This window comes from Malania oleifera, chromosome 12, assembly GCF_029873635.1.
Source record: "Malania oleifera isolate guangnan ecotype guangnan chromosome 12, ASM2987363v1, whole genome shotgun sequence".
NCBI lineage: Eukaryota > Viridiplantae > Streptophyta > Magnoliopsida > Santalales > Ximeniaceae > Malania > Malania oleifera.
Genome location: NC_080428.1, coordinates 83,777,759 through 83,849,847, shown reverse-complemented (window position 1 = coordinate 83,849,847; position 72,089 = coordinate 83,777,759). Strand labels below are relative to the sequence as shown.

General features: G+C 35.6%; 1 long non-coding RNA gene across 1 annotated transcript; it reads right to left on the bottom strand.

Annotated features, from left to right (window-relative positions):
* Positions 1-32,607: 32,607 nt before the first annotated feature.
* On the bottom strand, positions 32,608-70,673 carry LOC131144766 (uncharacterized). The gene is made up of 2 exons (XR_009133905.1): positions 70,400-70,673; positions 32,608-32,964 (listed from the first exon to the last, which is right to left on the bottom strand). It is a non-coding gene; the product is annotated as an uncharacterized LOC131144766 (long non-coding RNA).
* Between the last annotated feature and the right edge of the window lie 1,416 nt (positions 70,674-72,089).

Genomic DNA, 72,089 nt, shown 5'->3' with positions numbered 1-72,089 from the left:
TCTCAGAAAGGGCTCGGGTGTGTATTAATGCAACAGGGGAAGGTCATTGCATATGCTTCTTGACAACTCAAGGAGTACGAGAAGAATTATCCCACACACGACTTGGAACTAGCAATTGTGGTATTCACACTAAAGATCTGAAGACACTATCTCTATGGTGAAAGGTGTAAGATTTTCATAGACCATAAATGTCTCAAATACTTTTTCACACAAAAGGAATTAAACATGAGACAGAGAATATGGTTAGAATTAATCAAAGATTATGATTGCGCCATCAACTATCACCCGGGAAAAGCCAACGCGGTAGCAGATGCATTAGGTCGAAAGTCAATGAATGCGTCAGTCTCGGCAATGGTGACCCAACATCAAATTATGATGGACCTGGAAAGATTTGGTGTGGAAATAGTGGAAGGAAATCATCAAGCTCTCATTGCTAATCTGGTAATCCAACTGACCTTACCGGAAAAGATTAAGGCTGCACAGATGGAAGATGCAGAGCTAGTGAAGATTATGGGTAAGGTACAGAGTGGACTGAAGGGAGACTTTAACATCTCTGACGATGGAGTTTTGAGATTCCAAACTAGATTGTGCGTGCCCAATGACGAAGATATCAAAAGAACAATCTTGAAAGAAGCTCATCGATCTCTTTATACAGTGCATCTGGGAAGCACAAAGATGTATCGGTTTTGAGAGAGTCTTTTTCGTGGAACAACATGAAGAGGGAGATTGCACAATTTGTGGAACAGTGTCTTACTTGTCAGCAAGTAAAGGCTGAGCATCAAAGACCAGCAGGACCACTGCAACCACTCCACATTCCCGAGTGGAAATGGGAGCACATCTCCATGGATTTTGTAATTGGGCTACCTCCAGCACTCCATGGACAGAACGCCATCTAGGTGGTTGTTAATCGTCTAACAAATACCGCTCACTTTATTCCAATCAAAGTTAACTACTCTATGACCAAACTTACAGAGTTATATGTTCAAGAGATAGTTAGACTACATGGCGTGCACGTGTCTATCATATCAGATCGAGATCCACGATTCACATCACAATTCTGGAAGAGTTTGCAAAGAGCCTTGGGATCACGACTTACTTTCAGCACGACATTTCATCCTTAAACTGATGGATAATCGGAGAAAACCATTTAGATATTGGAGGATATGTTGAAAGCTTGTGTACTGGAATTCAAAGGAAGTTGGATTCAGTATCTGCCGTTAGTTGAGTTCGCCTATAACAATAGTTATCAATCTAGCATAGAGATGGCACCGTATGAAGCGTTATATGGTCGAAAGTGCCGATCTCCATTATATATGGATGAGGTTGGCGAACGATGAATTTTAGGTCCCGAGATTATACAAAGGACTTCTGAGAAAATTAAGCTCATCCGGGACAAAATAAAAACAGGTTAAAGTCGGTAAAGGAGCTATGCAAATACCCATCAACGTGAGTTGGAGTTTGAAGTGGGGGATAATATATTTTTAAAATTCGCTCCATTGAAAAGAATCATGAGGTTTGGGAAAAAGGGCAAACTAAGCCCCAAGATTGGTCCAGTTGCTTACAGAATTGCCCTACCTCCTGCACTATCAAGAATTCATGATGTATTCCATGTCTCTATGTTAAAGAAGTACGTTTCAGACCCTTCTCATGTGATAAGTTATGAGTTGTTAGAAGTCAGTGACAATCTATTATATGAAGAAGTATCAATCCAGATTTTAGACAAGAAGGATCAGGAGTTGCGCACAAAGAAGATTTCATTGGTAAAAGTGCTCTAGTACAGCCATGACATTGAGGAAGCATCATGGGAACTAGAAGCAAAAATAAGTCAAAAATACCCACATCTTTTCGACGATAGCAAGATCGGATTAAAGCACAATATTATACAAGGTACTCATTTAAATTTTTGTAAATTTTGAAGACGAAATTTTTATAAGAGGAGGATGTAATAATCCAAAAAAAAGAGTAGAATAATAGTAATGGCCATTTAGTTAGTATCAAAACAAAAGTATTTCTCTGTTAGGATCCTTAATTCCATGTTTGATGTCTAAGAAAGATCTTGTTTAAGCGAGTGCTCAGAGACCATTGCGACTCAGTCGCTCCCAAGAGGTTGACCTCGTCAAAATGGAATTTAATAGGATAAAATAAGGTAGACACTGTTTGTATACGTAAATAAATACATAAAATAATGTTTTGACTGACATAATTTGAAGAAATATACGATAAAAAAATAATAATATAGGTATTCTATGTGGGGCCCACAAGACCGTGTGGGACTCACATGAGTCATGAAACCGTGTGGGGGTCCACATGAGTCTCGAAACTGTGTAAGGCTCATAAAATCATATAAAGACTATGAGAGTTACGTAGGACCCACTTGGGTCTTGAAGTTGTGTGATCTCACAAGACCACGTAGGGCTCACATGAGTTTTCAAAACTCGAATTTAATTCTTAAAAAAATATTAAAATATGACTTAAAAATAATAACAAAGATAATAATAATAATAATAATAATAATAATTTAAAATAATAATAATAATAATAAAATAAATAAATAATTAATTAATTAAATGGGAGTGGTGCTAAGCACTCCCACATGGTCTCCATCCCCTTCCCATACTCAACCCATACCTTGCCCATCCCTTGCCTATTCTTTAATTTTTTTAAAAAATTATAATTTCACCCCTCCCCACACTTTTACAAATTCCACTTCTTCCCCAAAATTTTCCTATAAATAGGAAGCTCTCACCTTCATTTTTCACAAAAAATTTCAAAGAAAGAGAAGGATTAGTGAGTAAAAGAATTAGTAGTGGAGAGAGAATTTTTGAGTAAGTTGTCACTCACCCACTCTTCCCGATCTCATTTCTTAGAGATAATTATTGTGTTCGTAACATAAGGTAAAAGAAAAGGTAAGTAAATTTTGATTATGTTAGTTTTTTTTTTTATTTAAAATTCATACCCGAGTTTATTTTGTAAGTAAATTTCAATTATGTTAGTTAGTTTCATAAAATTTTCATGAGTTTATTTTTTTACGCATATTTAATTATATTAGTTCTATCTTTAATATACTTGCATTTATTTTTGGGTTAAGAAATGTTTTAATCCACTCGGGAAATTTCTCAGCATTTCTTTCTAAAAAAAAATTATATATATTTTTTACACAAAAATTGTGTGGCATGAGTTTATTTTTACGTTGCATGTTTCATGAAAATATGAGTAAAGATGAGATTTTCACGATATTATTTTAAATTGCATAAATTAAAATAAGATAATTTAAAACCCCTTATGGCAAAAGAAGTTCAAAGTTACAGATGCTCGGTATCGTAGCTTAAAGTTTAAACGGATCAGAGTGTATCTACACTGTTTACAGAGTGGTTATTTATGTTAGTGGATTTCTCCTGAGTGCACACCTGGTTCCGGATCAGTACTTAATAAGAAAAATCTCACTTAATGTTTACGTACGTTGATTTAGTTTGGTCGGCCAGCCAGTTAAGTCCAATCTTCGGACCACACAACTCAATCATGGGGGTAAACATGACTTATGGCAAATAGGCCTAAGGGTCGTTTTTATAATATATGTTTATACATATTTAATTACGTGTACATAATTATTAATGATTTAAAGGAAAAGTATAAGTTTATATGAAAATGGTCATTCTTGTGCCTAAATGACGATTTAAAGGAAACGTATAAAGAGAAGTATATGTATGTATATAATTAAATATTTTTATAGTTTTAAAGTTAAAAGTTTAATTTAACTGTCACAGTATATGGTTATTAAATTTTACTATTATAGTTGATGGTAAAAGTTTTATGCGGAAATTTTTAGATTTATATTTATTTTAGAAGCAATTTTGAAGTTATAGTATTAAATATTATTTTACAAAATTTTTAAAAAACTCATTTTGGCCACGCACTAATAATAATCTTATTTACTTACTGAGCGTCGTCTCACCCAAATCATATTTTTATTTCAGATAACTCTGAAGGGCATGTCGGAAATCAGGCTTAATAAGCATGCGGGTGGGGATAGAAAAAAATAAAGATTGATTAGAAATATTAGTATGATGCCAGATATTTATGCTTGTGTAATTTTTCTTCTTTTGAAATAAATGATTTTAATATGAATAATTAGTACTCTGGTTTAATAATAATTGAGTTTATTTACTTCCACTGTAAATCAATGGTAAAAAGTAAATATCCCAGACCCTTCGGGGTTGAGGTATTACATTGACGCTGGGAGATGCTGAGGCGGCAGGTGACGTTGTGACAGGTATGATTATTGATTTATCATATAAAGTTATTATTTTATTTGACCTTGGTGCCACACATTCGTTTGTGTCATTGGGGTATGTCAAGTCTACTAGAATTGAGACACAGTTGCTAGATACTAATTTGTTAGTAGCCATGCCAACTGGATCAGGGGTGAGATGTAGAAGAATACTTAAAAACTATCCAGTGGGCATCCAGGAGAAAATACTACCAGCCGATCTTGTAGTGTTTGATATACAGGGATTTGATATGATATTGGGCATGGACTGGCTAGAAGCTAATTATGTTAGCATTGATTGCCATCAGAAAGTGGTGAACTTTAGACCCCCCGGGAGAACAGGAATTCAGGTTTGTGGGATCATGTGTATACGCCTTGCCGCAGTTAGTGTGAGCCGTTCAGGCCAGGAGGCTACTTCAGGATGGTTGCCAGGGGTATATGGGTTATATAAATGAGATATCAGAGAAAGAATTGAAACTTGTTGATATTGCGGTAGTCAAAGAATTTTTAGATGTGTCTCTAAAAGAATTGCCTGGTTCACCACCAGATATGGAGATTGAGTTTGCTGTGGATTTGCTCCCAGGATTAGCACTGATATCTAAAGCACCCTGTAGGATGACTCCAGCCGAACTGAAAGAATTGAAAGACCAGTTGCAGGAGTTGTTGGATAAAGGATATATCAGGCCTAGCGTGTCGCCTTGGGGAGCACCAATCCTGTTCGTAAAGAAGAAAGATGGGACGCTAAGGATGTGCTTTGATTATAAGGAGATAAATAAAGTGACAATCAAGAATAAGTATCCTCTTCCTAGAATTGATGACTCATTTGATCAGTTATAGGGAACCTAGGTTTATTCCAAGAATGATATTCGATCGGGGTATCATCAAGTGAAAGTTAAAGCAGAGGACATTTCGTAGATAGCTTTACGAACTGGGTATGTGTACTATGAGTTCTTGGTAATGCCGTTTGGATTGACTAATGCACCAGCTGTGTTTATGGATCTAATGAATCGAGTGTTTTATCAGTATTTGGACTAGTTTTTTATGGTATTTATTGATGATATACTGGTCTACTCGAAGAGTTTTGAAGAACACAAGGATCATAAGAGGCTAGTATTACAAGTATTTAGGGAAAAAAACTATATGCTAAATTCAAAAAATGTGAATTTTAGCTGAGGCAGGTCACTTTTCTTGGGCATATTATTTATGGGGATGGCATATCAGAAGATCCGAGTAAAATAGAAGCAGTGATGAATTGGGTGAGACCAGGGAACGTACAGGAGATTAGGAGTTTCCTAGGTTTGGTGGGGTATTACTAGCGTTTTATGGATGGCTTTTCTAGATTATTGGGTCCATTGACACGACTTACGAGGAAAAATATGAGATTTGGATGAACCGACGAGTGTGAGCAGAGCTTCCAAAAGTTGAAGCAGCAGCTGGTCACTGCACTGGTATTATCTATTCCATCGGGAGAGGGTGGATTTGTTATATACAGTGACGCGTCCCAAAAAGGACTCGGGTGTGTATTTATGTAGCACGGGAGGGTTATTGCTTACGCTTCTCGGCAGTTTAAGAAGTATGAAAAGAACTACCCGGTACATGATTTAAAGTTAGCGACAGTAGTGTATGCTCTAAAGATCTAGAGACATTATCTTTATGGTGGGAGATGTGAGATCTTCACTAACCATAAAAGTTTGAAGTATTTCTTCACCCAGAATGAATTGAATATGAGGCAAAGGAGATGGTTAGAGATTATTAAAGATTATGATTGTACTATTAGCTACCACCTAGGGAAAACAAACGTGGTGATTGATGTTTTGAGCCGGAAATCAATGGGAGTAGTATTGTTAGAAGTAGAGATTCAACATCGGATTCAAATGGATTTGGAGATGCTCGGTGTAGAGCTAGTAGAGGATGATCACCAGACATTTATGACTAACCTAGTATTACAGCTTACTTTACAAGAGAGGATCAAAGCTGCTCAAAGGAATGACGCAGAATTGGTAAAGCTAATAGATAAAGTGCATAACGGATAAGGGGAGGAGTTTAATATTTCAGATGATGAAGCTCTGAGGTTCCGTACCAGGTTGTGTATACCTACAGATGCTGAAATTAAGAGGACTATTTTAGGGGAGGCGCACAGATCTCTTTACACAGTGCATCCTGGAAGCACTAAAATGTATCGGGACCGTCGGGAATCATTTGGGTGGAGCGGTATTGTAACGCCCCGAACCCTTAAACCCGGGTCCGGTGCGTTATACCTAATAAAATCCTGATAGTTCGTAGTTTATAATATACGCAGGGGAAAATATAAACATAATCTCCATATAACATAATACCAGAGTTTACTAATTCTAACTATATTCCATAATAAATCATCCATCACCTGCATTTCCATAAATCTACATAACTTCCAAAACAATTCAGTATTTTCACAATCATTCCTTACTCAACAGCCTTAAAACATAAAGACATAAAACTTAAATATTTACATTCTCCAAAATTAACATAGAAATATACCCTTTTTTTTTTCTAATTCCCAATAATACTATAAAAACCTTGATCTCTCAAAGCTCGATCTCTAAAAAATCCTTAAAAATATGAATTCATATTCAAGTGAGACACATCTCAGTAAGGGAAGAAACATACATACTAAACACAACGTGTGGCTAACATGAGGTATATAAATATCATTTTAGTAACATTTGCAAAACATTATCATAAACACTGAAATCATTTTCTGAACCTAATCAATCACATGCAAAGATTTAACCCACTAGATTACCCAAGGATAGGGGTGATTACCCGCTCATACATGTAGCACCCCTGTACTCTGATACCTAGGCAACCCAAAGGTCACAGCTAAAGCATACCAGGGCACTCACCTTACTTAATAAGCCTGCAAGTGATAAATTGATCTCGTACTCACACAGTTCATACAAAAGTTTACCGGTGAAGGCTCCCAAGAATAGGGAAATCTACCCGCCCATACAAGTAGTTTCCCTCTGCCCCAACACGTTATGCAGCCGACTGCTACACCTGATACAATCAGGGCACTCGCTTTTCTCAGCAAGCCCTCGGGCGAATAGTTTGCCTCGCCCAAACGTAACATGCTCTACTAATATAAATACTGCTAATACCATACTACATTATTTTGTTTGCCATTATTCTGCATCTCTCAACTGTTCATGTTTTGATCTTTTACTTTTCATTCCATTTCACTTTAAGTGACTCTTTCCCATTTTACATTGTTCACATTTCACATTTCACTTCCATTTCATTTCATTTAATACGCACCATCTTTTAGTTGTTTTACCTAGCATTTTTCAACTGTCATACATTTACCCAGCATCTTTCAGTTATTTTATCCAGCATTTTTCAGTTGTTACACATTTACCCAGCATCTTTCGGCTATTTTTTCCAGCATCTTTCAACTGTTTTACCCAACAACTTTCAGCTGTTTTACCCAGCATTTTTCAGCTGTTTACATGGTTGCATTAACACACACAAGCAACATAGTCCATATCATGTTTTATTCACAATGCATTACTTACTTAACCTGCATCTCATACATTTAACATATATTTGCACAGAATCTCATGCCACACAGTTTAACAATAAAATTCAAACATTGTCTGTAAAATAAGCCAACCAACATTTAATATTTATATACTGAAAATACTTTTCATTTCTTACATAATTATCTTGAAAATATATTTCCACTTTCATCAGTTCATTTTCGCATATATGTATCTAATAAACACCCCTAAACTCGAAAAAACATAATTTAAACAATTAACATTTTAAACCTATACCGAAACATATACACGTACATATAACACAATTTATTTTTCATTAAATTCATAAAAATTCTAATTATATATATATTTTTTTCCCTTACCTAGTTTCTTGAACTATGCCGACAGGGACTTCGAAAAAATACCTGTGGCGCTCACCCGAATCCTGAATCAAAAATTCTAGTTCCATGTAATTAATCCTGAATAAAATATTATTTTAAAATTTTCTAAACCCATAAATTCTAAATAAATAAATATACCCTTAAATATAGTCAAATTACCAAATTTCTCAAATCTTACTCTCGCTTTGGAGTGAGGCCTAGAAAACCCTAATTAGAAGTTTACTTACGTCAAAATGACGACAATCGCGACTAGGACCACGTGGTGGTACCCGATCGTCGATTTGACAACATATTTAAAGAGAAATTGAGAAAATGAAAAAAAGTTACCTTTTTTCAAGAATAGTGCCTAAGCCGTTCCCACGACAAATCTGCTCTAGTAAAAATATCGGTGGCGGAGTTAGGAATCCAATGACACCTTTCATTTTCCGATCCGCCGCAAATCCATCGAGAAATTGAGAAGAGAGAGACGGAGACGAATGGTGGTTGGCCGCGTAGGAAATAAAATTCAGGGGGGGGGGGTGGCGCTCCTCTTCTGAAACTGAGCTTCAGGATCTTTCATATATATATATATATATATAATATTATTTTATATTATATTATTTAATTAATAATAATAAATATTTAATTAATTTAAATTTAAATTTATTTATTTATTTATTTTAATTAATTTGTTTTACTATTTTTTTTTTGGAATCACTACAGGTATGAAGAGGGAGATAGTTGAGTATGTAGAGCAATGTTTAATGTGCCAACAGATAAAGGCTGAGCACTAAAGACCGGAGGGACAGTTGCAGCCACTCCACATCTCCTAACACTTCGCCCGATCTCCCGCATAACCTACCTCGTCAAACCCTGAGGCATAGAAGGAGACTCATCACTCGCAGTCCCCTCGGAACCACTATCCAAGTTGTTATCCTTGGGCTCCATTCTGAAAGTAAGATAGGAATCGGTTAGAATTCCTATATCATAGAAAGTTATCACAATTCTTTTGTATCTATAAGCTTCGTAAAACTATGTGGGGTTGAGACCCAAGTTATGAATAAGGGGCTATCTGTAGCTATATCGTCTGGGAGTGTAACGTTCTGTAGGAGGATGTTAGGAGGCTGTGTAACGACCTGAAGAATAATGGTATTTAAATAATAAAAAGAAAAGGAAATAGAAACAGAAACAGAATGAGGCAGTCGACTTCGTCGACGAACGCCACTTTACATTTTGGATGGGATAATTCCCAGAAATTTTCCAGGCCTCGTCGATGAACACAGGGGTTTCATCGACAAGGGTTCTTCAGGATCTCGTCGATGAAGTCCCGTCTAGTCGACGAGAAAATACCGAGAAAGGATTTTTGGAAGTCTGAAATTCATCGACGAGGGCTGAAGTTTGTCGATGAACTTTCTACAGGACTCGTCGACGAGGTGACGTGGCTCGTCGACGAATTTCGCAGTACAAGTAGGGTTAAAATGTGATTTTTCAGTCATTTACCTGCGCAGAACTTATCTCTCTCTTACCCTTCGGTTCCCTACCCTTCTCTATAAGATCTCGAGCTGATTTTCTACTAGTTTGACGATCTAAAGCCACCACGACGCTCCTGGGAAAGTTCTCTGCAAGTTTGCCGAAGCGAATCATAGGTGGGGCTGCGTTGGAAACCATCCCAAATCTAGGGTAAGGCTTTCTACTCAATATTTGGCTTTTTAACAGTTGTAAAAAGCGTAGTACACGTAGAAATACTGAACTTTAGTTCTGCGGAATGTTATTTTCAGGGTGTTGAACGAGGAACCCTACGGGTGCAGAAGTGTTTGATTTAAGGGCTTTTGAAGAATCAGGTAAGCTAGTAATTTTATGAAAATATGTATATTGTTACAACATTTAATTTTAGGAAAATAAATATATTTATATATGATTTATATTTGGGAAACACAGCTAAAAATGATGGTATGTTAGATGCATGAAAAACCTATTTCGTGTGGCATGAGTAGAAATTACAATGAAAAACTGTTTTTTGGGAATGTGTTAATGATACGGATTTTTATAAAGGAAAACCGGCGTATAGGCCGAGATTTTTATATATTTCCCGGTGTATGGGCCGAGCCATGTGTATGATTTGTCGGCGTACGAGTCGAGCTATGTATGTAATTTACCAGCGTACGGGCCGTGCTATGGATATGATTTGCCAGCGTATGGGCTGAGCTATGATATGTTTACTGGTGTATGGGCCGAGCTATGGATATGATTTTCCAATGCATGGGCTGAGCTTTAGATACAATTTGCCGGCGTACGGACCGATGATTTTCATGATATACGTATATATGCAAAATGATATGATTGATTTGATAATTAATGATATGAAATATCCATGTATCACAGTTTCAGTATATGTTATATGATATCAGAACCTGGTGGCTTAGTTTAGGTTAACACTTGCACGGTATCGTTGCTATGTGTCCATAGTCATCATGATCATGATATTTGTGTTAACGCCGCTGTACGGAGTGGTGTGAGATTGGATGGTCGATGTGGTTTTTAAGAAGTGTGTGAGCGCCCCTGGTGTACAGACTAGGTCTGGTAGACCCATCAAACTTACAAACAGTACTTATGACTTGGCAGTGGTCGGCCAACCATTGTCAGGTCCCGCCTTCGGGTCACATAACCCAATCATATGGGGGTAATACATGACAACGGCCAGCTAACCTACCATGAATGTTTTTGTATTATTATTATATGAGATGATATATGTTTATGAAAATGCAGTATGTTTTGACATGCTATGATAATATATATGTTTTCCCAGATGTGACATAACAGTTTATTAAAGATGTTATGTATGGTATATGTACAACACGGAATACTCATGTTGTCACACACTAGTATTAGTTTATTTCCCTTACTGAGAGGTGTCTCACCTCGAATTTTATAAACATTTCAGGAGCCCCTGATAGGAGAGCAAGTAAAGCCCCACTGATCTAGTATGGTTGGTTTACCCTTCTAGAAAGGTAAGTGTTTTAATAGGGTCAAATGTATTTTGTGGGATGGCCCTAGATATATTTTGGTATTGTGATGTATGGTATAATAAGGTGTTTATGATTTATGTTTCCTGCTGCATAGGCTTTCGTGATGTGTTTTTGATGTATCCCTGGTACCCACGGTTCAGGTGGATTATGATCTGCTAAGTTTTGTGATATTGATTTAATTATATTATAAATAAAAAAATGAGGAAATTAAGCAGGTCGTCATAGGCTGCCTAGTGGAAATTCAGGAAAGGCTGCTACTGGCGAATCTTGTGGTGTACGATATGTCTGGTTTTGACGTCATACTGGGGATGGATTGGTTATCCTCCAATTATGCTGTGATTGACTGTCATGGAAAGGTCGTAGTGTTCAGACCTCTTGGGGAGCAGGAATATGAGTTTGTAGGATCGTGTGTTCGTTCAACGCCACAGATTCTATAGGCATTACAGGCGAGGAAGTTACTCTTGGATGGATGTCAGGGGTACCTAGCTTGCGTGAATGAACCACCGCGGAATGAGTTGAAGCTTAAGGATATTCGAGTGGTTAACGAGTTCCCGAATGTGTTTCCAGAAGACTTACCCAATTTACCTCTAGATCGTGAGGTGGAGTTTGCGATAAAGTTGCTACCTAGCAAGGCACCGATCTCTAAAGCTCCGTACCGGATGGCTCTAGCGGAACTTCAGGAGTTGAAGGAGCAATTGTAGGAATTACTAGACAAAGGCTTTATCTGACCTAGTGTTTTGCCCTAGGGAACTCTAGTTTTGTTTATGAAGAAGAAGGATGGGTCGATGCGCATATGCATTGATTACCGTGAGATCAACAAGGTGACTGTGAAGAACCGTTACCTGTTGCCTCGTATTGAAGATCTCTTTGACCAGTTACAGGGGATGCAGATCTTTTCAAAGATCGACCTACGGTCAGGGTATCATCAGGTGAGGGTTAGATCTGAGGATGTTGCAAAGACTACTTTCCGAACCAGATACGGCCACTACGAGTTCTTAGCCATGCCTTTGGGGTTAATGAATGCTCTAGCAGTGTTCATTTATCGGATGAATAGGGTTTTCCAAGAGTACCTGGACCAATTTGTGGTGGTGTTTATCGATGACATTCTAGTATACTCGAGGAGTCCAGAAGAGCCTGAAAACTACTTGAGGTTGCTATTGCAGATTCTACGAGAGAAGAAGTTGTATGCCAAGCTGATAAAGTGTGGGCTCTGGTTAAAGTAGGTCGCATTTTTAGGCCAGGTGGTGTCTAAGGGCGGTATCTCAGTTGATCATAGCAAGATTGAAGTTGTGGTCAACTGGGTGAGACCGAAGAGTGAGTAGAAGGTTCAGAGTTTCTTAGGACTGATGAGTTATTATCATCGGTTCGTGGAGGGATTCTCTAAGTTGTCTGGGCCTCTGACACGATTGAAGAGGAAGAGGGTGAAGTTTGATTGGGACCAATGATTGCGAGCAGTGTTTCAAGAGTTGAAGCACCGAGTGGTCACTACTCCGATCTTGACCATTCCTTCTGGGGATGGCGATTTTGTGATTTATAGCGACGCATCTCTGAAGGGTTTGGGATGTGTGCTTATGCAGTGGGGTAAGGTAATAGCTTATGTTTCTCGGCAACTCAAGGAATATGAGAAGAATTACCCTACGCATGATCTAGAATTGGCCATTGTAGTTTATGCACTAAAGATCTGGCGACACTACCTGTATGGTGTTCAGTGTGAGATTTTCATTGACCACAACAACCTCAAGTACTTTTTCATGCAGAAGGAGTTGAACATGAGGCAGCGGAGGTGGCTTAAGCTAATAAAAGACTACAATTGCACCATCAGTTATCACCCGGGGAAAGCTAACGTGATAATTGATGCGTTGAGTCGGAAGTCAGAGCATGCGGCAGTATCTACAGTTGTAACTCAACATCATATCAAACGGGATCTGAAAAGTCTTGGTATAGAGTTGGTGGTCGAAGATCATCAGACTTTCATTGCTAGCTTGGTGATCCAGCCGACTTTGTTTAAGCGTATTAAAGCCGCGCAAGCTAGTGATGCAGAGTTAGTTGAGACTGTGGAGAAAGTGCAACAGGGGTTGGCTATGGATTTTAACATCTCTAAAGGAGGTGTGTTGAGATTTGAGGCCAGGTTATGTGTTCCAAATGACGACAAGATCAGAAGGATGATTTTGGAGGAGGCACATCGTTCTTTGTATACGGTACATCTTGGCAGCACAAAGATGTATCGGAATTTTCACGAGACCTTCTAGTGGAGTGGTATGAAAAAGGAGATTGCTTGGTTCATGGAGCAGTGTCTGACGTGTCAGTAGATGAAAGCTGAACATCAGAGGCCGGTAGAGCCGTTACAGCCCTTAGCCATTTCAGAGTGGAAATGGGAGCATATTTCCATGGACTTTGTTACTGGATTACCACCAACACTTCACAGGTAGAATGCAATTTGGGTAATTGTGGACAGGTTGATGAAATCTACTCACTTTGTATCAATGAAGGTTAGCTACTCTTTGGGTAGGCTAGCAGACCTGTACGTGCATGAGATAGTAAGAATGCATGGGGTACCAGTGTCCATTGTGTCAGATAGGGGTGAGCATAATTCAGTGAAAACCGAATTAACCAGATTAACTGGCCGAAATTGGCCGATTCGGTTTGGGTAAAAAACCCGATTCGATCGATTCGGTTAGAATTCTACAAACTTTCGGTTAATCGATTTTGGTTTGGTTAACGGTAAAAAAAATATCGGTTAACCAAATTACTAATTAATTACATTTTTAATATAATTTATAATAGGGTCAGTCGGGTTTGGGGCTTGGGGTCTGAGGGGAAAAAAGGCGTCGTTCACAGTGGGGGATTGGGGATTAGAGTTAAGGCTAGGTTTCTCACCTTCTCTGTGCTCTGTCGATCTGTTCTGCAGGCCGCAGCCCGTAGCTCTCCATCGGACCACCTCTCTGAGTCAGCAAATCCCCTTTGGCCTCTTCGAGTCTTCGGCAGCTCGGCTCTCTAGAGTCCAGCCTCTCGGCCCTCAGTGTCTCAGCCACCAGCTCGCCGTGCAAAACCGGATCTGCACTTCTTCTTCTTCTTCTTCTTCTTCTTCTTCTTCTTCTTTTGTTATTATATTTATCTTTGTTTTTTGGGTTCGCATTTATTGACATTTTTGCTACTTCATTTTTAATTTCTAATAGAAATTATTAGAAGGTTAAGAATGGAAAATATGTTTTGTCTTTGAAGTTGATTTTGCATTTAGGATTAGTATTTCAGTTTCAGTGTAAATAGTTACGACCTTCAGATTATTCAACAAATTTGGTTTTGTGTGTATTAACAAAGTTAATTAAGCTGGATTTGGTTTTTAAATTTTTTTTATAATAATCAATTTTAAATAATTTCAGTTAAAATCGGTTAACCGAATTACCCGAATGGGTAATTCGATCGGGTTCGGTTCAGTTTCCTCCTCCAATTCGATCGGTTCGGTTAATGATATTATTTAACCCAATTTTTTGATTAATTCGATTAATTACCCAAATTTGGCCGAGTCGACCGTTTGCTCACTCCTAGTGTCAGATCGAGACCCAAGGTTTACCTCTCGATTCTGGAAGAGCTAGCAGGAAGCACTAGAAACGAAGCTTACTTTCAGTACAATGTTCCACCCCCTGACTGACGGACAGTCGGAGAGAACAATACAGATCTTGGAGGATATGTTACGGGCTTATGTGTTAGACTTTGTTGGTGACTAGATGTAGTTTCTGCCACTAGCAGAGTTTACCTATAACAATAGCTTCCAAGCTAGTATCGGGATGGTACCGTTCAAGGCTCTGTATGGTCGGAAGTGTTGGTCTCCTCTGTATTGAGATGAGGTTGGTGAACGTTAGGTTTTAGGACCTGAACTCGTGCAGCAGGTGTTTGAGAAGGTGGGTTTAATCCGAGATAGGATTAAATCGGTTCAAAGTCAGTAGAAGAGTTACACGGATATTCGCCGCCGTGAGTTGGAATTCGAGGTGGGTGGTAAGATATTCCTGAGAATCGCTCCAATGAAAGGAGTGATGAGATTTGGGAAGAAGGGAAAGCTAAGCCTAAGGTATATTGAACCATTCGAGGTTCTTGAGCGAGTGGGTAAGGCCGAAGAATGTGCAGGAGGTTCGAAGTTTTCTAGGACTGGCGGGTTACTATGGTCGGTTCGTAGAGGGTTTCTCTAAACTGTCTGGACCTCTAACTCGATTGACCAAGAAGGGAGTCCAGTTTGAGTGGACCAATGATTGTGAGCAGTGCTTTCAGGAGTTGAAGCACCGGCTGGTTACTGCTCCAGTGTTGACCATTCCTTCGGGGGATGGTGGATTTTTGATTTATTGCGACGCGTCTCTGAAGGGCTTAGGATGTGTGCTTATGCAGTAGGGTAAGGTTGTGTCGTATGCTTCTCGACAACTGAAGGAGTATGAGAAGAATTACCCTACGCATGATCTAGAGTTGGCTGCTGTTGTGTATGCACTGAAGATCTGGCGACACTATTTGTATGGGGTGCAGTGTGAGATCTTCACTGACCATAAGAGCCTTAGGTATTTCTTCACGCAGAAGGAGTTGAATATGAGGTAGAGGCGGTGGCTAGAGTTTATTAAGGACTACGATTGCACGATCAGTTATCACCCGGGGAAGGCAAATGTGGTGGCTAATGCGTTGAGTCGGAAGTCAGGACCTACAGCTGTATCTGCGGTTGTAACTCAGTGTCACATCAAACGGGATTTGGAGAGCTCAGGTATAGAGTTGGTGGTTGGTGATCATCAGGCTTATTTTGCTGGTTTGGCAGTCCAACTGACCCTATTTGAGCGTATAAAAGCCGCGCAGGTTAGTGATGCAGAGTTGGCAGAGGCTATGGAAAAGGTACAACAGGAATTGGCTACAGAGTTTAACATCTCTGAAGGAGGTGTGTTGAGGTTTGGGACCAGACTGTGTGTTCCGAACGATGATGAGATCAGAAGGACGATTCCTAGAGGAGGCGCATTGTTCTATGTATACGGTACATCCTAGTAGTACAAAGATGTATCAGGACTTGCGCGTGACCTTCTGGTGGTCTGGTATGAAGAGGTAGATTGCTCAGTTCGTGGAACAGTTTCTGACGTGTTAGTAGGTGAGAGCCGAACATCAGAGGCCGATAGGGCCGTTGCAGCCTTTACCTATTCCGATGTGGAAATGGGAGCATATTTCCATAGATTTTGTGACCGGTTTGCCACTAGCGTTTCACGGGCAGAATGCTATTTGGGTGATCGTGGATATATTGACGAAATCTGCTCATTTCATACCGATGAAAGTTAGTTATCCTTTGAGTAGGCTAGTAGATTTGTATGTGCATGAAATTGTGAGAATGCACGGGATACCGATGTCCATAGTATCAGATCGGGACTTGAGGTCTACTTCCCAATTCTGGATGAGCTTACAGGAGGCATTGGGGACGAAGCTTACTTTCAGTACAGCATTCCACCCCCAGACTGATGGACAGTCGGAGAGGACGATACAGATATTAGAAGATATGTCGCGAGCTTATGTGTTAGACTTCGGTGGTAGTTGGATACAGTTTATGCCACTTGTGGAGTTTGCTTATAACAATAGCTTCCATTCTAGTATCAGGATGGCACCGTTCGAGGCTTTGTATGGTCAGAGGTGTCAATCTCCTTTGTAATGGGATGAGATTGGTGAACGTCAGGTGTGACCTGAACTTGTGTAGCAGGCATCTGAGAAGGTGGGTTTAATCCGGGAGAGGATTAAATCGGCTCAGAGTCGGTAGAAGAGTTATGCAAATGTTCGCCGCCATGAGTTAGAGTTTGAAGTGGGAGGTACGGTATTTCTGTGTATTGCTCCGATGAAAGGAGTGATGAGATTCGGCAGGAAGGGCAAGCTGAGCCCGAGATATATCGGATCATTCGAGGTACTTGAGCGAGTGGGTTCAGTAGCCTACAGAGTTGCATTACCTCCAGCACTTTCGAGGGTCTATGATGTGTTTCACGTCTCCATGTTGAGGAGGTAGGTTTTGGATCCTTCACATATGATTAGTTATGATGAGTTGGAAATTGGGGATACTTTAGCATATGAGGAGATACCTGTTCAGGTTCTAGACCATAAAGTTCAGAAGCTTTGTACTAGAGAGATACCGTTAGTGAAGGTACTGTGGCGAAACCACGAGGTTGAGGAAGCTTCTTAGAAACTGAAAACGAAAATACGCTGAAAGTATCCACAGTTATTTTGAGCACTTGTACATGATCCTACTGTGGGTTGGGATAGGTGGTTAATCGTCGGGAGTGTGAGTATTGTGAACTCGAGACTGTTGTACATATAACCACGATATTCCTCCTCCATAAGTGAGGGTATGTATGTGTATGTGTAGGATGGGACTGCGTTGTGATGATCACCAGTTCGCTCTTGAGTTATGTCTATGTCTATGTGTATGATGGGGCTACGCTGTGATGATCGCCAGTTCGCTCTTGAGTTGTGTCTATGTATTTGATTGTATGTATAAATCTGGGAATGAGAGATGGTAAATTTTGAGGACGAAATTTTTGTAAGGAGGGGAGATTGTAAGAACCCGAAATATGAAAAATGGGTTTAAATATTAAGAGATGGGCAAAATTGGAAATTGCCCAAGTCAAAGGGCTATAAAAGGAAATTCTCATTTCTTCCAAGCTAAGCAAACTTAGATTTTTATCTCTCTCTCTCTCTCTAAGCCTCTCCCTACTCCTTCTCTCTAGAATTCTTCGCTGATTGTTGATGGAATCAGAAAATGGAAGTTACCACGAGGATCGTGGAAGGATTCTCTACAACTTCTACGGATCGAAATCTCGTTTCGGAGATTTTTGGGTTTCGGCGTAAAATCGAGGTAAGGCTCGGTTTTCAATTCTGATCTGGTAGATTTGTAAGTAACTGTCTTATGAACATATTTTGTACTATGATTTGTAAGTTTTGAAACTTGGTTCACTGTTTAGGGACCTTGGAATTCGGGATTTGCTTACGAGTTTAAGGTAAGGGGAACTATGTTTATATTGGTTATTTTTGAAATCGGACTCGGTGGAACTGTGGTCCACGATCCTGTATGTGTTTTGGCTACTCATTTGGGGGGGGGATCTAACAGGGAAAACTATTTGTTTCTCATTATTACAATTTTGGAAAAAAGGGGGCGATGGGCTGAATCCCGGGTTTTGTTGAAATCGAGTATATGTGTGATTTATACTGTGATATTGGGATGGTCGTGCCTTGACTTTGTTTAAACTGTATTTTTCTGAAAACCCATGATTTAGATTACCAAATGAGTGTGGTTTGTTTGGTTATATGAGCATGCATGTGTGTGTGATATGTTGAAATGCTAGTAGGAACGCGGTTCCGAAATTGTTCCAGGTACTAAGAGTGTCCGGCTCTATATCCGAGAGCGTGTTATCACCTGCCATGTAGGCAAGAGTGTTCGGCTTTATATCCGAGGGCGTGAGCCTATTCCAACAAATCAGGCCAAAGGGTGTGGATCCACCAGTTTAGCGCCGGTACGATGTCATGGGAGTCGGGGACTAGCCATGTGCCGATGGTGCCGTGTTCGCAAGTTGGCTACGGGCCAATTTTGTATGTTGCGGGCCGGCTTCGGGCCAAAGAGTGTGATGACACTGAGGATTACTGATCATGTGTATGTATTGTGATGAGGCTGCGTATAAATGGTTGTCGTATGTGTGCGTGTATGCACTGTGTAAATTAGTACTGGAATGCATTTAATTACGTGTATGTTGTATCATGATAACACTCAAATGCCACACACCGATATAACCTGTGTTCTTCCTTACTGAGAGATGTCTCACCCCTACTGTACGTACATTTTTACAAGTCTTTCGGGTAACCGGAACTAGCGTCCTGGTGTAGGGAGCGTAGTGACCGATGTACTGCATTAGCGCTTGGGTAAGTTCTAGGACTGTAGTTTTGTTGGGTTGCCAATTTGAGTTGTATTTGGGCACCCAGTTTGTATGTTTTGTTAGAGTCATGTTCTGCTCTTGTATAGACTCTAGTATGGTACTGCATATGTTAATATAAAATAACTTTTTCCGCTGCGTATATGATTATGATTGAATGTGTTTAGGGTGCCTGGGAACCCCACGGGGTCGGACTCTCATCCTTTGTACTGTATCTGTGATTATTTGATTGATACAGGGACAGGTTAGATTATATTTTCACCCTCGGGTCCCATTTCCGGGTTCGAGACGTGACATACAATAGTTTTGGGTCCAACTCTAATGAGGTATTATTTGCTTTAGTTCATCGGTAATGTGGGGACGGTGTCATTCTCTTTTATCTAATATCTAATGTCCTGGTTAGAGTATCTCCAAACAATGTCTCATATGATAACACCTTCAAGGTGACTCTTATATCAAATGTAACTGTCTTGAACCACTTGTTAACGTTTATTGGCATTTTACACATTGTAATTCTAGGTTTTCTTAAATAACAATTTAAAATTCCAAAATTAAAAATAAAATCCATTGGAAACATTTTTCTCAATTTAAATAGTTTTTTTAACTTTTCAAATTAAGTCCATACGTATCAAATATGCCCTAAAATGGGCATTTGGGTTCAATTCAACTTTAATCAAAACGTAATAATTGTATCCATATGCACCAAAAATACATTCATTTTTAAAAAGCAAAGAAGGTGCAATAGTTAATCTTTTAGAACCCCAAATTAATCATCCAAATGGGTAAAACCCTAAAACCCCAAACCCCTCAATGATAAAATAACTCTTTTTATAGTACACAAGCATGGTTGTACCCAACTCTCTCCCTCCCCCTAAGCCCTAGGGTTTAAGTAGTAGGGTCCCTTCTTTTGTCTATTGCTTTTATGACCTTGTGTGTTTGTTTACGTGAAAGGGGGCAGCGAGCGAGGCGGACACGAAATCAGGTGTGCCCGTAAATAGAGGGAAGATGCAGGGGCAGAATCGTCAACGCGGGCGGAAGACTGCAGTGGCCAAACGGGAAATAAAGGGAAAAGGAAGGGGCGAAGATGGGAAAGATGGGGCACTTTAATCGAGGCGTGGTCGCCAGAGGAAGTGATTAGGCCATCACTACGTGCGTGCCCACCTTCTCCTTTTTGGTGCGCCCTCCGGGGAGCTCTAGGAAAGCGACCCGCCACGTCAGGGCACCTGTTACGACGCCGTGGCCAATCGGAGCGGCCAACGTGGAGCGGCGTCAATGGCTGGAGAATCTACGCGTCGGTCTGGATGAGGAGAGAGAATGGCCATCTTATGCCACGTGGCACCAGACGAGTGTATTTTTTTTTGTTTTTTTAATCTTATTGTCGTTATTTTTACCCTGTTTGGGTGAATATCGGATCTGGTCTGAAGTAACTTTTCTCGTTTTGGTGAATGTGTTTTGTGTTTCTTTTCAAAAAATATAAATAAATATATAAATTTAAAATGAACTCAAATTTTTTTTAATACCTGTAGAATTGAAGCAATTATAGGATTTAAAAAATTTACATTTTACTTATTTTATTTGCGTTTCGACAGTATAGATTTTCTCATTTAAAATTTTGATTTAATCATGAATTCACTAGTGTACCATCTGACGACATTTATTTCAACTCTTATATTTATATTTATGTATATTTAGAAAAAAAATGTAATACAACTCCATACCATGTTTTATCTAAAATACTTTATTATTTTAATGTGATTATTAAACGTGACTTATGAATTATTTTTGATTGGTTTCGAAAAAGTAAATCTACCTTATAGTATATTTGGGATTTTTGGGAGGATCTCATGGCGGAACTAGAAGAAGTGAATTTCATGGTGATCCATCAATATAGAGAAGATAATAGTGTGATTGATTTTCTTATTAGAGAATGAGAAATGAGAAATAATATCATTTACGAAAAATAATATCTTTTATTACGTTCTCTGAAAGATATCTTTTGGATAGATAGGTTGGGTCTCACTTTCTTTCGTCATTAGTTCATTCTCTCGATTTTTGTTTGATTGGTTTAAATTTAATTTATTTTTTTATTTTTATTTTAATAGACATGTTTAGATTTGTTTCTTATTTAGTTTTGTTTAGATTTGTAATTCTGTTTTGATTGGTTGTCAGTGTTGTTTTTGGGAGGTTTTTAATGTTTTTATCTGTAATCTCTCAATACTTATTTTGTAACCACGGTATTCTCCTTAAAAAATAAGGGTATATCAATAAATAATTGAAGGTGCCGCCCTCCTTTAGTTAAAAAAAAAAAAAATACTAAGTTTTGTCTAAATTCATATAAATTCAAATTTAAAATTTGAAATTCATGTGCTCAAACATTATCTAAATAGTGATTGGTAGCGAATTTTGAGTTTTGGATTTGGTTATGTGGACGAAACTTAATACAAGTTTGTATCTTTTTTTGTCCATATTTGGATAAATCTAAATCTAAAAAAGTTAAAATCCAAATTTCAATTTTGATGTTTCTGTGCAATTTTGGTTTATTTTAGGTTTATTCTTATTATGAGGGGGTGATTCTTACCATGGACAAAATCACATGCATCTCAATATGAATGTGTTGAAAAATAATTTTACGTTTTTATATTTATTTCTCATTATTATTCAAGTGTTATGGCTAAATTGATAATATATATATATATATATATATATATATATTTGTGTGTGTGTGTGTGTGTGTGATAGTTTATGATAATAAAAATATATTTGAAAGATATTCCATATTACGTCAAATATAGAGTAAATTATAACATAAATTAGAATTTTTAGGTTTTTTGGGGGTTAAGAATTTTTATTTAAGATAATACATTGGTATTTAAGTGAAAAAAGGTAAAGGGGTGGACTAATTATTTCGGTTGATTAACCGAGTATTCAATTAAAAAGAAATAAAGTTTTATATGTGAATTTCAAGCCCCTATTCATCATGGATCTCATTCAAATTAAAATTGAAACTTTAAGCATTTACAACTAAACTCTAAAGAGTAAGTGCAATTTAGCAAATTGCACTTCAAACACTTAGGCTCTATTCAGTTTAATAATTTTATTTGAAGAAATACGAAAGAGAAGGTAAAATAAGGAAAAAAAAAATCAATTCTTTGTTGTATTCTCCATATGAAAAATTATTAAAAATAAGAATTTTTTCTAGTATGGTTAAAATTTAAGAAAAATTCAATGTTATGACTTTTAAAATAAAAAATAAAATTCATCAATTCTTTATATACAATATATATATATATATATATATATATCTAATTCTTCCATACTTCTATTAATAACTAAATATGAAAAATGTACAAATAAAGATTCGTGACCATCACAGACCCATGTAGTAGAAGAAGAGTGAAGGGGGACATCACCTTTGTGATATCTGTAAAGATGATACAGGTACCAACACGACTAACAGATGAGTCGACATTATTAGTAGGTCTAATTCTGCAATAAAAGACTAGATCGTACTAAAGTAAAGAGACATTCGGGAAACGACTAGTCTCTTTTGGAAAACCTTCTAGAAGGCCGACCACTATATAGAGAGATCCATATACAAGTCATGAGTTATCTCGCTCATGTCTAGAGAGGCGCAGGACAAGATCAAAGAGCTTCAAGTAGGTGAAACCAGCTTTACTTCTCCGACCACATGGGCCTCCCTTCACATGCTCACAATCCACAGTATTTTTCAAGAGTGCTTAATTTCTTTTATATGTATATTTTACTTTTTAATAATTTTTTAAGCCTCAAATAATATTTCATAATGTAATTTATTTGACCATAACATATTTATATGTATCCACGCTAAGAAAAAGGTCGGTTCATTTTTTATGATGTGACTTATAAACATAAAAATTGCCTAATGTTGCTTTTTTTTTTCTTTTAATTTTTTTTTTAATATTCATGAATGCACAATGTTTCATGTCTCATGACTTGGATGAGGATGCCCATTGGCTCAACATTTTTTAAATTCATCTTTGCACGTATGCCTTGAAGAAGAGGTCTACTCCGTATGCATATAATTTATTCGCAGATGAGATTTTTTAATCTTTGCCTTGTTTTATTTATTTATTGAGGAACCAAAATAAAAGTTGAAAGCATGCCTGGCTTTAGGAACGAGACGCTTCAATGATTTGTTTTATTTTATTTTATATTATGTGTTGATCACAAATTTTGATTCAATTCAATGTTCAGAGTACAAGCTGGATTATAAAACCAAAAAATTATATTAATTATATTATGAAATGGCAAAGGCCCATTTCATTAGTTTTAGCTTGCAAATTGAAGAATAAGAAATCCAAGTTGCACATTTTAACAAAATTAAATATTATTTTATTAATATAAAATGACTTTGATAATTAATTAGGAAATCTCATATGGCATAGTATTATCTCAAATTCAAAAAAAAAAAAAAAAAACCGTACGATAAAAAGGAAAAATAGAGAGAGATTGACGTCGGTGCATAAATACAATTGTAAAATATATTATATCAATTAAAAAGAAAGGGAGAGGTGTCGCACAATAAAAGCACGGTATATTTTGAATGTTAAGACTTTTATTTTAAGAAAATTTTCATTATGTGTCTTGATCACTGAGTCATTTTTAATGATCTCTTAAAATTTCATTATGTTGACTTTTGGGAGACCATTAAGCAGCAACTCGCTATGAGATAGGCTATTCTTTATACCAAATGCCGACTACGATATGGAAATGTGAGAATCTTACAAACCCACGTAATCTATCTTTATAAATTTGTGTTAAATTAAATGTCAAATATTTCAAAATATTTAAAATGAGAAGTTGCAATAGTTTTTTATCTTCATATATAGTGTTGAACAAAAATCACTGCCGTAAAATTCAATAGTGTAAAGTATGCGTTGGGAAACCTTATTTAATTAATTTCATAGAATATACTTGTTGATCAATTGTGATGATATTGTAGATTTTCAAAAGTTATCACACGGATTATGTGCTTTCTAACAATTGAAATGTATCATAAATAAATTGTTAGCACCAGAGGACTACATAGATGTGTTTGATATATTTTTTTTTTTTGGATTACGCACCGAGTATCCACGTGTCCATTTTACGGTCCACGTGACTAATCCTGCGCTTCTTGAAGTTGACCCCACAACTCCAAAAGGAGAGTAAATTCAGGAGTTCAAGGGCGGAAACAAATCCGAGAGGGTTTGAGATGTGTTTGATATACTTGAATGAACACTAACTTGATCCAAAAGTTTAAGTCTATTAGGTTTAGGGTCCAACCATATATATACGCACCCACCATCTATTACAAACTCACAAGTGGAATTCTCAACAAAAATTAATATAATATTTTATTTTATTTTTTTATTATTGAAATTAAATTCATAAAAATGCAGTTGGATAAATTTGTTATTAGGATATGCAAAGCTTCAATTCAAAATTAAAAAAATATTTTTAAAAAGTCCTATATCTTGGGAGCAACACATGGTTTCCTCAATAGACAAGTAGACTAGGAGTGTGTGTGTGTGTGTGTGTGAGAGAGAGAGAGAGAGAGAGAGAGAGAGGAAATAGTATAATTATTTGTTAGTTGGAGCAAATTACATAGAATTGGCATTTCACCATGCACATGGTTTCCTAAGACCTTTTTGATGGTTGACGATAAAATTTCAAAAGTGTTATTGAAAATGTATTTGCAATTAGGAGAAATAATGTTTCAATTGAAACTTTAGAGAAATACTAATAACAATCCTAAATCTTAGGGGACAAAGCATGTTCCTTACAAGAGAGCAAGTCTAAAAAATTATTATTTTGTCCTGTGAATTACGATTGAAAGAGAACGCTTACGTAAATATAATGAAATCGCATTTGTTACATCGAGAAAATTACATAGAATTAGCATCTTCGTCTTGCAGTGATTTTACAAGACCTTTTTTAATAGTAGAAGTTGAATTAAAAAAAAAAGAAAAGCATAAGCTTATTTGTAACAAGGGTAAATGCTTTTCCCTTGCAACTTTAAGAAAATATATAAAATAATTTTAGCTTTTGAGGGTAACACATGGTTTTGTAATTAACAAGAAGTCTATGCGTCTTTTATAGGATATTACAACAATTAGAGTTTAGAACTTTGGTTTAGAGATTTTAGCTTTAAACTTTTTAGGGCATCACATGAGAAAATAAATATGGATGATCTCCCGTTGTGTAATTTAAACTTAATTAGACCTTCAATGAACAAAAAAAAAAAAAGTATAAATTATATTTTCAAAATAAAAATCACAAAAAGAGTGCGAGTAAGGGGTGTGTGTGTGTGTGTGTGTGTGAGAGAGAGAGAGAGAGAGAGAGAGAGAGGTAGTAATACAAAAACTATACAATAAAATTTGTTTTTGTTGCATAGAAGAATTATATAGAATTATCAGCTAATCATGCTTCTAATTGAATTGATTTAAGATGTGAATAAGAAATATCAAATTATGTATTTAAAAACAATTTTGATTAAAAGATTCTTATTTTTTGAGAGGTTGAATTGATTTATTTCTTAATTTATTTTTTTATTTTTTGTAAATAACTATTCTATCTCACTTATCAACACATTTTTTTACACATAAATTAATATTTAATAATATTTTTAGAACTATCGTGATTCACCCCACGCCCATCTTTTTAGTACTTTTTTCATTAGAACCCGCTTTCAACAAAAGAAAAAAAATGACAAATTTCACTATCATCAATTAATAATAATCACCTCACTGTTTATCGAACTATTTTTTTATGGACCAGTCACTTCTTTACATAGAAAAATTATATGGAATTGGCGACTACTGTGCTTGGTATTGAATTGATTTGATATGCGAATAAGAAATATCAAACTATAAATTAAGAAAGGAGGTGCTGCTCTCTTTTACCAAAAAAAAAAAAAAGAAATATCAAACTATGTACGATTCTAATTTTGTGAGAGGTTGAATTGATTTATTTCTTAATTTCTTCTTTTTCCTTTTTTGTAAATAACTATTCTATTCACTTATCGACACATCTTTTTTACATACAAATTACTACTTAATAATATTTTTAGAACTATCGTAATTCACCCTATGATTCACCCTATGCTCATCTTTGCAGTACTTTTTTCTCGAAAAGGAAAAAAAAATATATTTATCAAAATATTTATTATATAGAATTGATAACTAACTATGTTTGGTATTGAACTGATTTAATATGCGAAAAAGAAATATCAAACTGTATATTTAAAAACAATCTAGATGAAATGATTCTAATTTTGTAAGAGGTTGAATTGATTTGTTTCTTAGTTTCTTCATTTTTCCTTTTTTTGTAAATAACTATTCTATTTTACTTATCAACACATTTTTTTACGCAAAAATTAATATGTAATAATATTTTTAGAACTAGCGTGATTCACCCTATGCTCTTCTTTTTAGTACTTTTTCACTAGAACCCCCTTTCAACAAAAATAAATAAATAAATAATTACGAGTTTCACTATCATCAACCACTAATTGTCATCTCACTATTTATCAAAATATTTTTTGCGAGCTATCTACTTCTTTTAATCTTTTTATTTATTTATTTTGTTTGATTCATTGGCCTTTACTGTGACATTCAATTCAATTTAAAATGCGAATAAGAAAATTAAAATATGCATTAAAAACAATTTAGATGGAATAGTTCTAATTTGTAAGAGGTTGAATTGATTTGTTTCTTAATTTCTTCTTATCCTTTTTTTTTTAAAATAAACAATTCTTGCTTACTTACCAACAATATATTTCTTACATGCTAAATAATTTTTAATAATATTTTTAAAAATATCGTGATTCACCTCATACTCATCTTTTCTGTACTTTTTCACCATCTTTTCAAAAAAGAAAAAAGTAAAAATTTCACTATCATCAACCAATAACAATCATCTCACTAGTTATTAAAATATTTTTATTAACCATCCGCTTCTTTTCATCCTTTCATTTATTTATTTTTTTGAGTCATTAACCTTTAGGGTCATGATATTCAAGTAAGGCCTGTTTTTTACTTTTCTAAATGAGAAATTATCAAGTGAGTCCATTTCCATAGAGAATTAAGATTGATTTACTTTAAAAGACTCATATTTCTCTAGCAATCGATCAAATGGCTAGATAACATCTCTAAATTTTTTTTTTTTTTTTTTTGTACTTTCATTTTTATCACTTTTACAAGGCACAATATTTATTGGAGAAAAAAAAAAAAAACCTTTCTGATTATGTTTATTGACTTTCTCTAAACACAAACCAAAATGAAATTGATTAAATCAATTTTAATTATTCATAGAAACCCATTAAAATATTTGAATCCTCATCAAATCGACGCGGGTTTGAAAATATTTTGTTAATTAAAATTCTAAATTTTTATTATGAAACTAATATTATACAATGCCTCGCTAGGAATGTTCACTTTACCCCTTTTGACCAAATAATTATAACTATATGAGCAACGGTTTGGGGTATCCCAAACATTAATAATTTTTTAAAAGATAATTTTTAAAACCTCATGCGCTAAACTTAATTAGGGTTTATTAATTATAATAGTATTAGCATAAACAACACAATCCGCTAATATTATAACAATTAATCTAAGTTATTAAAACAGATTAGAGGAAACATGTGATGGTTAAGGGCACCCAATCTAATTAATCTTCTACACGTTTTGTCTTTACTAATATAATAAAATTTAATATATATATATATATATATATATTTTATTTAATGGCAGCTGGTTCCAGCAGGTGATCAGCCAATATATTACTGCAAATATTTAAGTACCTTTTATCTTTTAACACATTCTAATATAGTCAAGGGGGTTGGTGGGTTTGACCCCATCCAACAAAAACTTTTGATCCATTTAAATAATGGATCAACCAATAACTGGTTAGATCCGACCCGCATTTGACTCGCTCAACCTACCAATGTTCCAACCCTGTAGGCTGTACCTAATCTTTACCCGACCCAACACTAATCTAATTAGTAATTAGAGGGGTAGGCACAGTCGGACTCGAATTTTTAATCTAATTATCAAATGCACTTTTAAATCCTTAAACTGAACTAATAATCTAATTAGAATTGTTTTTTATTGTGTTTTTTTTTCCTTTTTGTCGTCAAGTAATAACAACTGAATATGTGTTTAAGGAAGAATTTTAGAGGTTAGAAAAGTATGCAATGAAATATTGTGAAATTTATATTCTTAGGAACAAAAATATTTAATAAAACCTTTGAAAATAAACCTATTATCAAATAAGTAATGGGAGTATGTCTTCACTAAATTTTAGATTATTAAGACAATAACATCTATTTAGGGTAATTAAGAACAAACAAACAAGAACTAAGATTATATTTGATTCACAACAAAAGTTAATTTTGTCAAAATTAAATGAGAATGTAAAAAATTTTGTACCATATAGAATAAACAAAAAATGACCATTCTTAAATTATACCATGAGATTTATTTTTAATTCATATGTCATGTTTAATGGAATAAAACAAATTTTTACATAAATTTTTGTCTAAATTATTATATTATTGTACAAATTTATTACATTAAAGTATACGTCATGTCAAAATTTTATATAAAAAATATTTACGCATTTATAATATTTAAGAGTATAAAATAAGACATTTATGTTGAATGCCTGAGTTCTAATTTTGAAAACAGATAAGAAAGGATATGAGATAAATAATACAAATTTTCTTTAAATTTTGAATTTATGTCAATTTAGAAAAAATTTAACAAAATATAATAAAATTTTACGCTATATTTTATCTGAAAACCTAAAAATTTTAGTTTGAAGTCTAGGCTCTTAACTTCTTACTTATCAATATACATTAGTCAACCAAAATTATAAAATGATCTTATAAAAAAAGAAGAAAGATGTTGACACAAATTTAAAGGGCAAATGACACTTACCTCTCATAAGGTTTGGCAAAAAGATAAAAATCTTTTATAAGGTTTTAAAAAGTTACAAATCTGCCCTGAGATTTGCCAAAAAGACACAGACCTCCTATAAATAAAAAAAATAAAAAAATAAAAAAAGGTTTGTATATTTTTGGCAAACCTTAGGGGAGGTCTCTAAGATTTTTAAAATCTCATAAGAGGTTTTTGAAATTTTTGAAACCTCAAGGAAGATCATTGTCTTTTAGTCAAACTTCAGGTGAGGTTAGTGTCTTTTACCCAAAGTTAAAACATAGACAATGATTATACTTATGAGATTTATAGAATAACCGTGAAGAAAAAGGTATCATGGGGTGAGCCGAGTGGGTAGGTTCTAAAACTAGAATCCCTAACCTACCTTTTGAGCACCGATTATGAAAATTTTGGAACCTAAGACCTATCCTACAAAAGATGAAACATAAAATGGAGTTAAACTCATCAAGTTGATTACATATGCAATAAGCTATCTTAGAGCCTAACTTCTACCTTGTAACATATAAATTGATATTGATTATATAGCTTACCTTATAATGTGCAAATACAAATTAGTAGTAGGTTTCATCATAGAACTTAATAATATAATTGGTTCTATGTTCCTCTTATATTAAAATTTGTCAATAACTTACTAGAACCTTTGATAGGCAAATACATGCCAATCATAGACCCAATTTCTAGCTGATTGACCTATAGAATTTGGAATCAAATGTGTAAAGAGCAAATCTCAAAAGTCGAAACCAAAATCTATATAAAAGGTCTTAAAAATTACAATAAAAATCTAAAATCTACACTGAAGTCATCCCAACTCCTAATTGTATTTCAACCCAATGCTCGTCCCTAGAAGGAAGGAATTGCTCCTTTCGAGCATAAATGGTTTCGAACCACTTTTATTCTAACACGTATATATTGTAGCGTTTACTTTTTAATCTATTTTTAATATCTTTGTTGAAATATAAATTTCACGTGTCCATATGTCAAAATAAACCTTCCAAAATCATTACAGATGTCATCGGCGTGGCGATTTAGGACCATAAAATTTTTTCATTCTAATATAAAAAATAATAAATTATTATAAATTGAATGAGCAATTCAAATTCCAAAAAACATCCAAATAACATACTTTTCTTTTGCCTTTATCTAAGAGTATGAGAAAAAGAAAACATTAATTACAAAATTCAGCATTGAAGCTATGACCAAAACAATTAAGCATTTAGAGTTCTAAACAATTACATTAACTAACAAGTTCATTAATTAATTACTTAATCAATCAATTAAACAAATCAAATTAATTAACTAAACAAGCAAATAACATTAATTAAACCAGGCCTCAGGCATGGCGGCATGGGGCGGAAGGGGGTGACGAGATGGTGATGCAAACAACTATATATGATATAATATTATATAAAATCAAATATAATATAATATATAAAAATATTAATATATATTATATTATATAATATAATATATTTAAGGAGAATAATTAAAGCTTAAAGTGTTCAAAGTATATAAGCAGCCTCATTTGCTTCTGCCCCTCTTTCTCCTAATCATATATTTTATTCTGAATTATTGTTAATGTTGCTGTAATTTTATTTTAATTAATGTGTCAATCTCTCCCAACTTGCAAGCAACGCCACGCTGCCACGTGGCCCTTCAATGGATATACAGGTGTAAGGGGCGGATGGGATGGAATGGAATGGAATGAAAAACGAGAGGAATATTAGAAAGTATGCAAAAGTTAAGATGCCAAATACAAATAATTAGTTATTTTCATGACATCGCGTCAATCTCATACATAGGTATTCATTTAAATATAAATATAATCTTATGAAATATCAACCTCAAAATGTTCGAGTTGATGACTCGTTTCATATTGCTTTTATCATTGTAGAATTTGGTGCAGGTAGAGACTCACAAACTATTTAAGCTTGTCCCATTTTGTAATATTTATTCTTTTTGAGTTTAAAATCAAATTCGAGTTGTTGGGGTAAATCGATAAGTCAAGTGCGAGTCTCACAATTCTACTATGGAGCTTAATTATTTTTACGTATTGATTCTATGTGTAATTTTATAAATAATTTACATACTTCATACATGTGTGTGACATTGTTTTACAGATAAATTGAATTCAATCAAAATGTTCACTAATTCGTCTGGGTTGAATTTGAGTTGAGTTTCAAGATTAAAATCTTGAGTCGTATTTGACTCAATTCGACTGAACTCAAATGCAATGAAAGAGATATAAAATATTGTTTTACAGCTAAATGAAATTCAATCAAAATGTTCTCAAATTCATTTCAGTTGAGTATTTGAGTTGAGATTTAACTCAAATGTGATGAACGAAATATAAAATATTATTTTACCGCTAAACTAAATTCACGCGAAATGTTCTGAAATTCAATTCATTTAAATTTGAGTTGAGCTTCGAGCTCGAATTATCAAACTGAGTCATGTTTGAGTCAATTCAACTGAATTCAAACGCGATGAAAGAGATATAAAACATTGCTTTAAAAGTACATTGAATTCACTTGAAATGTTTACAAATTCATTTCAATTGAATTTGAGTTGAGTTTCGAGTTTAAATTTTCAAACCAAGTCGCATTTGAGTCTATTCGGATGAATTCGAATACGAGGAAAGAGATATTATTAATTTAATGGTTCGGATTAAAATAATGGAGATAATTCATGTTAAAGAAGAAAATTTAATTTTCATGGTGGGGCAAATGAGCCATTAAGAGTGTGTGTGATGTGGGGGTGATAGCGATGGGTCCATGTGATTGACGGTGGGCATGCCCCAACCTTACTCCTTTCCACCTAACGGCGCAATACCATTACCCATCCAACCATGGAAATCACCTTTTCTGTGAGCGTAGAAAAAGGAAAAGATGATCCCAGTGAAAAATAAACAAACAAATGTATTAGTTAATTAATTAAAAAAAAATTAAGGGTGTGATTATTGGGTGTGGCCACATAAGCTCAGCATGCACTAAACACCAATGATGGGTGTGTGCGTTGGCTGCTCATCCTCGTGCCACCGTGGCCAATGCCACTCCCGCACAATCGTGGGACGAAACCCTTTTCACATGAGCCGAGACTTTGATTTTAACTATGGAAAATTTTATTTTTCTGTCCCAACTAAAATTTGATGAAAAAACCTCAATGAGATAAAAGATTTTTTAATTTATTATATATATTTTTTTCTTCCTTGTTTTGGCCGAAACATTTAAAAAAGAACAGACCGTTTTTTCATTGAGATTTTCGAGTTCCAAACACGAGACTCGCTGCCCTATTTCTTTTTTAATAATTTTTTTCCTGAGAATTAGGATCCAAAAAATCATTGCATGCAACAAGCCTGCAATTTTCTTCTTCTATGCAAATTAATATTTCTGATTCAAAGAGAGTTCTTAGGCATCTCATCCTCACAAGCAGCAGCAGCCGGTTATATTCCTGCTATTTATATTTAAATCAAAGCTCAAAGTGCTCATTTTGCATCTCTGCCACAGAAAGAAAGAGAGACATGGAAGCCAATAGCATGCAAGTTAGATTTCAAAAGCAGCTGGGTGATGCACACACCATGAATTCCACCAACCTGGTGAAAAGGGGATGGATTTAAATATACAAACCACCAAAATTCGCACCACGTGCACTGCGCCCAAAAAAATAAAAAGGGAAAAAAGGAAAACCTTTACTTTCACACATGGAACAGTTCCACAATGGATGCGTCTGCGGCTGGCGCGGGAAGCATTTCTGTTTTCTGTAATTCCCTCCTCCCTCCCTCACTGCTTCCTTCCTACATGGATGATTGGGGGATCTATCAACAGGGAGCCTCTTTTGAAACATTTGACAATAAGATGGGTCCAGCCAGAGAGGTCACAATCTGCAGGCCAGGCAAAATGGTTGTTTCAATCATTGTTGGTTCTGTAAATAAAACAAATGGGAATAATACAAAGAGATGAGAGAACTAATTAAACAAGAGATCAATCATCCAAACCCTAGGCCGAATAAATTATGCAAGATGTACATGAACAGGGATCAGGACCCACCAGCTAGGGAGGAATGAGCAGTGGAGAATAATGATAAAAAATAAATCAATGGGTCAAATTCCACCCCTGTAGTGTGGAAATTGTGAGTGGAAATAGGCCTGCCTTATGGGTCCTAACTTTTGTGTGCGCCGGGGAAGAACTACCCATCATTGAGCATGCCAGTATTCATCTCCAGTATAAATCCTCAACACCCAGAGGCTTGCCTTTTAAAAATTCTAATTGCTTGGTGCAGTGCACAAAGGACGAATAAAAATGACAATTCAAGAACTAATTGGATGCCAGTAGTGGTGTAAACTGTAAACCAACTCATATTCATCCTGGAAAACCATGGGGCCGAAACTCTTTGCTTTTTCCTTTCTCTTCTCTGCTTTTAAATGAAATAAAAAAAAATGAAGTAACATCAAATATGGGGCCTAAGGATGACTACACCCCCACCCCCACAAAGAAAACCAAGCAGCAAAAAGGTTAAAAACAAAACACTAAAGGGGGGAAAGGGATTGAAGCATGAAAAGCAATCCTTGAAATTGTTGGATCCCCAGGTGATGAAAAAAACGTGGAAACAGAAGCACAACTGATGAAGCAAGGACATTTCTACCATCGCTTGGGATCCAGAACGCTTCATGTATTTGTATTGCTAAAATTTTAGGGTACATACGTGTAAATTTGAATACAAATGCAGGTAAAGGCATAAAAATGTGCCTATATTGAGCATGTTGTGGGTGAACTGCGAAGCAGTCTGGGCATCTCAAATCAGTCAGCCTATTGTGGAGTGAACAGGTGTCCTAAGTCTCTAACAATTGATGATCAAGAAGTTGTCTGGTAGTGACTCAAATTCAACACCTAGCACCCATACTTACGAAAGATTTTCTAGTAACATTGACTAAACACATGCAAGAACAGTGAGAGGCTGAGAGCACCTTGGACTTGAGTTCTCTACTCTGTAAGAGACCAAAGATCAAAGGTCCACCAGTACCCAATTAGAACTCCACAACACACTGCATCCAGAACGACAATAGTTTGTCGGAAAGCCTGCATGCACAATTATGATGGATCCATTGAATTATAAAGCTTGGATGTGCCCTAAAACTCTTCCATATGCACCTATTTGCTGCCAAATCCAACAGTACTATCTTGCAAAGGGTTCAGATAGAAAGGCTGCATCCCATACATTAATAAAAATTTTAAATTTGTTCCAATTAGAAGGAAAAGTGGACAAGTAATTAAATATGAAATGAACTTCCAGTCAGGATATGTTTTAAATAATGCAAAAGTTTGTAGATCATTTTCATTTGTCAATGTTGCACACCCCCTTCCTTTTTCTAATCACAAGTTTTAGGAATCTTTAAACACGATAAAAGATTATGAATAATATGTTTTCCAATGCCCAGTTGTTCACAGAAATTTAAAATATTTTGAAACACAGCCAAACATTATCAAACTAGTCTAATATTTGCCAGCTTTCAATCAAACAAAACTATACATTTGGGTCAACTTGGGGTTGCACAAGTTATTCCATAGGAATGTGACTCAGGGAACTGAGAATAAAACCAGGTGCTTGGGGAAACAGGTATGGGAATTTGAATAAGCAGACAGGAATTTTTTGCTTTAAAATGGCAATACTGTCCTCCAATACAACAGGGGGGAAAAAAAAAAAACAAATGTTTCCGTGTCTAATTCCAACATAGTTACTCCATATGGACAAATGGGAATGAATTATTTCTTCTTCCTAGTGAATGGGAATGGCTAGACTAGGAATCCAGTATAGCTCATTCACATTCAAGATCCAAATAAGGCCTTGGCTATCAGCGTAGAAGGTAAGCAACTACTAAAGATGCATTGCTTACTTGCTCAAGCAAAACTCATCAAAGTCTGTAACTATTTTATATCTACCATTTTTCATGAGTTAGTTTCCAAAAATATAAATGAATTACCTAATCTCATATGTTGATTTTTGCAAGTGCTTTGCAACTCTGTCAGCTTGTAGCAAAACCTAAAGAATGCCACTGAATTACAAGCTAACATTTTTGTGTATATTTGAGTATTGAAAAATGGACTGTTCAGAAATTTTCTCTGTAAATTTTTCTCAATATAACAAAAAATTAAATAAGGAAAAAGAAGGTATAAAATTTACATGTTTTATTACATATCCAACCTTTAGGTTCCATTCATTTCAATGGCTAGTGCATGTTTCCTGCCATTTGGAAACAATTTTTTTAATTAATTTAAGGGGATGTAGCATTAGTATTTGATTTTTTTACACGGGGGTTCAAAAGGTAATGGATATACATACATACATACATACATACAAACATACATATATATATATATATATATATATATATATAGACACACACATATACATATATATGTACACACAAAAATATGCAGTGTCTTGAGTCAAACCCTCAAGCTTAAGCAACATTTAGGCTAGTTTTAGGCTAGCAACTAGCCCAAAATTGCTTAAGTGAGAAAGGACTACAGGAGCAGCTACATGAGCTAATTTCTCTGATTTTCTATCATTGAGAAGCATTGGAAATCCTAAGAAATAGAACTGTATGCAAAGAACAGCAAGAAAAAACTAGAACTTTGTGAAGATATAAGGTTGAATGTGTAGCATAATAACTCCTTTGGTGTCCCTTTCATTCAAGAGAAGAGCATACTTCTAATAACTGATGCCCTAAACAGTCTGATTCCACAGTGAATCTCTACGATCATCTATCCATGAACAAAATATTTTTGGACACCAAATTTCTTAGACCCAAACATCACTCTACTTTATGTAAAAATAACAATCTCTTTACTTTATGCAAACTAACAATCTATCAATTAAACCAAATACCTCTCTTCCCATTCCCAGTACCAAGCCATAAAAAGTGCTACTATTTTCCCTATTTTCTCTGCCCTGGCCACAAGAATTTTAAACAAGGAAAATAGATAGGGATACTAGAAAGACAAAAACAGATGAGTTTAATACACTTCTAAGGAGATTAAAACTCTTCTCCAACCCTCAAGACAGCTGCCAAGACCCCACCCTCTCAACAAGTCGATCCCAAGTGAAACCAATTTAGTATTAATTTAGTATTACCTCACGAAGGAAGACCTGAGTAAGGCAAAGGCCAATCCAGAACCTAAACTTATCCCAGCTGCACCACCTTTTCCCATATTAATTTTCAAACCAAAAAACAACTTGAAAATTTCAACAATGAAAAAGGACTTTCTGAAACATACTAGCATGAACTTGTAAATAAGAAACCTCTAATCCCTCTCTACCAACTCTACGACCCTAAATAATCTGCAACGCTGGACTCACATCACAAATTTCCCTCACACATCCACTATCATGACCAAAAAAAAAAAATAAGAGGGCAGATCACCTTGCCTAGGTACTCTCGAGGCAGCAACCCATGTTTTAGGCTCCCATTTACAATTTAAAAGACGTAAAAGATGAGATGCAACGTCTAAATCCACTTCCTTCACCAGTTACCAAAACCTTTCCTCTCTGAGAACTTATCTAAAAAATACAGTTAACCCTATCATAAGCCTTCTCAAAATCCCACTTAAACACAATGCCTTTATGGCCTCTCCTAAAATGTATGTGTGAGTGTGTGATTGTGAAGGGAGTTCAAGAAGGGAGGAGAGCTTTGTTGTACACAAGTAATGGGTGTTTTGAAGAGGGCTCAGAAGAGAACCACTGTGGCAACTGAAGGTATCCTAATGGCTGAAGGGATTTCTTGAACTAGTGGGAATCCAAAGTAAGAGCCAGATAGAAAGGGAGAGAGAGAAGCTTCATTGTTCAAGTGTTAAAAAGATCCCCCTTGATGAATAATCGGGAATACTTAAGGAGAGAGGCAAAATGGTGCAAGATGTCATCCTCCAATAATAGACTGACATGTCATATCTCAATTAATGAAAAATATGGATTTTTGAGCAAATATGATCATGGCATATGGTGAGAATGAGATAAAATAAAAGGGAGCATGTGTCACAAATGACATGTGGACACTTGAGCAGCTTTAGAAAAAGGCTAAGGGACTCCCTTTAGCGAACCTTGATACAAGCCCCCCAAGCCAAACTCTCTAGAACATCCCAAGACACTGGGATTGGTAGAGACTTTCACCCTACCACATGTATCTATATCCAGTCCCAACAAGCACCGCCAATCTTGACCTCCTAAAAGAACGCAAACATGATATAAATAATAATTAATTTTAAAGTGTGCAAATGAAAAATCAATGTTGGTAATCAATTCATAATCTAGAGCATAGCGGTTATTTTATGCATTTACATTTATATATATTGTATAGGTTGGCCTTAGGTGCAAGGGATGGTGTCGCAATTTATTCCCCTTTGCTTTCTTTATTCTTTGAAGATTTGAACACAAACCCCATCCATTGATCCATCTTCAACCTTCATAAACAAAAATTGAGTACCTTGCCCCTCAAATAATTCCCACTTCAAGAAAACCACCCCCAGAACTACAGCAAGCCCTTGAAAAGGAAATGCCCCAACTCCAAGAAAGACATCTAACACTTCAAACCCTCCAACCTAGTGAACCCTATCATAAGCCTTCTAAAAATCTATCTTAAACACAGTACCTTTATGTCCTATCCTCCTAATATATTTGATTCACACACACACATGTAACAAGCTGACTGATGGGGATCAGCATGCCCTACCTATATCACTTTCAGATGTTGTGACACGTGGACGGCCTCCCGATGTCCACATTTCCTTTATTGATATGCTGACACATGGGCGACCCCTTGATGTCCACATTTCCTTTGCTGACATGATGACACGTGGACGACCTCCCGATGTCCACATCGGTTCATAATTATTTGTAGATTTTTAATGGATCATTTGAAGATTTGTTTTGAAGACTTTTCAGTGTAGGAAAGACCCAAGTAGAGATGCCGAAGCAAGCCCGAGTTCAAGACCCATGTGGGCCCCACACGGCTCCATTGGGCCCACACGAATTGGGCCTCCCTTTGACTTTTGTTTGTATTTAATTTGTAAACATGCAAGACAACTTGCTTGCATGTGTATGTTAGGAAATTGTGTGAGTATGTCTAGTGAGTTGGAGTCCTAGTAAGTTGTGCTTAGTATTTATTGTGTCTAGAAAATTGGAGCATTTATTTTCTTAGTGACTTGTTAGAGTATTTAATGTGTCTAGTAAGTTGGTGTCTTTATTATTTGTGTCTCCCATGCTTGTGTGGGAATTGTTAGTTGTTTAATGTCTTTGTCCCCCCATGCTAGCTATATATATACCCCTTCATTGTAAGAACTATGCAGAGAGAGAAAAGTATTGATATTGAAATGAAATTCCTTTGTTGGAGCTTTTTAAGCTTTATCCAATCCTTGTGATTGTGTAGTGAGATGCTACGTCGTTCTCCTCAAAGATCAGGTGGTGAGAGACCACTATTCTATCCAACAACGCCATCCCCATCCCACCTTCACGACTTCCCTTCATCACCCACACGGCCACACCAAAATACTCCACCACACAGCCACTTCCCCTCCATTACATTGTTGCGTTCATCTCGGTGCTTCAAAGCTTGTTCCAAGGAATTTTCTGGCGTGGTCTAAGACTTGTGTTGAACAATGTCAAGTCATCCAAACAATTCTCTTGGTAATCTCAACACTTATTTGAACCCTTATTTTATATTGCAAGCCTTTGCTGGAAATCTGAAATTCCATATTTGATAAGCCCTTTGAATCCATAAATTGCAATATTGATACTTGCAAGCTTTAAATCAATTCTGAGAATATTGTTGTTCTAATCATAGGACTATTATTCTTGAAATATTGAAATAGCATCTTTCCGCATTTAAGTTGTTTCCTTTGTGAAAGAACCAATTGGGACTCATTTCAGAACAGCATCATACACCCTTTAAAAATAAATGTCCTCCGGTTTACTATGTTTACATTCGAATAATTAAATTCTTAATTTAAAGTGTCTTGAGTGTATGTGCTGGTGTGAGGGTTGAATCAGTAGTGCTAGGTCACCCTTACCCGTCCTACATCACTGACCCTAGGTGCTAGGCACGGTGTTGTCATTTATTCTCCTTCACTCCTTCATTCTTCTAAGACTCGAATACAAAACCCCTCCATTGATCCATTTTCAAACCTCTAGGGACAAAAATTGAGTACCTCACCCCCACTAAGCTAATTCCCACCTCAAAAAAACTAACCCCAAAATTACAAGCAGCTCTTAATTTGTAAAGGAGATGCCAAAACTTCCACTACCAAGAAAGGCCTTCCAACCTTTCAAAGCCAACCGAAAAAACCCGTGCATCTTGTAGCACCCTTCAACCATAGTAAAGTAAGTTTCTTTTGAACAGTGAAGCACGTGACCAAGTGTGAATGGTAAAGCAGGTGAAGAATGTCCAACATCGACTGTATAAGGAAGTAGTATAAAAGTGAATCCTCTGATAAGCGTAAGTAACACTTTAAGCCATATGCTTGTTCCATATCGAAACTTGAATTGTCACATTTGGTATCAAAGCCAATGCCATCCAGAAGTATGTAGTTGTGTGGTGTGCTACCACCAAAAGCTGAGGTTAGAGGAACACATACTACTCCACAATCCCAGCCAAGGGATGAAGGTGTAGAGGAACATGCACTCAACAATATGCTTTCTATGTAACCATGTGTGCATGTTGTCCCACATTGCCTAGCAAAGCATGCATACTCCACAGCTTGGGTGTGAAATTTCACAAAGTGCCAAAGTGGGGGAGAACAAGTAACACTAGGGGTGTTATCGGTTTGGTTCAATTTAGTTTGGTTTTGACCAATATCAAGAAGCAAACTAAACAAAGTGATTTTTTAAATGACAAACCATATATATATAAAAGTATGTATGTATATATATATATGTATGTATGTATGTATGTATATATATAAAATATAAATACGTATACGCATATGCTCAACGGTTTGACTAGGGGTGTTCATGGGTCAGGTTAGGCTGGGTTGGGCTCAAAATTCTAACTAATCCGATCTTGTAGATTTGGCAAAAAACCAGTCGTAAGTCAAACCATTGAGGATGCAGTTTGGGTCAGTTTGGTTAGCGGATGGGTTGGTTCAGGTCGCCTATTTAGCTGGTCTAAAGGCAAAGTCAAGAAAAAAAGACAAAAAAATAAAAATAAAAACAAAAACACACAAAGAAATATGAGTGCCAAACACAATAATATATGTTACATTGAAAACAATACTTGCACTAGTGTCATTACAGTTAAAGATATTAGATTAGAGACTTATCATAAAAAATACAATAGTATCAATGTGACAACATGATATAACATGATAAGTATTTTACAATTATCAATTCTGCATTGATAATACTATATAAAGAAAGTTCTGAAAGTAATTAAAGAAATATTGTCTATTGTCTAACACGCATACTATTTTACACATAAATCATAAAATACAAAATATGTCCATTGTCTTCCAAAAAGACGAAAACATCATATCCATAAACATTACTAATGCAGAAATAAAACCGAAAATATAAAAATTAAAACACTCCAAAACATGCCAATCCCATAGTCCATCTATGCATTGTTTTATAGGTCCCAAGTAGTTGCAGGCCAAGTTAGGATTGGTGGATTAGACATTAAATTCTTAAACCAAGAAACTACCAACCGAACCATAAATGATGTAAAACCATTTTTTTTGGGTTGTTTTCATTCAGGTTGGGGTTATTGAACACCCCTACGTTTGATTCAGTTTTTAATCCGGTTCCCAATGCCCTTAAATCCTTTTTAAATGCCCCTTTAATAATTACTTTAAAACTAAAAATCATGCATAACAAATTCTTAGCATGGACCCATTTATTTAGGCCCACATATAGAAGCAAACTCAAAAGGATGAAAGGTGGAGATTGCAAGGTTGCACAACGGAGAAATGAGTTCTTATAGAAAGATGAGACACTGACCTTCTCCTCCATTTTTGTGCGATAAAATTCTCCCCTAGCATGCAGCGGAGCTCAGTGGCTCATTAAAACACCTCCCCAACAATTGTTCCCACATTGAAAGATGGAAGAGGACTTGGGTCACCCACCCAAATAAATAAATGTTGTTTCCAATACAATAGGAATGCAGTCTGATTCCTCTTCTATTTGCCCCACCAAAATTATTTAAGATAACTTGTTAAAATTTAGAAAATAATGTATTAACAAAATGACAAAAATAAAATATATTTGAAATTCTAATGAAAACATAATAAACTTATAATAAACTTATTTTTAATAATAAGAATAAACTTTGATTGTTTTATTCTTTTTTGATAAAACCAAAACCAAAACCGAAAAACAAAAACTGATTTTACAAAAATTAAAAACTGAAACCGAAATCAGAATCAAAACTGAAAATCGAAAAAATGAATCAAAGATGTGCGCTTTCAAATTTTTGGTAAATTTTGTACACAAGCAGGTCACTCATGAATACTAAAGCGCATGATCAAGGCAGAATTAGGAAGGAAATATGAAATGTTTTATAAGTTAATCTTTGATAGGCAACAGAAACTCATGGAAATCCTATGTGGCAAGCATCTTAGATTGACTAGGAATGTACGATAGTCCCAAACATGAGTTTTCAATACCTACCTCTCCATTACTTAATCTTGGATTCACACAAGTATCTAACTTCCCCACCATCATAGCTACTGGAGGAAATGCTCCTTGTTCAACAACAATAAATAATTAGTTTTCAATAGTGTGATTATTATTATTTAGTAGTAGCACTAAACAATAGTAGTGATGCAGGACAGTAAGAAACAAAAACAGAGAGAGATAATATTGAGGGAGAGAAACATAGAAAAGAAGAAAAGACGAGAGAAGAAGAGAGAATTGTTGCATGGCAGAACAGAAGGTCAGAAACAGAACAGAGAGAGAGAGAGAGAGAGAGAGAGAGGAAACCAATTCTGAATTCAAAATGTGATAACTGTCTAATATAATACACCAAAAAAAAAAGAACACGTAATTTTACACCCAACATTATAACTAAAAAATAATTACAAAACAACCTCAAAATACTTTAAATACACAAAATAACCCTACCCTAGAATACTAAAATTCTAAAATAACCAAACTTTTTCAAACCAAAATAAAATTTTCAATTTCTAAAGCTATAGTTACAATATAAGCATATAAAATTCTCCATTAATGGTCCTCCATCAAACTCCCCTCATCAAAGAAAATTCGACCTCAAGTATTACAATGGCACAACAAGAGTAAGGAATATACACACATGAGCCATTCAAATTGTAATTTCATATAGTCAATTTTCAACTGATATCCAAATATCGGAGCCAATTTACTAATATTCGCCTCAAGATTGCCAATCCCAATAAAGTCAACAACTAGAGAATTGTCAGACTTATGAAATGATTCAAGGCTTGGGCCCATGTGTCACAAACACATCACAGGATTCAACAATTTAATTCCCTACAAAGCCCTTGCTTTCAATTGAATTTTGCTGCCTTCCCCTTGGATTCTTCTATAACTTGAACCTTTTGTCCATTGCGTTTGCTTACTCTTAAAGGATGCCATCATATGGTCTACCATTCCACAATCAATGGAGCATTCGTTTCCACATTGATAATCCATGACAACCATTAATCCAGGTTCACCTGCAATTTTCTACTTTATGTCATCGCATGATAACAATAATTTATATTTCATCTTTATTAGACTGTTTTGAGATTGGAAACTCATGTTGTCCAAAATAAAAACTCTTTCATCTCTTGAGATTGAGGAAGATCTTGTCATAAGAATCAAGGAAAAATTGTGATGTTAACAAACTTTTCATTCTAAACCAAAAGAAGGTTTTGATTTTTAAGTTTTGTTACCTAATTGTCTTTTAGTACAGCATTCCATTCCACCACTAAGGCAGGTAGCCCACAAGCTTATAAGATGCAAATTTTGTCCTTTTTTCCAGCATCTGAATATAGATCATTTAATAGTTTGTATGATAGATTACGTATAAAAGAAGGGGAAAGAGATATTTTTAAACTTGCTAAAGCTAGAGAAAGGAAGAGCAAGGACTTAGGAAATGTAAAATTGATAAAAAGTGAGGATGATATTTTCTTGGTTAAGGACGAAGATATTAAAGAAAGATGGCAAAGTTACTTTAATAAGCTGTTTAACGAAAACCAAATAGAAGGCTTAAACTTAGAATTGTCAAATGAGGAAAATACTAAAAATATAAGATTTATTCACAAAATTAGAGTTAACGAAGTTAAGTTTGCACTAAAAAAGATGAAAAATGGGAAAGCTATAGGACCAGATAACATCCCAATTGAAGTTTGGAAATGCTTGGGTGATAACAGAATTATATGGTTAACTAATCTATTTAATACAATTGTAAAAACTAAGAAAATGTCAGATGAATGGAGGAAAAGCACTTTAATATCTATATACAAAAATAAAGGAGAGATTCAAAATTGTAATAACTATCGTGAAATTAAACTTATGAGTCATACGATGAAACTATGGGAAAGGGTAGTTGAACAAAGATTAAGGTTAGAAACAAAGATCTCAAAAAATCAATTTGGTTTTATGCTTGGGAGATCTACCACAGAAGCTATTTATCTTTTAATAAGATTAATGGAAAAGTTTAGGGAAAAGAAGAGGGACTTGCATATGATATTTATTGACTTTGAGAAAGTATATGATAGGATATCTAGGGAAGTTCTATGGTGGGTTTTAGAAAAAAAAGGTGTATGTTATAGGTATACCAATGTCATTAAGGATATGTACGATGGAGTAATGACTAGTGTAAGGACTATAGATGGAGAAACTAGAGAATTTCCAATTCCCATAGGTGTACATCAAGGATCTGGTTTGAGTCCTTATCTTTTGCTTTAGTGAAGGACCAATTGACTAAGAGTATTTAAAAGGAGGTTCCATGGTATATGTTGTTTGCAGATGATATTGTATTAATTGACGAAACTAGGTACGGAGTAAAGGCTAAGTTAGAATTATGGAGAAAAGTTTTGGAATCTAAAGGCTTTAGGATAAGTAGAAATAAAACAGAACACATAAAATGTAATTTTAGTAATGATAGGAGGAATATTGGAAATAAAGTTAAACTTGATGATAAAGAAATAAATAGCACTTGTAGATTTTGATACCTTGGATCTATTATGCAAGTTGAAGGAGAAATTAAAGATGATGTAATGCATAGAGTTAAAGCAGGTTGGGTAAAATGGATAAGTGCTTTAAGTGTGCTATGTGATCGTAGAATACCCTTAAAATTAAAAGGGAAGTTTTATAGAACAGCTATAAGACCATCTATGCTACATGGATCGGAATGTTGGGCGACAAAGAAACATAATATCCAAAAAGTAAAAGTTGCCAAGATGAGAATGCTTAGATGGATGAGTGGTATAACATTGAAAGATAAATTAAGGAATGAACATATTCGTGGTAAGTTAGGTGTAGCTCCTATAGAAGATAAGATAAGGGAGGGACGACTCAGATGGTATGGACACTTGCAACGTAGGCCACATAGTGTACCTATGAGAAAGAGTGACTTAGTTACTGTGGGAGGCAATAGAAGGTATAGGGGTAGACCTAAAATAACTTGGGAGGAGATAGTGAGTAAGGATTTAATATCCTTGAATCTATCAAAAGAAATGGTCCATGATTGCATAAATTGGCGAAAAAGGATTCATATAGCCAACCCCACTTAATGGGACTAAGGCTTGGTTTTGTTGTTGTTGTTGTATAAAACAGCTAATCTATGAATTTTGGAAATTTTACTAGAAACAAACTATATCCTCGAGACAAAGCAAGCCCATGTAGCATTTCCCAAATTTATATCTTGCAAAATATTAAAAATGTTGGCTTCCATATTTTAGGTTCTCTAATTTCTCAAAAACAATTCTACGCACTTAAAATCTAAAAATTTTCAGAATTTAAACTTAAAATCTAAAAAGTTTCAGAATTTAAATCTGAACTTGGGTCCCAAAGTATTGAATTTTCCCCCAAAAATATATATCAAAACTCAAAGTTCGGATTAGCGTCAAAATCTCACAAAGGAAAACTAATTTATCAAAATAAATCTCATAATGTTGCAGCTGTCTCAATGTGAATGTTGGAAGACTATTATTCCTCCTAAACATTTAAATTCACATTGACAATCCAAGATCGAACAGTATGGGTCAAAATATCACAAATCAAAGTAAAAAATATCGCTAAAAATTCAAAACAGTGTAGCTAAAATCTATTCCTCGCGATTCTGGAGGTTGCAGGAGACAAATAGTTTTTCACACCTGCATCACATGGTGTGAATGATATGCTGGTGGTAGATTGAGGGATGGTGATCTTGTAGCAGTGGCAATGAGCAGAGAAACAACCACAAAGTTTAGGATTTCGAAAGGGTGTTGACTGGAAACGCTTAAGGTGACACATGAGGGGCCACATACCTCGTTAGATGGAGATGAGATTTGGGGGAGACTTTTCAGAGGCATCTGCCCTAGATAGTGATGGTGGTGTAGGATAGTAACACCAATACAGAGAGAATTAAGGATGAGAAACAGAAAGTGAAGAGAGAAAAAAAAAGAAAGAAGAGAGGAGAAGAAGAGAGAAAAGGATGCAGGACAAAATAGAAGAAAGGAAGAAAGAGAGAGGGGAAGTGAAGAAAAAGAAGAAGAATACAAACAGAAGAGGGAGAGGATTTTTTGGAGGTGTCTTAGATGGTGATGGTGGTTTCACAAAAATCTTCTAGCAGAGTGGTGTTCGGAAGTAGAGGCACGACTTCAATTTTTTGGTTAACTTGCATAACGATCAACAGTCCGTATTTTTGCAACTTTCCTTGATTACTTCATGTAAACTGTTTGAAATTCTCTGTTTTCCAACTATATCAGTGGCAATGAAAGTGCACTAAGTAAATCTGATCTTCGAGAATGATTGTAGGAGGTAGAACCATGGTTTTGAAACCTGGACTGGACCAGGTCCGACCGGGTTCAACCAAACTGGTCACCTTGGCCAGTCAAATCAAAGTCTCAGAGCCAAAAAATGTTGCAAACTGGAGCTGACTCAAGAGACCGGACCCAAACCAGCATGAACTGGTCTAAACCGGGTTCAAGAATGGGTCAACGTAGTTCCTTGCTTAAGGAGAAAAAGACACATTTCTCATGGGCACCTAGAGTAGAGCCCTAGACCACAAGGAGATGAGAAGCAAAGGCCTAACACCACACCACATTTCTTTTGTGATGTGAAATGGGATATAATATATGTAAACCAAAAACACACAAATACAAATAATGATAAATTTTAATAATATTTTTAAAAAATAAGAAAATTAATAAAATAATAATAATTTATGGCTGTTAACAATTTTTTTTGGTTTTTATTGATTGAATATAAGTGAATAAGTAATTTTAATCAACATATTTATAGTATTTATACATGTGATCATTGTAATATTAGTTTGGTAAATATACATAAACATAAATATAATATCTACTATTATGTAATAGTGACACTAACATCAACAGTTTGACCTACAGGTTCAATGCACCGGTCTAACCAGTCCAACTGACACGATGATTTGATGATTTGGTCACCAGTCCAGGGTTTTAAACCATGGATAGAACCATGGTTGGTTGGACTGGTCAAACTGGAGGGTCAAACCCAGTACACATGATTTCCAGTTTCTTGGGCCTAATCAGACTAGTAGAAGGAGAAGAAATGTAGGAGAATAATGGATATTTGTTGAGACAAAGGCCTCAAGTTTTTTTTTGCACCTCCATGGTGTATCTTTATGCCAACTTTTTAAATAAACACCAAAATTTTATCAGCCTTTGATCATTGCATTGGTAAAAGACCACCACACAGTCAGTTTCAAGTGCTCAACACTTGACACATTTGAGGGACTTGCTCAACAAGTGCTTATTGACCATTTGAAGTATGCTTCAAAGATCCATTTTGCAAAAAAAATTTATTTTTTTATTTTTTTTACAATGTATTGAGAAGCGCATTCACATCTTTCTCAAAATTTAGCATGAAACCTACCAAAAAAAAACATGTAGGACTTGCATTGTGCAAACCAACACTTGAGTCAAAACACCCTTTATGCAGAGGTTTATGCAATAAGCCAAACATACCAAGAGCTCACACTCCCAAAAGTGAATTCATTTATATTAACAAGGATTTCCTAACATCAACACGACATTTCAAGAAAATTGATAGAGATTGGCCTAGCATGGCCTTCTATTAGTGCACAAGGTTTCACCTGTAGCCAAAGGCAACCAATGTTGGGTGATGCTTTTCTCCTTATGCTTGGCAAATAGTCTTCAAACTATGAGAACCTTAGGGGAGTCAAACCACTAGTGCATCACTTTCAATACCATTCTCCCCATTATCATTAGGGATTACATTGAGCCGGGTTGGCAGATATCCCATCCCAATCCACCTCTATATGGGCAACTTCGATACTTTCCTAATAAACATATTAGGGGCAGTGGTTGGAATGAGAATTTTTTTATACAAGGCTAAATTAAGGCAAAAAGTGGGAAATGTATTCTCCCACCCTAAATCCTCTTCACCCTGAATATTGTTATGTTTAACTGAAACCCACCCTAAATACACCCCAAATGTAAATAAAATAAACAAATAAATATATGCATTAGTGCGTGTATAAATATAGTATTTTTATTTGATTGTTCATAGCTTCCTAATGTATTGCTATCATTTTGCTTTATATTATTCTACCAATAAGGTTAGGTTTTATCAACAGTATAACTATATTAAAGACATAAGTATTGCTTCTTCTTTTTTTCCAAATTTTTGTATGTTTGTTTGAGTGAAACCCCAATGGGGAAAAGGTATATATAATATTCCAATTCAGAATCAGGGTGGTAGGCGAGGCCAGATCATTCTTGTCGAAGCAGATTTGGGTTATGCCCTTCCTGCTCCAAATCTGCCCCATTTACATTCCTAATTATCATGAGATGCCACAATCATTTTCAGAGGATCAAACTCACCACTCTTGATTAATGTTTTCAACTTTTTATTGAAGAGTACTCATTTCACTAACAAATGGCGTAAGCTTTCCTAGGGTCATGTAGGATACGGAGGTCATATGGAGAGGGACAAACCAATTTTTGTTCGACCAATTGTGAAAGCAACTCCTTATAAAAAGAGCCTTAAGTAGCAGTTCTTCCTCATTTCACGTGTTCTCAGACTTACCTTTTCCCACTTTCTAATGATTGGGTTGGTGTAAAACTAGAACCTGTTGCAACTTTGACGCAAGGGTTTTGAAGGGGTTTAATTGTATTTTCTAAGGTGCTCTTGTAAAGCTACAAACTTCCTTGCCCCTACCAATTTCATCCACCTTGAACACAAGTGAAACATTAAGCTCAATCCCTTGATCTTTATTCCTTGTTGAAAGTAGCTCTAGGAGTTTCAACTTCCACTCTTCTTTAATCAATGGTGACATCATGGTCATGAATCTGACAGCTTATAACTAAAACAAGTCCCATTAAAGTTCTTTAGCTTCCCAAAGGGGCTACAATTTCAACAATCTCCCTCTCTATATTTGGATGCCAATATAAGGTTAAATTGTTTCCACTCCCAATTGAGTTCATACCTTTACTCCAAAGTTGCTAGAGGTCTTGGACTTGACTCATGACTCCTACGGAAAATAAAGTATTACTACCTGTGCATAAAAATCCAAGCATTAACATCACTTCAATAGCTAGCACATTCTAACCTTGTGCCATCCCAATTTCATGAGCACATCTGAGATTAAGCCTAAATCATTGAAAGCAATCCCACATTCATGCTCACATAAGTGAAATTAATGACCATGGTGAATGTATCTTGGGAAATGGAACAATATCTTAGAAATGAAAAGCATCTTTGATTTATTTAGTCATTTAAACATGAATTCGTAGATTCATTAATTTTAAATATTAATTTCTTGAATGTAGTTTGTGCCTACGCATGTACCTATTTATTTCAAATTTATTTTACATTTATTAATTACGTATATTGTATAGGGTCATGTGTATTTATCTCTAAACCAATTTGGCATTAGCACTTCACAACATTCTCACTTCATCATAATTTTTCACATAATCTGTCTCAAAAACTTTCTTGCCTATCGAAGGTGTTTCTAGAGTGGAGTTTTGTACTCTTTTGGTTGTGCAAAAATTGTGAGCTATCATTCCGAACTACTTATAGAAAAGTACTTTTCCTATAAATAAATTTAGAAAAAAGGTACTTATCTAAAAAAAAAATCTAAGATTACTTATTATGTAATACTTTTTTAGATAAGTACTTTCAAAAAAACAAAATATTTTTTCAAAAAATACTCATTTTCCTTTAAAAAAAAAGTAGCTTGAAAATTTTATTTTTTGAAATAAGTTCTTATTTAAGTATAAACCAAATACTATTTATTGACACAAGTACTTAATTTAAGTACTTTTCATAATAAGAACTTATTTTTTAAGACATTCCACATGGGGGCTTAGTACAATTCAATTGTATCCTAGGGAAGAAAAGTCGAGATGTATTGTGTGCTGCATTGGTTTTTGGGTTAAGCTTAAACTACAAAGGGCTTGAATCTCATTAAAGAAAGTGAGCTTTCTGTACTTTAGCTTAATTGGGATCTTGTTTGTACTTTTTTTTTCTTCGTAACTAATGATATTTGGGTCCCTTTTGGGCCCCACAAAATCGCAAGCCAAAGGAGCCTTTCTTAATTCCTACCCTCCTCCAAGTAATAGATTTTGGATTCGAACATACTGCCAGGAGCAATTATTGTCCATAGAATGCTTTAGTTTTCTTTTCTTTTTTTAAAATTAGAACTAAATACCCAACAGCCAACGGGTTCTTATTTAGCTCCCCCCCCCCCCCCAAAAAAAAAAAAATAAAAACCCCACACCCAAAAAAAAATGAAGAATAATGCAAGACAAATGGAACTGCAAAACAAAATTGGCAATTCTAGAGATCCTAACACACCTGTAAATGGCAGTTGTTGCTGCATGAAATTGAACGATTTCTAGAGACGTTCTTCGATCACTACCACCTGAAAGAGAGAAGGTTAAGGAAGGCTTGGAGGACCCAGAGTGTGCTCCGGGGGATCACTCTAATGCCTAAGTAAGGGACTTTCTCGATAGGTTGTATTGCAACAGTAAAGAATGGGTATGAATGAGATGATCTTACCTCTTCCCCACGTCCCCTTTTTATAGTAGTGGAGTTTGACCTTGCGGTGATACGACATTTATGAGCGCATTATTGCGCTTGCGTGAATTACTTTAGGGCATTGATTTGGGGGGGTTTTGTAAGCGCCCCCATCAATGTGGGTGATTTAGTCTTCTTGTTGGTTATGGAAAGGGTTTTAATGAGGGGAAAAAAAAAACCCGATCTTCCTCTTTAAGGAGGATATTTTTGGGGTATATCAATTGCCCCCCCTCAGGTTTCAAATTTTTGAAACTGATTTCCAAAGTTCAAAGATTTTAAATGTTGTTGGAAAATATCCGCCTTTTGCTTCATCCAAGCCGTTCTTGGCTCGCCCGTGGCACTATCAGCTCGTCTAAGCCACATAAACATTTGCTAAGTCATTTTCAATTTGTCTGAGCCGCCTTGGTTTCATCCAAGCCGTTTATGGCTCGCCCACAACGCTACCGGCTCGCTCGAGCCGCGTAAACATTTGCCAAGCCGCCTTGGTTTCATCCGAGACATTTATGGCTTGTCCAAACCGCTTAGTTATATGTCGAGCCAATTTCTATTCAAGGTTTTGGTGTATTTGAATAGGACGAGCAGTTGTTTGGATAGAATAGTCATAGCAGCTCCTTTGTCAAAAATCCGAGTAGCTTCAATCCAAGCAACTTTTTGAGGTACTCTTTAAGTCGAGCAACTTCAATCCAAGCAGCTCTTTGAGATACTCTTTAAGCCAAGCAGCTTAATCCGAGCAGCTCTTTGAGTTCCTCTTTAAGCTGAGCAGCTTCAATCTGAGTAGCTCTTTGAGGTACTCTTTAAGATGAGCAGCTTCAATCCGAACAGCTCTTTAAGTTACTCTTTAAGCCGAGCAGCTTCAATCTGAGCGGCTCTGTGAGGACCTCTTTAGGTTGAGCAGCTTCAATCTGAGCAGCTCTTTGAGGTACTCCTTAAAATGAGTAGCTCCAATCCGAGCAGCTCTTTGAGTCACTCTTTAAGCCGAGCAGCTCCAATCCGAGCAGCTCTTTGAGGATCTCTTTAAGCTAAGCAGCTTAATATGAGCAGCTCTTTGAGGAACTTTTTAAGCCCAGCAGCTTCAATCTAAGCATCTCTTTGAGGTACTCTTTAAGACGAGCAGCTTCAATCCAAGCAGCTCTTTGAGGACCTCTTTAAGCCAAGCAGCTTCAATTTGAGCAGCTCTTTGAGGTACTCTTTAAGATGAACGGCTTCAATCCGAGCAGTTCTTTGAGTTACTCTTTAAGCCGAGCAGCTTCAATCCGAGCAGCCCTTTGAGGACCTCTTTAAGCCGAGCAACTTAATCCGGGCAGCTTTTTGAGGAACTTTTTAAGCCATGCAGCTTCAATTTGAGCAGCTCTTTGAGGTACTCTTTAGGTCGGGCAACTTCAATCCGAACAGCTCTTTGAGGTACTCTTTAAGCTGAGCAACTTTAATCCGAGCAGCTCTTTAAGGTACTCTTTAAGCCAAGCAACTTAATCCGAGCAGCTCTTTAAGGAACTTTCTAAGCCAAGCAGCTCTTTGAGGTACTCTTTACGCCTAGCAGCTTCAATCCGAGTAGCTCTTTGAGGTACTCTTTAAGCCGAGCAGCTTAATCTGAGCAACTTTTTGAGGACCTCTTCAAGCCGAGCAGCTTAATCAGAGCAGCTCTTTGAGGAACTTTTTAAGCCAAGAAGCTTAAAGCCGAGCAACTCTTTAGGCCTCATGAGCTTTGCTCATCAATTGGACCGTTTCTACATGCCTAATAAGCTGCACTCATTTGTTTGGGCTATCTTCAGGCCTCATGAGTTTTGCTCATCAGTTGGGTCGTTGCTTCATGCCTAGTGAGTTGTGCTCATCTGTTTGGGCAATCTTGGGGCCTCATGAGTTTTGCTCATCAATTGAGCCACTATTTCGTGCTTCATGAGTTGTTCTCATCTATTTGAGCTATCTTGGGGCCTCATGAGCTTTGCTCATCAATTGGGTCACTCTTTCGTGCCTCATAAGCTATGCTCATCTATTTGTGTTGTCTTGAGGCCTCATGAGCTAGGCTCATCAGTTGGGCCACTCTTTTGTGATTTAAAATCTTTTTGGGGGCCTGTAGCCATTCTTGAGGCTTGTAATTGTCTTTTCGAGATACGTACCTATTTAGCATACATGCCCGTTTGGGATACATACCTATTTGGGATGCTTACTTGCTCGAGATATGTACCTATTTGGGATGCGTACCAGCTCAAGATTTGTGCTTGCTTTGTTTGGGGATTCGTGCCCCCTAGTGATTCCCGCCTTCTTGTGATGTGTGATTTGTGATATTCGTGCCATGAGTTCGCGCCAATTTTGCTCTATAAAAGGGGCTTGCCCGTTCATACTTTCCTTGTCTTCAACGGAAGTTTCTTTTGCATTTACTAGGTACGCCCTTTCATCCTTCCTTTTAAAGTCTCTCTATCTTTGTTAGTTCTCACTCTAACACTTTATGTTGTATGCACATCACTTTTGCTCTGTTCTTCATACATTCTTCTTGTTCTTAATGTGTTCTTCACGTGTTCTTCAAGTGTTCTTCAAAGATTGTTGAAAGTTTGCTGCTTTTCGATCTTTCTTTTGGAAGAGTAAAAGTTGGTTTTCCCCTTGTCCTTTAAGGTCTCTCCCTTCGTTTGAGATAGAATCCTCTTAGGCTCAATCCACAACCCTAGTTAGTATAAGTAACACTAGGCCGCATTTGACCCACGAATATTTGCATGAACTACGCTGCTTGTTCTTCATTCCAGACAATATTCACCTTAGGCTACCCAACTGATCAGAATCTGCCCAACAGCCCGATTCCAATGAGGTCTGCTTATACACAAACTATTTTCACCTTAGTCTTAGGCTACCTTTTCACCCCCTTTTCTCTGATGTGTTACAATTTTATAACCTAGCACCTTGCCCCCAACTCGTACCTCACCCTAGTGTGCTTTGCAACTCTTCTCACTCGCAAAGGCCACCAACCTTAAGTTGCTTTATTTTGGTGTTGTTATCAGATAAGGAAGCACGCTGTAGAGCAGGAGATGTTTTACTTCAACTGCCTCACGTAATTCAAACTGTTTTCCACAGGTAATTCATCTATCCATAACAGGAAATTCAATTTCTTCTTCGCATCTAGGGAGCTGAATTTTCATGGGCCCCGCGTCTGGTCGACCCCTATTGATGGTGATATCTTTTATCCTATTCCTCTTGTATTTTTTATTCCTCCTGCTCTACATCTAAATCGACATGTTAATGGATAATTTGAAATCTAAAGGGGGCAAACTGATATACCCCAAAAATATCCTCATTAAAGAGGAAGACTGGATTTTGATTCCCTCATTAAAGCACTTTCCATAACCAACGAGGAGACTAAATCACCCACATTGACGGGGGTGGTCACAAAACCCCCCAAATCAATGTCCTAGAGTAATTCACGCAAGCGCAATAATGCACTCATAAATGTCGTATCACCGCAAGGTCAAACTCCACTACTATAAAAGGGGGACGTGGGGAAGAGGTGAGATCATCTCATTCACACCCATTCCTTACTGTTGCAATAAAACCTCTAGAGAAAGTCTCTTACTTAGGCATCGGAGTGATACCCCGAAGTACACCCCAGGTTCTCTAAGCCTTCTTTACCTTCTCTCTTTCAGATGGCCGTGATCAAAGAACGTCTCTAGAAATCGTTCAATTTCTTTCAGCAACAGTTGGCGTCGTCTGTGGAAAGTTCTTGAGAGGTTTTCTTTTCTGATCTTTGAATCATGACCACATCAAACAACTCGAAGTCAAAGCCTGCCATGGGTGACCAATCACCACAATCCGTACACTCTGCACCAAGTGACAATTCCGGCATGACAAGAGGTGAGTTTCTTGCTTTCCAGAAAAGGATGGACGACATGTTCAGTATGATCCTACAACAAAAGGATCATAAAGAGTTTGTTCCCCACCCTAAGCAAATAGATCTTGAGTCACATGGGAAGGCTGCAACCCAGCAAGAGATCGATGAAAAGGCTGACCCTGCAAAGAAGGTGGAGGATGCAAATAGTGTAGGAACCAACGAACAACAATCGAATGAACTTGAGGAAAGATTCAAAAGAATGTATCAGTTGGAGAAAATGATGAAGGAGGTTCGCAGCAACCCATCTTTCAAGGAGTCCTCACTAAAATCTTTACACCCACCCTTTACTAGAGAGGTAATGAACGTTTCCCTACCTAGTAAGTTTAAAATGCCGAGTTTGGAGAGACACAAAGGCTCATCCGATCCTGTCGACCATATGGATACCTTTAAAGTGTTGATGCAACTGCAAGGTGCACCAGATGCAATCATGTGCCGACCATTTGCAACCACTCTAAACGGAAACGCTAGGGCATGGTATCGGATCCTGAAACCTAGCTCTATCGGTTCCTTCTCCGAAATGGAGTAATAATTTACTGGACACTTAACAGCAGTCGAATGATAGCAAAAACTTCAGCTCATTTGATGAGCCTTGTTCAAGGAGAGAGAGAAACGTTGAAGAAGTTCATGCACCGTTTCGTTAATGCGACCCTAGGGATTCGAAATCTAGATCACAGGATAGTAGTAGCGGCTCTGACAATGGCTCTCCGGCCAAGAGATTTCTTCAATTCACTGGGGAAGAAACCCCCATCCAATATGAGAGAGCTGATGGCACAAGCTCAAAAGTACATCAACTTGGAGGAGGGGATGGACATGAGGAGAAGCCGAATCGACTTGAAAAGGAAGGGCTTGAGAGATATGGAGGTAACCGCTAGAGTAGGGAAGAAACAAGAGAGCAGCAAGCCGTTAAGCAATTCCAGGAAGTTAGGACCTGCAACTAAGTTACAGTCCTACACTCCCCTGAATGTCTCACGAGCAAATGTCCTGATGTACATCAAAGAAATAGGGTATGTTTCGTGGCCAGAGTCTATGCGTGCACCATCACATAAACGAAACACATCCAAATTATGTCAGTTCCACAAAGATCATGTGCTTGACACGAAAGAATGCATCCACTTGAAGAACGAAATCGAGGCCCTGATAAAGAGGTGGTATCTATCAAGGTTTGTGAAAAGAGGAGACCACCAAACAGAAGCTCGTGAACATAAGAAGCTAGAGGAAGAGCAGTTCAAATACTCCACTCAAATCCCTACAGTGCTCCTCCGCCCTTAGACTTTTCACTAGCATGCCATCTACATAAGCCTCCATGGTGTTCCTAAGTAAATCTTTGAATACTCTTTCTCTGGCTTCTTATGTTCACAAGCATCTACTCAGCGATCTCCTCTTTTCACAAACCCTAATAGATAATCCCTCCTTATGAGGGCCTCTAGCATGGTTTTAAATAACGGTCGTTACGCTAACGGCCGTTACGTAACGGAAATTGAAGGCTCTGAAACCGATACGGAACGATATTGCGTAGGGAAAAAATTCACAGCCGTAACGGCCGTTACGTCACCGTAACGATCCGTAGCAGCCGTTACCCAACGTTACAATTCGTAACGGTCCGTTACAGACTGTTACACTGGCCAACAGCTTGCCAATATTCCTGAATCCCTAAAGTCAGGCTTTCCACTGCTTTACCCCTCTCCCAACCACCCATCCTTGGCAGATCTGCCATTCAATCTAACATTCAAAGAGGAAAATAAAAATTGTACCTTGAACTTTTGTTGGACGAAGCTAAATAAGAAGGCTTCACTTCTTCGAAGCCTGAGAGTGAGATCAGATCTACTCATCTACGCCCTCAAGCAGTCGCATTCGCAGCCTTGTAGGAGCTGCAAACTTGTAGCAGCTTCGCGAGTCACTGGCGATAGCCCTGCAGCAGCTCCTCCGCCTCTACGAGTCGCCGATAGCCCTTTAGCAACTCCCTCTGCTAATCGTCGCCACTCACCACCGGCCAACCCTTCGATTTCGGCTTCGAAGCTTGGAGTCATCGGCCGTTCGTTCTTCAACTCCTTCGAGACTCCTCTCTCGGTCTCAGACTCTTTGCTCAGCACACCACTCTCAAGACTCAACTTCTCCACTCTCCAACGTATGAGATAAGTTTTAAGAGTCAATCAGTCAACACCCACTAGCCACTTAAACTTTTCATTATATTTTTCTTTTAAAAAAATTACATTTTGTTGTAATTGTAACTTCTATCATGTATGTTAAATTGAATTAAAAAAAAACATAATTTAATAGAGTAAAAATTAGAAATCAATAATAATCATATGTAAAATAAATTTTTCTTAATTTATGAATATTTTAATTGTCTTATTTTTTTTAAAAGTAATTATGAAAATCTAGTTCCATCACATATTTCTTTTTTCTTAATATTTTTTAAGTTATAAAACATCATTTTGACCTTAAATTTGAAATTAGGTAGAAAAAAAAAAATCTTCACATGATCTATTTTTTGTTTTTAGTTATCAAATAAAGTAAAATTTGATAACTTAATAAACAAAATTTTAACTTAATAGTTAATACATTAATAATTCTGATTTTTACTACTAGAATTTCTAGAAAAAAATTATTTTAATCCGTCTACTGAGAAAATGCTTAAAAAGTTAAATAGTCAATTTGTATTGTATGGATCTCTATAAGTGATGTATATGAAAGTAGAGCAAAAGTCTTTTTCACCTTTAAAATTACAAAGTTAATTTCTTATAGTTATAAATGAAAATAAAATCAAGTTAAAAAAAGTAATGAAAATATCTTTTTAAAGATAAAGGAATATATATTTTTTGTAATTATTTACACATTTTAAAGATATGTATTTATTGAAATCCTTTCAACAAGAGAATACATCCCTTAAATATATGCATAAACACTCTAATTTTATTAATAAATAAAATATCTAATATTTTATAATTTTGTTTATTTAAATATTTTTAAATAAACATTACTTATTATTTTTAATCAAATATTGTATTTTATTTTTACGTAATAAATATTTAAAATTAGGATTATTTAGTACAACTATTTAATATTCAAAAAATTACTAATTATAAACTCCGCCTGTGATGCACTTAATATCCAAATTTTTTCACACACAGCCGGTCCCAAGCCCGAGTTAAGGAGGGTTGCGTTAGGCAGCTGACAGCCAGCGTAAAATTTGTCAGATCACTATGATATAAATCTTTACCGAATATTTGCTGGGGCGTCCCATACGAGCGACGCGTTGCACTTGAACCACCCGGGTGTAGCGAAAAGTGGGCGAGGGAGGACTAGGTCGTCGCCCCGAAGCGACGCGCCGTGTCGGCGCCCGGGTACGATGTCAAATATGCAAGGGTTCCTACATCATTCTAGACGTGGGCAGGTAAAAATGTTAGTTCAAGAAACTAGGATTAGATTAGCAACTTTGAATATAGGGACACTTACGGGTAAAAGCATGGAAATTGTGGATACAATGATTAAAAGAAGAATTAATATAATTTGCCTTCAAGAAACTAAGTAGGTGGGGGAGAAAGCTAAAGAAATCGATAAATCAGGATTTAAACTTTGGAACACTGGAAAAGAAAAACATAAGAATGGAGTAGGCATTATTATAGACAAAAACTTAAAAGATAGCGTTGTGGATGTAAGGGATAGAATTATAAAAATCAAGATGGTATTAGGACAAAAGATAATAAATATCATTAGTGCTTATGCTCCTCAAGTTGGCTTAGCAAAGAATCTTAAGAGACAATTTTGGAAAGATATGGATAGTATTATACAAGGCATACCAGGGACTGAGAAAATATTTATAGGAGGAGATCTGAATGGACACGTTGGAAGAGATAATAAAAATTATGAGAGGATACATAGAGGATATGGATATGGAGACAAAAATGAGTATGGGGAGATGATCTTAGACTTTGCTATGTCATATGATTTTAGCATAATGAATACTTGCTTTAAGAAAAGAGAAGAACACTTAATAACCTTTAAAAGTAGACAAAATAGAAGTCAAATAGATTTTTTTTTTAACTAGGAGGGTAGATCGTTTATCATGCAAGGATTGTAAAGTTATTCCAGGTGAAAGCCTAACCACACAACATAAAGTCTTAGTGTTAGATATATGTATTAAAAAATGAAAGAAAAAAGATAAAATAAACCAATGTAGGAGAACTAGATGGTGGAACCTAAAAGGAGAAAATATAATAAAATTTAAAGATAAAATGATCAAAGATGGGGATTGGACCTTAGAGGATAGGATAGATACAAATACTCTTTAAAATAGATTAGTTAGCTCTATTAAAAAAATAGCAAAAGAGATTTTAGGTGAATCAAGGGGAAGATTCTCGAATAGCAAAGAGAGTTGGTGGTGGGATAAAGATGTACAAAAAATTATAAAGACAAAATGAATTTGGTATAAAACGTGGCAAAAATGTAGAAACAAAAATAACTTTGAAAAATATAAGGAGGCAAGAAAAGATGCAAAAAGGGCCGTTAATGAAGCTAAATATAGATCATTTAATAGTTTGTATAATAGATTAGGTACAAAAGAAGGCGAAAGAGATATATTTAAACTTGCTAAAGCTAGAAAAAGGAAGAGCAGGGACTTAGGAAATGTAAAATGTATAAAAAGTGAGGATGATATTGTCTTGATTAAGGACGAAGATATTAAAGAAAGATGGCGAAATTACTTTAGTAAGTTGTTTAATGAAAACCAAATAGAAGGCTTAAACTTAGAATTGTCAAATGAGGAAAATACTAAAAATATAAGATTTATTCGCAAAATTAGAGTTAACGAAATTAAGTTTACACTAAAAAAGATGAAAAATGGGAAAACTAAGGGACCAAATAACATCCCAATTAAAGTTTGGAAATGCTTGTGTGATAACGGAATTATATGGTTAACTAATTTATTTAATACAATTGTAAAAACTAAGAAAATGTCAGATGAATGGAGGAAAAGCACTTTAATACCTATATACAAAAATAAAAGAGATATTCAAAATTGTAATAACTATCGTGGAATTAAACTTATGAGTCATACAATGAAACTATGGGAAAGGGTAGTTGAACAAAGATTAAGGTTAGAAACAAAGATCTCAAAAAATCAATTTTGTTTTATGCTTGGGAGATCTACCACAGAAGCTATTTATCTTTTAAGAAGATTAATGGAAAAGTTTAGAGAAAAGAAGAGGGACTTGCATATGATATTTATTGACCTTGAGAAAGCATATGATAGGATACCTAGGGATGTTCTATGGTGGGTTTTAGAAAAAAAGGGTATATGTTGTAGGTATACCGATGTCATTAAGGATATGTACAATGGAATAATGACTAGTGTAAGGACTATAGATGGAGAAACTAGAGAATTTCCAATTACCATAGGTGTACATCAAGTATCTGCTTTGAGTCCTTATCTTTTTGCTTTAGTGATGGACCAATTGACTAAGAGTATTCGAAAGGAGGTTCCATGGTATATGTTGTTTGCAGATGATATTGTATTAATTGACAAAACTAGGGACGGAGTAGAGGCTGAGTTAGAATTATGGAGAGAAACTTTGGAATCTAGAGGTTTTAGGATAAGTAGAAATAAAACAGAATATATAAAATATAATTTTAGTAATGTTAGAAGGAATATTGGAGACAAAGTTAAACTTGATGATGAAAAAATAAATAGCATTTGTAGATTTTGATACCTTGGATCTATTATGCAAGCTGAAGGAGAAATTGAAAAAGATGTAATGCATAGAGTTAAAGCAGTTTGGTTAAAATGGAGAAGTGCTTCAAGTGTGCTATGTGATCGTAGAATACCCTTAAAATTGAAAGGGAAGTTTTATAGGATAGCTATAAAACCAACTATGCTATATGGATCGGAATGTTGGGCGACGAAGAAACATAATATCCAAAAAGTAAAAGTTACCGAGATGAGAATGCTTAAATGGATAAGTGGTATAACATTAAAAGATAAATTAAGGAATAAACATATTCATGGTAAGTTAGGTGTAACTCCTATAGAAGATAAGATAAGGAAGGGACGACTCAGATGGTATGGACACTTGCAACGTAGAAGGGGTAGAGGTAGACCTAAAATAACTTGAGAGGAGATAGTGAGTAAGGATTTAATATCCTTAAATCTATCAAAAGAAATGGTCCATGATCGCATAAATTGGTGGAAAATGATTCATATAACCGATCCCACTTAGTGGGACTAAGGCTTGGTTTTGTTGTTGTTGTTGTTTACTAATTATATTATACCTATCATTTTTTTTATAAGGTTGTAACTTTGTATTTTCTCTATGTCTTGTGTAAAGATCATCAAATCAAGTCTATTAAGATGCCACGTGAGAGAACAAATGAGAACTTACCTAGTGAGGGATATTGGATGGCATTTTGGTACTGTGGACTCTCGTTCTTCAAGTGAGATGCATTCTCCATATCATGCCCATGATCTCTGTGGAACTGACATAATTTGGATGTATTTCGTTATGTGATGGTGCGCGTATAGGCTCTTGCCACAAAACATACCCTCTTTCTTTGATGTACATCAAGACATTTGCTCGTGAGACATTCAAGGAGTGCATGACTAGAACTTGGTTGCAGGTCCTAACTCCCTAAAACTGCCTAGCGGCTTGCTACTCTCTTACTTCTTCCCTGCTCTGGCGGTTTCCTCCATACCTCTCGAGCCCTTCCTTTTCAAGTCAATTTGGCTTCTCCTCGTGTCCGTCACCTCCTGTAGGTTGATATATTTTTGAGCTTGTGCCATCAGCTCTCCTATATTGGCTAGGAGTTTCTTCCCCAGTGAATTCAAGAAATCTCGTAGCTAGAGAGCCGTTGTCAGAGCCGCTACTACGACCCTGTGATCCAGGTTTCGAATCTCTAGGGTCGCATTGACCAAGCGGTGCATGAACTTCTTCAACGTTTCTCTCTCTCCTTGAACAAGGCTCATCAGAATGAGTCGAAATTTTTACTATCCTTCGGCTGCTAATGAAGTGTCCAGTAAACTGTTGCTTCCATTTTGAAGAAGGAATCGATAGAGTTAGGCTTCAAGATCCAATATCATGCCCTAGCATTCCCTTTTAGAGTGGCTGCAAATGCTCGACATATGATTATATCTGGTGCACCCTTACAGTTGCAACAACACTTTAAAGGTATCTAGATGATTGACAGGATCAGATGAGCATTTATCTCTCCAACTCGATTTTTAAACTTACTAGGTAGGGGGAACATTCATTACCTCTCTAGTAAAGGGTGGGTCTGAAGATTTCAGCGAGAACTCCCCAAAGGATGGGTTGCTGCAAACCCCATTCATAATTTTCTCCAACAAATTTATTCTTTTAATTTTTCCTCCAGTTCATTCGATTGTTGTTCGTAGGTTCCTACACTATTTACATACTCCACCTTCTTTGTCAGCCTTTTCATCGATCTCCTACTAGGCCGCAAGTCTTCCCACGTGACTCAAAATCTGTTTGCTTAGGGTGGGGATCAGACTCTTTATGATCCTTTTGCTATAGGATCATACTGAAAATGTCCTCCAATCCTTTTCTGGAAAGCAAGGAAACTCACCTCTTGTCACGCCGAATTATCACCTGATGCAAAGTGTACAGATTGGGGTGACTGGTCCACCCATGGCAGGCTCTGATTTCGAGTTGTTTAATGTGATTATGATTCAAAGATTGGAAAAGAAAACCTCTCAAGAACTTCCCACAGACAGCCGACAACTGTTGATGATGAAATTGACCGATTTTGAAAAACATTCTCACTAACGACACCTGATGAACGAGAGAAAGTAAAGAAGACAGGCTTGGATGACTTGGGGGTGTACTCTGGGATCATTCAATGCCTAACTAGTGGACTTCTCGAAAAAAGGTTTATTGCAACAGTAAAGAATTGCGGTATTATAAATGAGATGATCTCACCTTCCCACATTACTCTTTTATAGTAGTGGAGTTTGACTTTGAGGGTGTGATCGACATTTATGAAACTCATTATTGCGCTATGCGTGAATTACTTAGAATTGATTTTGGTGGGTTGGTGCGCCGTTTTGTAAACACCCCCATCAATGTGGGTGATTTATTTTAATGTCTGTAATGGAAAGCATATTAATGAGGGTAATCAAAATGGGTCTTCCTCTTTAATGGAGGATATTTTTGGAGAGTATATTAGCAGCAAACCCTAAGTCAAATGAACAAACCTAACAGCTTTATAGGCAACGCAATCCCTAAAAACAAACAAATATCTTCAATTACAAGCTATTATCTTCTAAACATCATAAACATAAACAAAAGATAGATAAATGGAAATATTATCAAAAGAAGAGAGAGCGAGAGAGAAGAGAGATGACGAGAGAGATCGAGAGATGATGAGAGATAGAAAGAGAGAGGAGAGAAGAGGAGAGTGAGAGAAGATGAGATGAGAGAGAGAGGAGAAAGAGAAAAAATAAAAGAATGATAAAAAAATCATAATAAAATAAACACCGAAACCTTGGATGAACATTGGTTCATATATTAACTGCATTGCATCCACTGGCTAGCTCTGGTTTCCGACGAAGTTGGTCTCGAACACTCACAGAAAACAGGCGAACCAGAGACGGCGATGAGCAATGCGGGAAGACGATGACTGGCCGGGCTGGTGCATATGAAGCAAGTCGCCAAACAAATCACATTAAGAAAGAAACGCCGGGTTCGGGTTAAAATCTAGGGTTCGGTAAACAACGCCGTAGAATTAAATAAAAACCAAAAGCCAACGAGGTGTAAAACTAAAGCGAGTAAGTTTTTGGTATAGAAATGAATAAATAAACAAGAAAATCAATACGGAAAAAAAAAACTATAGAAGCTTTGAAACATCGAAAAGAAACAGAAGAAATTTAAATGTTGGAGGCTTAAATTAAAAAAATAAAACAGAAATATTTAAAACACCACCTTCCTCTTACCTAAAATTGAAAACAAACATTACACTAATTAAAGGCTAAGTACACAATTTAACATTGGCAAATCAACATAGTAAACAAAAATTAACTTAAATAAATAGAGTTCACTAGTATTAAAAACAAAAATACAATTAATATTTTATTATTATTGCTACTATATTTGAAACATACATCATAATTGATAGGAACATTATCGGTTTAGATAGTTATAAGCCTAACATGTTGTGTGTGGTGATTTTAAAACAATAATATATAATAATAATTAAAAAATTAATTATTCAATGGACTAATAATAATAATTATTAAAATTCTCCACTTCTCCAACGTATTTTATGAAAGATGAGATAAGTTTAAGAGTCAATCAGTCAACACCCACTAGCCACCTTAAACTTTTCATTTATTTTTTCTTTTAAAAAAATTACAATTTGTTTGTAATTGAAACCTTCTATCATGTATTATGTTAAATTTATATTAAAAAAAAACATAATTTATTAATAGAGTAAAACAATTTAGGAAATCAAATAATAAATCATGGCTAAATAAATTTCTTTAATTTATGACTCTTTAATTGTCTTATTATTTTTAAAAAGTAATTATGAAAATCTAGTTCCATCACATACTTCTTTTTTTCTTAATATTTTTTTTAAGTTATATAAACATCATTTGACCCCTTAAAAATTTGAATTAGGTGGTAAAGCAAAAAAAAAAAAAAACTCTTCACATGATTATTTTTTGTTTTTAGTTATCACTAAAGTAAAATTGATAACTTAATTAAACAAAATTAAACTTAATAGTTAATACATATAATTCTGATTTAATACTAAGAATTTCTAGTGTAACAAAATTATTTTAATCCGTTTCTCTGAGGGAAAATGCTTTTAAAAAGTTAAAATAAGTCAATTTGTATTGTATGGATCTCTATAAGGTGATGTATATGAAACAGTAGGAGCAAAAGTCTTTTTCACCTTTTAAAATTACCAAAAAAAAAGTTAATTTCTTATAGTAATTATAAATGGAAAAAAATAAAACTTCAAGTAAAAAAAAAGTAATGAAAAATATCTTTTTAAAGATTTAAAGGGAATATATATTTTAATTTTTGTAATTATTTACACATTTTAAAAGAATATGTATTATTGAATCCTTTCAACAAGAAGAAATACATCCCTTAAATATATGCATATAACACTCTAATTTTATTAATAAATAAAATTAGCTAATATTTTATAATTTGTTATTTAAATATTTTAAAAAAAAACATTACTTATTATTTTTTTCTTAATCAAATACTTGTATTTTATTTTACGTCATAAAATATTTAAAAACTTAGGATTATTTAGTACAAACTATTTACTATTCAAAAAAAAATACTTAATTATAACACTCGCACTGTGATGCACTTAATATCCAAATTTTCTCACACACAAGCCGGTCCCACAGCCCGAGTTATAAGGGAGGGTTGCGTAGGCAAGCTGACAGCCCAGCGTTAAAAATTGTTGTCAGAATCACTATGATCAACTCTTTACCGAAATATTTGCTTCTGGGGCGTCCCTACGAGCGAACGCGGTTGCCTTGAACAACCCGGGTGTTTATTTTGTTTTTGTTTGTTTGTTTGTTATTTTTTTGTTGTATTTTGGTGTATTTATTTTTGTAGCGAAAAGGGAAAAAAAACGTTGGGCGAGCGGAGGACTAGTGTCGTCGCCCGAGCGAGACCGCGCCGGTGTCGGCGCCCGGGTACGATGTTTCAAATATGCGAGGGTTTTCTACATTCATTCTCGACGGGGCAGGTTTTAAACATGTTAATTTCAAGGAAAACTAGGAATTAGATTTATGCAAACTTTGAATATAGGGACACTTACGGGTTTAGTGTAAATTAATTAACAAACCATTTAATAAAGCATGGAAAAAATTTGGAGGGATACAATGATTTAATAAAAAAGAAGAATTACTTAATCTAATTGCTTTCAAGAAACTAAGTAGGCTGGGGGGAGAAAAGCAAAGAAACGATTTTAAATCGGATTAAAAAACTTTGGAAACACTGGAACAAGAAAACATAAGAATGGAGTAGGCATTTTAATAGACAAAAACTTAAAAGATAGCGGTTTGTGGATTGTAAGGGATAGACTTATAAAACAATTCAAGATGGTATTAGAGACAAAAAGATAATAAATATCATTAGTGCTATGCTCCTCAAGTTGCTCGCTTAGGCAAAGACATCTTAAGAGACAATTTTGGAAGATATGGTAGATTATAACAAGCATACAGGACTGAGAAAATATTTATAGGAGGAGGATCTGAATGGGACACGGTTTGGAAGAGATAATAAAATTATGAGAGGATACATAAGAGATTTATGGATATGGATGGACAAAATGCGTATGGGACGATTGATGATCTTTAGATTGCTATGTCATCTGATTTAGCATAATGAATACTTGCTTTTTAAAGAAAAAGAGAAGACACTAAAACCTTTTAAACGTATACAAAATTAAGAAGTCAAATAGATTTTTTTTTTAAAACTAGGGACGGGTAGGGATCGTTTATATGCCAAGGATTGTAAGGGTTATTCCAGGTGAAAAGCCTAACCACACAACCATAAAGTCTTATTGTTAGATATATGTCATAAAAAATGAAAGAAAAAAGGATAAAAAAGATCAAAAATAAACCAATGTTAGGCAGGGAAAACTAGATGATGGTGGAAAACCTAAAAAGGAGGAGAACATATAAATAAAATTTTAAAAGATAAAAATGATCAAAGATCAAATGATGGGGATTGGACCTTAGACGGCTTAGGATAGAACAATACTCTTAAAATAGATTAGTTAGCTTATTAAAAAATAGCAAAAGAGATTTTAGGTGAAATCAAGGGAAAGATTTCTCGAATAGCAAGAGGAGGTTGAGTGGTGGGGATAAGATTGTACAAAAAAATTTATAAAGACAAAATGAAATTTGGTATAAAAAACGTGGCAAAAAAAGTAAGTAGAGAAGAAACAAAACTAACTTTGAAAATATAAGGAGGCAAGAAAAGATTGGCAAAACAAAAGGGCCCGTTAATGTTTAAGTTAATGAAGCTACATATAGATCATTTAATAGTTTGTATAATAGATTAGGTACAAAGAAGGCGAAAAAAGGAAAGAGCTGGAACGAGATATATTTAAACTTGCTAAAGTCAGAAAAAAAAGGGACAAAAAAAGAGCAGGGACTCCTCTTAGAAATGTAAGTTAAAATGTAATAAAAAAATTGAGCGATGATATTGTCTTGATTAAAGGACGAAAGCTACTTTTTAATAAAGGAAAAGTGGCCGAAATTACTTCGTACGTTGTTTTAATTGGGAAAACCAAATCAGACAGGGCTTCCTTAAAACTTTAGAACTTGGGTCAAAATTTGAGGAAAATACTAAAAAATACTAATATTTATTCGCCGGCAAAAATTAGATGTTAACGAAATAAAGTTACCACTAAAAAAAAAAGATTGAAAAAATGGGGGGAACAAACTAAGGGAACCAAATACAACATCCCAATTAACGTTTGGACATGCTTGTGTGTGTGGCTGATAAACGGAATATATTGGTTAACTAATTTATTAATACCATTGTAAAAACTAAAAGGGAAAAATGTCACGCTTGGCATGGAGGAAAGGGAAAAAAAAAAAGAAACAACAAAAAGAAAAAACGCACTTAATACCTATATACAAAAAATAAAAAGAGATATTCAAATTGTAATAACTCTCGTGGAATTAAACTTATGAATTCATACAATTGAAAAACTATGGGACAAGGGTAGTTGAACAAAGATTACGGTTTAAGGAAAACAAGATCTCAAAAAAAAAAAAATCCCATTTTGTTTTATGCTTGGCGATCTACCACCGCAAACGCTTTACTTTCTCTTTTAGAAGATTAATCTGGAAAAAATTAGAGAAAAAAGAAAAGAGCGGACTTGCATAATTGATATGATATTTATTGACTTGAGGACACAAAAGAAAAGCATTATGATGGATTACCTAGGGATGTTTCTTTATGCGTGGGTTTTTAGAAAAAAACAAACAAAAAGGGGTATATGTTGTAGGTGGTTCTACCGATGTCCACTACTTAAGGATATGCTACAATGGACATAAATAATGCATAGTGTAAGGGACTATAAGATGGAGGAAAAGGAAACGGAAGAAAAAAACTAGGGGAGCATTTCCAAAATTACCTACGGTTGTTACAATTCAGTATCTGCTTTTGGAGTTCTTTATCTTTTTGCTTAGTGATGGACCACTTGACTAAGGAGTATTCGAAAAATAGAAGGTTCCATGGTATATGTTGTTGCATATGATATTGTATAATTGACGAAACCTCGGGACGGATAGAGGTGAGTAGAATTAATGGAGGAGAAGAAACTTTGGAAATCTAATCTAGAGGTTTTTTAGGCTAAGTAGAAATAAAAACAGAATATATAAAAATATTAATTTTTTAGTAATGTTAGAAGAATATTGGGAACAAAGTTTAAAACTGATGATTGAAAAAAATAACTATCATTTGTAGTTTTGATAACCTTGGATCTATTATGCCAAAGCTGAAGGATGAAATTGAACAAGATTGTATGCATCGAGTTTTAAAGCCGTTTGGTTTTAAAGTTTGGTTTTTTTAAAATGAGAAGTGCCAGAGAAAGGGAAGAAAGTTAGAAAGAAGAACGAAGTGCTTCAAGTGTGCTATGTGATCGTAGAATACCCTAAAATTGAAAGGGAAGTTTTATAGGATAGCTATAAGACCAACTATGCTATATGGATCGGAATGTTGGGCGACGAAGAAACATAATATCCAAAAGTAAAGTTACCGAGATGAGAAGGCTTAAATGGATAAGTGGTATAACATTAAAAGATAAATTAAGGAATAAACATAATCATGGTAAGTTAGGTGTAACTCCTATAGAAGATAAGATAAGGAAGGGACGACTCAGATGGTATGGACACTTGCAACGTAGAAGGGGTAGAGGTAGACCTAAAATAACTTGAGAGGAGATAGTGAGTAAGGATTTAATATCCTTAAATCTATCAAAAGAAATGGTCCATGATCGCATAAATTGGTGGAAAATGATTCATATAACCGATCCCACTTAGTGGGACTAAGGCTTGGTTTTGTTGTTGTTGTTGTTTACTAATTATATTATACCTATCATTTTTTTTATAAAGGTTGTAACTTTGTATTTTCTCTATGTCTTGTGTAAAGATCATCAAATCAAGTCTATTAAGATGCCACGTGAGAGAACAAATGAGAACTTACCTAGTGAGGATATTGGATGGCATTTTGGTACTGTGGACTCTCGTTCTTCAAGTGAGATGCATTCTTCCATATCATGCCCATGATCTCTGTGGAACTGACATAATTTGGATGTATTTCGTTTATGTGATGGTGCGCGTATAGGCTCTTGCCACAAAACATACCCTCTTTCTTTGATGTACATCAAGACATTTGCTCGTGAGACATTCAAGGAGTGCATGACTAGAACTTGGTTGCAGGTCCTAACTCCCTAAAACTGCCTAGCGGCTTGCTACTCTCTTACTTCTTCCCTGCTCTGGCGGTTTCCTCCATACCTCTCGAGCCCTTCCTTTTCAAGTCAATTTGGCTTCTCCTCGTGTCCGTCACCTCCTGTAGGTTGATATATTTTTGAGCTTGTGCCATCAGCTCTCCTATATTGGCTAGGAGTTTCTTCCCCAGTGAATTCAAGAAATCTCGTAGCTAGAGAGCCGTTGTCAGAGCCGCTACTACTACCCTGTGATCCAGGTTTCGAATCTCTAGGGTCGCATTGACCAAGCGGTGCATGAACTTCCTCAACGTTTCTCTCTCTCCTTGAACAAGGCTCATCAGATGAGTCGAAATTTTTACTATCCTTCGGCTGCTAATGAAGTGTCCAGTAAACTGTTGCTCCATTTTGAAGAAGGAATCGATAGAGTTAGGCTTCAAGATCCAATATCATGCCCTAGCATTCCCTTTTAGAGTGGCTGCAAATGCTCGACATATGATTATATCTGGTGCACCTTACAGTTGCAACAACACTTTAAAGGTATCTAGATGATTGACAGGATCAGATGAGCATTTATCTCTCCAAACTCGATATTTTAAACTTACTAGGTAGGGGAACATTCATTACCTCTCTAGTAAAGGGTGGGTCTGAAGATTTCAGCGAGAACTCCCCAAAGGATGGGTTGCTGCAAACCCCATTCATCATTTTCTCCAACAAATTTATTCTTTTAAATTTTTCCTCCAGTTCATTCGATTGTTGTTCGTAGGTTCCTACACTATTTACATCCTCCACCTTCTTTGTCAGCCTTTTCATCGATCTCCTACTAGGCCGCAGTCTTCCCACGTGACTCAAAATCTGTTTGCTTAGGGTGGGGATCAGACTCTTTATGATCCTTTTGCTATAGGATCATACTGAAAATGTCCTCCATCCTTTTCTGGAAAGCAAGGAACTCACCTCTTGTCACGCCGGAATTATCACCTGATGCAAAGTGTACAGATTGGGGTGACTGGTCACCCATGGCAGGCTCTGATTTCGAGTTGTTTAATGTGATTATGATTCAAAGATTGGAAAAGAAAACCTCTCAAGAACTTCCCACAGACAGCGCCAACTGTTGCTGAATGAAATTGAACGATTTTTGAAAACATTCTCAATCACGACCACCTGAAAGAGAGAAAGTAAAGAAAGGCTTGGATGACTTGGGGTGTACTCCTGGGGATCACTTCAATGCCTAAATAAGGGACTTTCTCGAAAGGTTTTATTGCAACAGTAAAGAATTGGTATAAATGAGATGATCTCACCTCTTCCCCACATTACTCTTTTATAGTAGTGGAGTTTGACTTTGAGGTGATACGACATTTATGAACTCATTATTGCGCTTGCGTGAATTACTCTAAGACATTGATTTGGTGGGTTTTGTAACCACCCCCATCAATGTGGGTGATTTATTTTCCTTGTCTGTAATGGAAAGCATTTTAATGAGGTAATCAAAATCTGGTCTTCCTCTTTAATGAGGATATTTTTGGAGTATATTAGCAGCAAACCCTAATGTCAAATGAACAAACCTAACAGCTTTATATGCAACGCAATCCCTAAAAAACAAACAATATCTTCAATTACCAAGCATATTATCTTCTAAAATCATAAACATTAAACAAAGATAGATAAATGAAATATTATCAAAAGAAGAGAGAGAGAGAGAGAGAGAGAGAGAGATAGAGAAAAAAAATAAAATGAATGATAAAAAATCATTAATAAAATAACACCGAACCTTGGATGAACAATTGGTCATCATATTAACTGCATTGCATCCACTGGCTAGCTCTGGTTTCCGACGAAGTTGGTTCGAACACTCACAGAAACAGGCGAACCAGAGACGGCGATTGAGCAATGCGGGAAGACGATGACTGGCCTGGCTGGTGCATATGACGCAGTCGCAACAAATCAAATAAGAAATCGCCGGGGTTCGGGTAAAATCTAGGGTTCGGTAAACAACTGCCGTAGAAATTAAATAAAAACCCAAAAGCCAACGGAGTTTAAAACTTAAAGCGAGTTATGGTATATAAATGAATAAATAAACAAGAAAAATCAATACGGAAAAAAAAAACTATAGAAAGCTTTGAAAAATAGAAACAGAAATTTAAATTTTGGAGCTATAAATTAAAAAAATAAAACAGAAATATTTAAAACAATTTCCTTTAATAAAATTGAAAACAAACATTACACTAATTAAAGGGCTAAGTATCACATCATTTAACATTGCAAATCCACATAGTAAAAAAAATTAACTAAAATAAATAGAGTTCACTATTATTAAAACAAAAATTACAATTAATATTTTTATTATTATTGCTACTATTTATTTTGAAACATACACTCATAATTGATAGGAACATTCATAGGTTTAGATAGTTATAAGAATAACATTTGTTGTGTGGTGATTTTAAAAAATAATAATAATAATAATAATTAAAAAATTTAATTAATTCAATGACTAATTAATTAATAATTATTAAATATTGTAATATAATATATAAATATATATGATATATATATATATATATATATAATTAGATCGAATCTTCCTAAACAATCCGGTTGATTGGAATTTCATTTCCAATTCATCAAAGGCGCCCCCTAGCCTACGCCAAGTCTCTTTCTCTCCTCACGTTGTCCCACTCCCTCTCTTCATTTTTCCTCTATCCGTAAGCCGACTCAAAAGACGAACACCACCATCAGGTCTCGGTTTCGATTCTTAGCAAATTAATTAGACCAGATTTTTGATTTTGGAATTTAAGCACCACTCCAAGGTTAAGGTGAGAAGTACAAATTATGTCTATTGTTTTAAAAAATTTTAACCGATTAAATTGTAGTATTTAATTATTAAATTGTAGTATTTGACTATATCGAAATTTTGGGAATATTTTTGAATTAAGTTAAATTGTAGGAATTTAATAAAATTATATTTATGGGAATATTTTGAAATTAGATTAAACTGCGGGGATTTGATCATATTGGTGTTTTTAAATATGTTAGAAATTAAATTTAAATATATGAAGTAGATCATACCCGCATTTTTTTGTTAGAATCTAACCGGTTAATTTGAATACGTGGCCCTAGGAAATGTTAAAATAATTATAATTTTGGAGTATAGCTAATTAAACCTAGGCATGTGAATATAGGGATTTGTGCAAACACCGCGGGCGTCGGTTTAGGATCCTTGCAGACACGTTCTCAGTAAACAGGTAAGGGAAATAAATTACTTTATGACTTTTTAGAAATTAATTGATTAATTTAAAGTAAATTTTGAATATATATTATATGTAATTTTCTAACTTATCAAGCATATGAAAATAATGGCTTTGAATTATTATATGTTTTTCTGGACAAGTATATAAACATAACAAATTAATTGATTCAAATTTCATAAAATTGCTGACTTAACTTAATCCCCTTACTTG